The sequence below is a fragment of the Diadema setosum genome, chromosome 12 (assembly GCF_964275005.1).
Source record: "Diadema setosum chromosome 12, eeDiaSeto1, whole genome shotgun sequence".
NCBI classification, from domain to species: domain Eukaryota; kingdom Metazoa; phylum Echinodermata; class Echinoidea; order Diadematoida; family Diadematidae; genus Diadema; species Diadema setosum.
The window spans coordinates 15,521,864-15,593,952 of NC_092696.1; the positions used below are offsets into that span (position 1 = coordinate 15,521,864).

At 37.9% G+C, this 72,089-nt stretch overlaps 1 protein-coding gene across 1 annotated transcript; it reads right to left on the reverse strand.

Moving 5' to 3' along the window:
• Nucleotides 1-1,420: 1,420 nt before the first annotated feature.
• Nucleotides 1,421-56,037, reverse strand: LOC140236209 (CD81 protein-like). Its single transcript, XM_072316176.1, has 6 exons — nt 55,969-56,037; nt 7,337-7,534; nt 6,164-6,337; nt 4,144-4,266; nt 3,388-3,471; nt 1,421-1,507 (listed from the first exon to the last, which is right to left on the reverse strand). Exons 1-6 carry the CDS (start codon nt 56,035-56,037, stop codon nt 1,421-1,423), a joined length of 735 nt encoding a protein of 244 aa, XP_072172277.1.
• Between the last annotated feature and the right edge of the window lie 16,052 nt (nt 56,038-72,089).

The following is a 72,089-nucleotide window of genomic DNA, read 5'->3' on the forward strand; positions in this document are numbered from 1 at the left end:
AAACTGATGTTGCATTATTGCAGACAAAGCGATGGCGTAACCAACTCAAAGTTACTATAAAACATTATCTTGAATATAATTGGTTAATCAATGCAGATAACAGAAGGTAACAACAATTGTTAGAACAATTTCCATTAAAATGTCAATTGAGATACAGAACGTACAGTGTATCATAGATGGAGAGAAAAGACAAGATGTGAACTTAACTTTATGGTAAAAATCAAATTTCTTTTTCTTACTTAAGACACGTACAAACTGCATTCAAAACGATAAGAAATACGTCTTGAACTGTTTATTTAAAGGTTTTCACGCAATATTCCCGAATTGAAAGGTGATTTATATAGCAACCTAATTTTCTTTGACACTGATCAATCGATGACTTTTTCGTTTGGTTCGTCTAGTCGAGATAAATCTCTTCGAGTGAAAGACCAACATTTTCAAACACACGATGGCATATTGCTTTACGTCCCTAAAAGTGGAAAGTACAGTCAGTTGGTTTTAAGGCGACTGAGAATGATGTGATGACTGTAAAAGCAGAGAAAGAAGACGCTAAAATTGGATTGTGCACTTTGGACTCAAAATATCAGCTTGAATTTGAAAAACATTGAAGTATAGCCATTACAATATACGGATTCAATGTAGTCTGTATGAATGTCATGATTATGTTTAGCATGAATATACAATATTCAGTTCTTCGAGCTGCCCGAGCCACTTTCATAACAGAATTTATGATTATGTGTCCAACATAGTCAGATAGTTTTTATATTCGACAATCTGACATTGCATTGTCATGTTTTACGTATCATAACAAATAGACAATCTGCGTGAGTCCAAAATGACTCGTACAAACTCACAATAGGACCCACTGGACCAGCAGGCGTACATTGTGAACAACCGACACCGTGACGGTCGTTCTGCGTCGGAGTGACCAAACTAAACGCCTCAAAACTACAGAGGGCGTTTTCTTTAGACACCTGCAGCTGCAGCTGTCTGAGTTCCGCTCGACTGACAGGAAAAAAAAAATGTTTGCTATTATAGGAATTGAATGTGATACTGACTATTCCAAAATGAATGTAAAGATCAGCAAGGGGTATGTCATGACTGTAAACATAAACACTAAAATCACGAATGCTGTAATGGTAGTCATTCAACGAGTTCTATAGGTTTCTTTTACAACCTGATTGGCACTTACGCTTAATCTCAACGCAACGTTCTAAAAGTGCCATTCGTGTAAATCGTTATACAGCTAGAAGTCACAATTGCATTTTCTTCCACAAAGTAATGCAATATTCCTCGACATACAGAGAAATACAAACATAACGTTCTGATAGATGAATGATACAGTTCGACTGCACAGCTGTGAAACCTTAGTTCAATGATGACAATTCGCTATAAACAGATAAAATACATTTGACATCTATCAGGCGTTGTAAGGTTTCTCGTCATCATCATCAATGTCTCGTCGTATTGCCCGACATAGCAAGACGGTGAGAATCATGGCCAATACCTGCAGGTCAAACAAGACACACAAGAGCACACACTTACAAAGTAACATTAGGCCAAAAAAAAAAAAATTGTTGCATTGGCGTAACATGAGATTTTCAAATAGGGTCGGTCGGGCGGATGTTTTTTTTTTTTTTTTTTTTTTTTCTACCTGCATTTTACGTGTAAAACTCGTGCTCAGCTCAGTAAACAGTTACAACTGCTGAACCGAATGTGCTGTGTTCATCTATTCTACAAATCATTTATGAGGCTGATATTACTGGAATTATACCCCTTCACAGAATTTAAAGATGTTGAAATCCCTATCCTGAATGTTTTCACTTCATATTTTACTATTTTGACTTAGATAAGATAGATGCAAATTGACCCATATGTACGATCTTTTCATCGCACACGGCGATCTCTATTACAGTCCCACATATACAGATTCGTGTAAGTTCTATACACAAGAAACCTATGGCAAAACTGTGCACAATACATCGCAGTCTGAATGCTAGATCTCTCCTTCGTACATCCGATATCCCCAGAGCCGTTTCCACTTCCGGGTTTGTGCGATCGCGATCGCAATCAACAAGATATTTGATATCGATAGCAAAAAAAAATAATAAAAAAACATGGGGTCGGCGGAATTTTTAGGGTCGGGCGGGTTACGCCAATGCAACAATTTTTTTTTTTTTTTTGGCCTTATGTTGGATCTGGTGAGCGTCATTTTCACATCATTACAATGCATTGGTAGTAAAATTTCGATCACGACATCAATGAACTTTGCTTTACTAATGAAAGTGAGAATGTCAGTGAGACATAACCTCACACCGTACAAAGGGAATTAGGGAGTTCACGGTTGCGATTTGCGCATGTGCAAAATAAAGGTCAAATGAGAATGTTTGTGTATTTGCCATTGACTTTCAAACGAAAAGAATCCTCAGGCAAATGAGGACTTGGGATGTTAAGTTGTGTGTTTCACCTTGTTAGAACGCACAGGTGAAAGTGATTCATCAATAATGTTTAACAAAAGCTGCACACGCATTTCATTGACATTGATTACAAAGGTGGCATGCTTGAACAAAAAATGCTCTGTCACAGGTTCTTTCCATGTTATTTGAAAGTCTGTGGTGTAGGGGTCAAATGAGACATGCGCTAACCATGAACTCCCTTATGCTCCCAAACAAGCACGATGCCTTCAACAAAAGAGCGTCCGATACTGAGTTGATAAGCGGCACATTACGGTTGTTTTATTCATGGTTTATCCTAATACCACAATAATTGACGATTTTTTTTTTCCATTGGATTGAATCATTTTGAATCTATTTTGCATGACTACTACAAGGAATTAGTAAGGAGTATTTGTATGGAAGCAATCACGTGACCAACTGCTTTAAGTCCCCTTCAAACAACTATGCAATGAGGCTAAAAATAATATTTTGTCTATTTATGGGGGCACAGCGATATCGCTGCAGCTACGGGACTCGAACCAGCAATCTGGTAATTGGGAGTCCGTGGTTCAACATGAGCTAGAACAGCTCCTTCTTAAAACTATACAATGAACGTGAAATTTACAGAATGTCTTTGCAGTAGTTTATACTTCATGTCATTCTCTGAAAGCTGTTACAGTCAGTAAGATGATTATCGTTGTCATGAATCTCTTTATCAAATCTTAATATGTGTCGCCATGTCGCTGAGAATTCCAACGATTGAATTACGAATCCATTTCATCATTCTCGATTTTGCTGCTCTCAACTGAAAAGAAAAATGCTTGTAGCAGACAATAATATACCCTTGGGAAAATTCCCAATGAAAAAGGAGTTAGATATTGCCTTTAGGCATATTCGAATGTAATGAGGACTCTTTTTATACGTTATCATACCAAAAGGCAAATCTCCTTACCTCTACAAGTGCAACTGTGGTAACTGCTACTCCGACTATATACAGATTTTGCTGAAGTAGTCCGATAATCTTCGGTTTACATCCCTGTTGAAAGAAAGACAGGTAAAAAACGGTGCCAAAGGAAAGAGAAATCGTAAGGCGAAGAAAGAAAAATGAGATAAAGGACCCCAAGCAGTCAATAAGTGATCCAATATGTGCTCATATTTGCACGTGTTTGCATGGGTTTATTGTATAATGAATTAGATTAAAAAACAAGCCATAATAAGGGGAGGACATTATACAAATGCAGAAAGATTTACATAATTATTCCCCTGGAAGAACACAGTGTCTCATACACAATGTGTCCACAATGAGTTCGCACAGTTGATTACTCAGTATTTTAAAACACTCGAATTTAACAGAGTGAAGAGATTCGCACTGTGGGACACTGTGTTCTATCCAGCAGGGATATTTCTCTCGTGGCATTGTAATAATTATTACTTTTTTTTTCTCATGATAGTTAAAAATCATTCCATTAACAACCAGAACGAATCACACACTTCCCCCTCCCCCCGTCATATTAACTCCCACCCCCGATTCGACCATCCTGTCATTGTTATTTTCATGCATCCCTCTTAAAGTTGCGAAACGTATCAGCATTGTGAATATTCATGAGCAGTGGCAGTGACGTATGCATAATTATAGGCATACCATTATTGAGAGATTTGTAGACAGAACATGATGTAGAAGCCAAGGGACAATGATAAACACACTCACCACTTCGTATGATTCGTACTCTCCAACGTCCTCGCATTCCGTACAGTTTGAGGAACAGGAATCGGGGATCATCTGGCCGGAATCCGTCCAGTCATTCGGACCGTTAGCCCCGCAGCATTTGAACTGGAGGAATGAATATTCGGACAGAGTTGATTAAGAACGCTTACTTTAAAGAGTTTATGAACATCACCTTACATGAGTAATATATTTTATATCGCTTTGATATGCTTAATCATTTATAAATCAAGGATGACGTACAATATGAATTTAACGATTTTATGATTTTATGAACACACAAACGAAGAGACACAAATGAATAAGGTGTTTACTTGGGTCGCTTCCATCTTGGCTTTGTTCCACATTAATGTCCTCTTAACTAGTATTCTGAAAGACAAACCATCATCTCATGAATATCATACTGGCTTTACTTTTCTTTTCTTCTGTTTTTTTCTTCTTTTTTTTTAGAATGAGAACCTTGCTAAATCAATTCAATTCAAATTCACTTTCTCTTCTGAGAGAGAATAATGTGTTTCATTGTCACATGATCTCTGCTCGATAACAATAGATTGCTTTGATCTATATTTGATCTTAGTCCCCTTTCATCTTTGAATGGCTGTATGGGCAACGGGTATTGATAACATCTGTGCATGTATCCATACTAGAGGGAGGCTCATCAAATGGTTAAAAAAATACATAAGGTTATAATTCCTTCCTTGTTACTTCGGGGTTATGGGGAAAAGGGAAAGACATTGGCATATCGACAACGAACACAGGGCAGTGTCGAAAAGCAGATAACATTGTAGACGATATTCACAGGAGATCGTGAAGATATCCACTGCCCCCATCCTCAAACAAGACGTTTTACAGTCAGACACTTATGGTTTCCCGCCCATCAAACAGCCCATAAATTGTCGTATGCCAGAGACGTTATGTGTACAACACCATGAGATTTTGTGTGCCAATGTGGACTCAGGGCACACAAAGGGTCATTATCACACCTCCCCACCATACTAAATTTGAAGGAAAGAATCTAAATTTTGACCATTCCCAGCTCTTGTTTCAAAAGGAGTTTCCTATTTTTCTGGATAATTTTACCTATCCTGGATTATGGGAACTGCTCTTTCTCTCCTACTTTTGAGCCAAACCATCCCTATTTTCTTCATTCAGAAAGGTTGGGAGGTCTGTTACTATGCGTAGTTATTACAACTATACAGTTGTGATATAACATTGTCATAATCATAAACCATTATTACTCGCCATTGTTATTTTTCTTTGGGGATTCCCCACCTTTTATAGCTTCCTGCCCATCAAACATCACATACACTTTCCTGTGCCAATGACTTTCTGTGTACAACACTATGAGGTTTTGTGTGCTAATATGCACTCAGGGCTCTCAAAAGGTTAAAATGCATGGCTAATAACGATTACAGGGCCCTATCATGCCTATGGAAGAGCAGGGCTCACACTAATAAGAGGCTACAGGCATATAGTGCAATTTTATAGGGTGTGTACAGTTCTGGTCGAGGTGAGGATTTAGCTTTTAACGTTTTGCGAGATATTCAGAAACCACTCTATGAGATGTCAAAGAACATGCAATTCCAAGTGATATCAAAAGTTTATTTGATGAAAATCGGTTTTGTAATGGCTTAGATATCCAAAAACAAGGTGAAACAAAGAGATCCTAGTAAAAGGCGTGACCTGTCGCCTTTTATTATTATCATTTTGGGGGGGGATATCTCAGCCATTTCAAAACCAATTTTCATCAAATAAACGTTGAATCTTTCTTAAGTTAAAATTACATGCTCTTTCATATTTCATTAGAGGTTTCTCATTATCTCACTTAGGAATGTTTAAAACATGAATCCCCACCTCAACCAGTACTGTACAGTCCTTTTTTAAGCTGTTATCCCCATTATAATCATAAACCATTACTACTCACTATGGTTACTTCCCTTTTACTTCTCTTTGGGGATTCCCCCACCTTTCCTGTCGTTGGCCTTGATCATGATAAAGTACTTACCCTTCGCTGAGTGATGTCGACCATGAGCTGTATCGACACGTCACCGACGTATTTTTCCTCCACCATGGACACGAAGTAGTCGCCGACTTCGTTGCCGATCTCCTCCTTCTCCAGGTAGACCCAGATGCCGACACCGATCTCGGCGCAGAATATCGCGAACACGATGACGAAATACTGACGGAGAAAAATCGTAAGACAGTAGGAAAATGAATACAGCTTTTGCATACTGCACCAAAATATTTGCTCTTTCTTTTTGCGTTGATTCTTGCTCATAAGGCAAGCGACACTCATAGTGTCGGAGTACCACAGTATTTTTATGATACAATGTTTGTATTTCATACGCATAGTAAACGTGCTTGAAACAGTGTCATGTTTACATTATGGTAACTAATAATTAAACAGCGCAATTAGAATGATAAGTGAGATTTTTCATGTTTTATTGATTGTTTGTAAATTAGTTTTGCTTGCGTCTTTTCCTTTCTAATTTGCAGCATCACAAATGACTTTAAAAGAGTTACCTTGTTTTTAGGTAATACTTAAACACTACGAAACACACATTATACTTTGGATTACATCCATAATTAGTCTAAACTGATTTATGTCTAATAACAGTAGTAATGGTGATAATGACAGTGATGATGATAGTTATTATTGATAGTATACAAATAATGATTCAATTTGCAACAGAGCTTATATTCATATAGATGAAATTTACAATAACAGTGAAACAGTTAATATAAAAATTGATATTGATTAAAATGGTAATAACTTAAGGTAGTTTCAAAGAAACCAAATCAATTGAAATCGTATTTTCCATTACAATTATGAATAGAAACAATGCACACAAAATTATTACAATTTTCTTTAGGTCCTAAATTTCCATTGCTATAAACAGTGCTATTATTTTTGCCATATTAATTATCAGCAGCAGCACCACCACCACCGTCCTCATAACCATCATCACCATCATCACCATCGAATATCACCATGGATTATCGTCATCACCATTACCATCTCCATCATCACCATCATAACCTATCATCATCATAATCATCATCATCCCCATCATAATCATAATCAGCATCATTACCATCATCATCACCATCTCCGTCATCATCATCATTATCATCATCATCTTCATCATCATTATCGACACTCGTTTGATCGCCTTACCGTAGAAAGCTGGCAGATGCTCTCCCGAATGGCGCCGCAGCAGCCGAAGAAACCCACCACCATGATGGCGCCCCCAGCGGCCATGAGTACGTAGGTGCCGCCGTAGATGCTAATGCCGCTGTCGTCTGGGAGCTGTTTGAGCGAGTTTTCGTCGAAGCGCACCCAGATGGCGAAGCCGAGAATCGTGCCTCCTGCGCACTGAAGGGGGTGGGGGTGGGGGTATAGCAAAAAAAGAAAGCAGAGATAGTAACTAGCTTTCAGTTTTCTTCACTTTTCCGAGACACTTCATTACAAGCGGTATTCGTAAAGAGCAAGATCGAAAATAAGTTAGTACAGAGTTTAATGGAAGAAAAATACAAAGAGACGGATAGAAGACATTGATGATGAGTTTGATCATGAAAAGGGAGAAAAGGGAAATGAAGGAAGGAAACAAAATACTATAAAGATGTCGTAATGATAAAAAGTGTCACTTCTTGATGAGAACGAAATTAAGCATTCTGGGGAAAAAAACGGAAACAAGAGGAAACATTTTTGGCCATTAGCGGGTTAAGTGAACGGCGATGGTGCGACGGAGAAGAATAGGAAGAAAATGAAGAAGAAAAAGGAGAAAACGGAAAGTAACAGGACAGGAGAAAGGTCCATAAACTTTGCAATAATTTATCTTTCTTGCACAAAATCTACTAATGAAATGATAAAAAGTAAGCCTGCTTACAAGCACAATCTCCATGTAAAAAAAAAAAAAAAAAAGTTTTATCTGCTACAGGTGTGCAGATTACGCTAAGAGTAAACATAGCATGCTTTGATTGGGTAAAATATAATGAAGATGTAAATTGCAAAGCATTTATCAGCTTTGATTACTCAAACAGAAGGTAATGAAAAAAAATGCTTTATGTTAAAACAAACACAAACCGCTTTTTTATTAAGTTATATGTGATTCACATTACAAAACTGTCAATTATATTCTTATGCATTCACGATTTTGAGGACGGTGTATACGTGTAAATTATCCTTCTTTAATATGATTATTATGGGCGTATATACAATCCATGTAAAAAAAAAAAAAAAAAATGTGTGCGTGTGTATGTTTTGTGCGCTAGTGCGTGTGTGCGTGTGTGTATGCCTGTTCTTTGCTCAGGAGGGTTTACCTTTTGACCTATGAGTGCAATAGCAGACTTTGCCTCGAGCCATAATAGCCCTGTCCGTTCCCATTTCGGCGCGAGGAATTTGTATGTGGTCTAATATTGGAGACAGGCGATACTTGGCCCGTGTAAAGATAAAGCGGCAATGAAACGGAAACCCCGCCAGCGATACCGGTTACCGATCACATGACCTAATTCTGAACTGACAGACAATGTCATTCATTTACTGAGGGCGTATTTCGTGTCACGTGGGACTAATAGAACCCAGGTTTACGTCTGCATGTCACTGAGAGTTGGTTATAACTGTGAACCGTATTTATACCCGTTTTTTAAGAGTACTTAGTACAGGATTTAAACAAAGTTGGCGTTATTTCTTTGAGCGCTACTCGAAGGACGCACCCTCAGTAGTTGCTGTATTTGCTTTATAACATAAATATCTCTAATGGTAACTTGTTTAATTCATAAACCTCTTCTCTTTATTCTCTTTTTCATTATAAAGGGGAAGTAGGACAAGGTTATCTTAAGGGGTATGATACTGAGCGGCGAATATTTGCCGACGTACAGCGAATTTCAGAAATTTTGGGTTGTGTCAATATTCGTATAAACAGTTGCAATCAAATAATTCGCAACCTGTCTGCGACAATGAAAACCGTTTATTAACGTACGTCGCACTGACAGTGTGCCACAATCATCTTGGCATAAAAAGAGTTTTTAAGCAACTCAATGAGCGATGAATGGTTGCGAACGTAGTGAATTTGGGGTTTCGTCGGGAGTCGCAAACAGTAACTGTTGCAGGCAAGTTTGCAGCCAGCTTGTGTTGTCGCCAACAGTTTTCCTTTTCACAAAGAAATGTTGACCATGTTCGAAATTTCTTTACGTATCCATCTTCATGCAAACAGGGATTCGAATAACATGGCCACGTAAATAAGCATTCACCGCTCAATGAGAGGTAAGCACTATTTGGGCACCCGTCCCGCTTCATCAAGAATATTCATCATCTACATGGTTGTATCCGTAAAATCATGGAAATACATGATTTTTACATTTCCCGGCAGCGTTTTTACATTTCCCGGCAAAATTGAACATTTTTCCATCTCCCGGCAAGACGTTTTAACATTCCCCGTTGATGCAATTTTTCGAGATCTTTATATTTCCCGGCGATACGTTTTTACATTTTAAGGCACGTATCCAGCGTTCTGCCATTTACTGGGTAGTACAGTATCTTACTGCCTGATGAATATTCATGATGAAGCGGGACGGGTGCCCAAATAGTGCTTACCTCAATGAGACCCCGCTCCTTTAATGTCCTTGTGCCATAGGGGGGGGGGGGGGGGGGGCTTAGCCCCACCGTTGGTACAGGACTTTCCTTAGCCCACTTTCTGTTTACACTTGTTTTTGCGAAAGTGGGCTAGCCCCACCGATAATCCCGTACTATCTGGCCCTGCAAAACAGCAGGGTTAGCACCGAAATTGCGGTGCTAACCCCGCAATTACGGTGCCAAGCAAGCGAGTGTAAACAGAACGAAAAAATAATCCGGGGCTAAGCGACGGAGACGAAGTCCGACCCCCTACTGACCAATCAGAAACGAGGTAATCAAGTGCTGCCGGTGCGTGCGTGCACTTGTAGATTACAGTGCAAGCGTAATCATGAATATTCATGTAGGTTGGAAAGCACGGGGCTAAGAAATACGAGTGTAAAAAGGTCAGTTTTCTCCTTAGCCCAAGACAAGAGCTTAGTACGGAATTTATTGGCGAGTGTAAAAAGCTGAAGAAATTGGTACGGGACTAACGACAGTCCTGGGTCAGAGAAAGTAGGGGTTCAAAAACACACTTATAGGGCTATTTATACACCTGGGTCGAGAGGGACATTGTGGGTAAAAACATCTTGTCCAAGAACGTAAGCGCTGAGCCGGACTCGAACTTGGGTCCTCCGATTGGGAGTCGGGAGTTTTATCCACTATGCCACAGTGCCCCCGATGTGTATGTTTGTTAGTTTGTTTGTTTGTTTGTTTTTGGCGTGATTATATGATAATGTATACATCCAATTATGTATGTGTGCGTGTGTGTATGTATGATTATGTTTGTCTCTGTGTAGGAGTTACGTCTCTCTATATTAGTGTATGCGTGTGTATTTAAGTGTGTGGGTGTGTGAATTTGCGTGTGTATAATATAAATGCATGTATTTCTATGTATATTATATGTAAGTGTGTATATACAATAATGGACGTATACGTTCATGATTTAATTGAAACTGTCCGATAGGTCTCACACATCTTTCATCTGCCTATATTATCTATTAACTATCTGTATTACGGTTCCCTCTCCTACACAACTTGAGTGCGCGACTCCGGGTCATGCAGAGGCTATAATAACTGGGCTAAAACCATTACGCTGATCAACGTGATCAACCGTGCTATAATTCGTGTGCCTAATGGGATGATCCGATTTATGTTGAAAGCTCTCTCCCCCTCCCCCTCTATCTATCTTTCTTTCTTTCTTTCTTTCTTGATTTTCCTCTACTCCTTCCTTCACTTCATCCTCCAACACCTTCGTTCTCCATCTTCTCTTCTTCTTCTAGATAATATTATTCTTTTTTTTCCTTCTTCTTCTTCTTCCTCCTATTCTTGTTCTTCTTAGTTGTTCTTTTTATCATTATAGCTGTCATTATCATTGTTTTTATGAGTATTATTACTATCACTGTCATTATTATTATTAGTAGTAGTAGTAGTAGTAGTAGTAGTAGTAATAGTAGTAGTATAAGTATCATTATTCTTATCATCGTTATCATTATCATTACCATTACCACTATCATCATCATTATCATTATCATTATCATTGTTATCATTTATCATCATCATCAACACATAAGCAAAATTGATTTAATGAGTGTTTTCTTCATCTTTAATAGCATCTTATATTATGTTACTTCTTAAACCTTTTTCTCTATAGCATCTCGTCTTTTTCACACTGGCTGAGGGGGCCACACCTGAATTGGAACTCATAGGCGTTAAAAAGGATTAGTCAACGCATCATCATGCATCCATGCAGTCTTGTTCCTGAGGAAAAAAAAAAAACACAAAAAAACAGGATAAACGTGGCCATTCCTCCAAACCTGTGTTTCGCGCTGTACACTGGAGCAAGCTTACCCCATACTCATCCAGTTTGAGGGGGCAAGGACTAGCATGCTGGGTGCCTTCCAAAATAGCGTGCATATGTTTCTTTATTAGTGTATTCCACGTTTAGTCGAGGTTAATCCCTTGTGGGCTAATGGACTAATGCAACTGTTTACGCTTATACAGTCTGTTACAGGTGACACTTTCACAGGAATCCGCTATCTCTTTTTACCTTCCTCCCCCACCCCTTCCCTCCCTCTTTCTCTCTCTTTCCCTCTCTCTCTCTCTCCTTTCTCTCTCTCTCTCTCTCTCTCTCTATCTATCTATCTATCTATTTACCTATCTATTTATCTCTTTTCCATCTCTGCGTACACAAACGCACTTGCGTGAACACAACAAGAACAACGCTAAAAGGAGCTTCATAATTCAATCAGCCCTATGCTTCAAAGTGGTGTATAAAATGAGTTTCAGGGCAGAAACACACACACACACACACACACACACATCACACATACATACATGCACACACACACATACACACACACACACACACACACACACACACACGCCGTCAAATGCCACTGACAGTAAGCGACGATCTCGAGACACAGACACACACAGTTATGTCCATAAAGTTTCGGAGTAAGTAGCTACTATGAGTTCTACTATGTAAACTTTAGTAGAAAAGATCCACGGCCACACATAAACGAATCAAACTAATCACTAGGTTTAGGTCAATAGGATTGCTCAGTGAAAATTAAATTTCATCCTCCAGGTCAGGTCATAGTGTGCTATGCACAGGTACCTCGAGGTCAGGTCATAGTGTGCTATACACGGGTATCTACATAGTTCTTCTTATTTTGCTCACAATTCACACGACATAATTATATTCACATCTTCGAAAGATAGCATGTAGCGCACTACAGGTAGGGAGCCTTGATTAAAGCTACAGATTATGATCACTGAAAAAGTTTTCAACGTGGTTACTTTACTTTAAAATATCTAAGAATATTCTTTACGAAATCAAGACTCTGAGTCTTTACCGAAATGGAAATTTATGCAACCCAGATTGTTAAACAGGGGCATGTAGAGAGTGGGGGATATTTTTCGTTCTCAGTTTGAGAAATAAACATAGATAAATAAGCACATAGATAGATTATATAAAGGCATTCATGCATACATACATACACACATACATGCATACATACCATACATACATACGTACAATAAACACACATAACACATTGATGTATCGGTACAAGAATAGAAAACAAAATGCATCATGTTCATAGGCTGAAGTAAAAGTATAGAAACGCGTAGACAGACAAAATAATCAAAGACGAAATGAATAAATTAGGAATGCATATAAATATGAAAGGATTTATGTATATATATATATATATATATATATATATATATATATATATATATACATACAGTGTATATATTAAATTATGTGGCAAAACGATGCCATTTAAAAAAAAACAGAATCGTTATAATTTGGTACGATGTTCCTTGGGGAGTCCCTTTAGCGTTCCCTATAGGGCATTAAAATAACGATCACTATCATTCCTTCAATATGATGGCGCTTTTGTTCCCCTTTGCTCAACGCGGCTGCTGCCTAACGACAAAAGAAAGCAAAACAATGGTCGATTTTGGGAATGTACGTGAGTTTGAACAATTTGTGCCGAGGAGCTTAGAATGTGCAGGAAATCAACAGAAGATGCAACCGCGACGGGACGGGGCTGGAGATAAATAATAATTCACATCAATTCCCCGCCGCCTGTCGCTCGATCTGTCCATGAGAAGATAAACACAAGTGGCCGTCATTATTGGGAGTCGGCGGGACGTCCGTTTCCATGGCCGATCAATGTAGATTCGCACACGCAGCGATACGGGCGATTAAGGGGCCGCTGACATTTTAATTTTTTTTTTCCCCTTTATGGCAAAGACGTTTGGGGAAAAGGATCGTTAATAATCGCGAGGAGAATTAGAATGTAAGAGATAAAGAGAGGTGGGGGAGAAACGGTCTATCATTCTCGAGTACATTATAGATCTTCGAAAAACTTTTTCTGATAGTGAACTGGTTCGCTGGTCTATATCTATTTGCATCACGACTACACTATAACAGCTGAACAACGGGAGCATCACCAATGTCATATGCGGCTATATAACCGTATCATTTATTATATAGCCATCATCTATCTATAGGAGATCTATTCAGTAAAATCTTCACGCATTCAATTATAATGCGTTTATATTTCACTGAATAGATCCCTCAAATATATGACATGTTATCTCTCTCTCCCATTCCCCTCTTGTCTCTCTCTCTCTCTCTCTCTCTCTCTATATATATATTTGTTTGTTTGTTTGCTTTTATTTCTGCATTCAATCAGATGCAATTTGAATGCAAACTTCAAAAAGTACAAAGACAAAGAATAACAAGTGCAGTGAAATAAATCGATAACAGTACATAAATAGATTCACATAGGTGATTGCATTGAGCAATGTAGATACACAGTAACATAAAATAAAATATACAGTATTTTTCAATAAACAACAGAGATAATTGAATGCAGGAGACCACCATCATAAGCGATTAAGCTTGAAATGGATGGAGGCCTCATAAAATGACTATCCAACGACATAACTCTCTTGGAGGAAGGTGATCAGGTGAGTGCTGTGCAGTTGCAGGTGAGAGTGCAAGATGCAGTTGAAGGAAGAAAATAGAGATTGACAATAAGATGTCAATCTATACTATAAATATTTGTTAGCTCAATTGGTTTGGAGAATATAATTGTATCAAATATCGTTTAAGTGAAGCTTTCAAAGAATAAATACTTGAACAAGACTTTATATTATCCGGGAGATTATTCCAAATATCCGGACCCGAATGTCTTATAGATTTATGTGTCACTAATAATTTGGGATTCAAAAGGTGGAAATTTCTACATATACGAGTAGGGTACGAATGGACAGAAGTATTGAACCTAAACATGTTATCAAACGATGATGGAAGTTGATGATGTATATATTTGAACATAATTACTGCTACTTGAATAATATTCAAATCAAAAACCTTCAATGTTTTAAGCTCATGAAATAAAGAATCAGTATGAGCCAGAAAATGCGATCCTGTACAAATACGTGTAACTTTCTTTTGTAATTTAAATATAGAATTTATTTTGGTAGAGCCGCAAGTACCCCATACAACATTGCAATAACTTATATATGGAAGAATTAAGGAATTATATAATAGAAATAAAGTTGAACGAGGAAGAAAGAACTTCAGCTTGGAAATTATCCCTATATTTCTAGAAATACACGTTGTAACATGATGTAAATGCTCATTCCAAGTCAAACTTTCATCTATATATACTCCTAAAAATTTTGAATTCATTTTCTTTTCTAATGGGATATCATCAATATTAATATGTATCAACGTATCTTCATTGTGAGAATGAAGTTTGAAATGAATAAAATGAGTCTTTTTTATATTCAAAGAAAGTTTATTAGACTTAAACCAATTTGATACTTTACTAATTTCAATATTTAAAGTGTCATTTAAAATCTTAAGATCTTTATGGGAATAAAATATATTCGTATCATCAGCAAATAGAACAAACGAGAGAAGAGAGGATGTATTTATGATATCATTAACATAAAGAAGGAATAATAATGGGCCTAAAATTGAGCCTTGAGGAACACCACATTTTATTAAAAGGGGGTCAGATTCACAACCATTAAAAATAACATATTGTCTTCTATTAGTTAGATAATCTTTAAGCCATAAAAGTGCTTGTCCTCGAATACCATAATGACTAAGTTTGGTGAGTAAAATAGAATGATCAAGAGTATCGAATGCTTTACTCAAATCACAAAATATACCTGCAACATGTTCTTTGTTTGCAAAAGCACTCGTAATTTTGTCATAAATTTGTATTAGTGCTAAATCAGTTGAATAATTTTTTCTGAAACCATATTGATTGGGAATAAGTAAATCATACTTATTAATAAATTTAAGAAGTCTATTATAAACAATTTTTTCTAAGATTTTGGATATACTAGGCAATAAAGAAATAGGACGATAATTGCTAATTTCATGAGGATCATCTTTTTTATGTACAGGATTAACTTTCGCTATTTTCAGCAGATCAGGGAAAATACCTTGTGATAAAGAAAGATTAAATATATAACTTAACGGTTCTGCGAGTGGATAAACTATTTCTTTCAATAACATCATACTTATTTTATCAGAACCACAAGATTTAGAGCTATTTAAAGATTTAGTGATACTAATGATTTCACTGGGACTTGTTGGATTAAAATAAATAGACTCTTGATTTTGGTCAAAAAGATAATCTGTAAATTGAGCAGAAGTATTGCTAATTTTAGTAGCAAGTTCCGGACCGATATTAACGAAAAATGAGTTAAATGAATTAGCATACATATTGGGATCATTTATTTTAATACCGTTTAATGTGATATCATCCGTTGGCGGAGAATCAGGCTTCTTACCTAGGACCTCTTTAATAATTTTCCATGTTGCATTAATATTTGAAGAAACCTTTTTCATTCTATCAGAAAAATATAATCTGCGGGATAAACGAATCAATTTTGTCAATTTATTTCGATAAACTTTATACATATTCAAATTAAATTCAGTTGGGTTACGAATATGTAACTTATACAAAAAATTACGAGTGTTTATGGATTTCAAGATACCTTTTGTAATCCAAGGATTTCTTGGTTTATTTCGGTTACTTTTTATTCTGCATAAAGGAATATTATTTTCATAATAATATAATAATTTATCATTAAAACATTTATATGCCAAATTAACATTGTTAATACTATAAATATCTGTCCATTCCTCTAAAAATAAATTCTGTTTCAAAAATTCCACATTACGTTTTGACTCTTTATAATACCATATTTTATCATGTAATTTATTACGACCCACTTTACATTCACAAATTGAAAATATTGGTAAATGATCAGAAACTTCAGAACATAATATACCCCCCATAATTGTATTATTATACACATTCGAAAATATATTATCAATCTGAGTTGATGAGTGTGGATTTATCCTGGTGGGTTTATTGATAATCGACATAAAACCATATGAATACATTAAATGCATAAAATTAAGAGAATTATTGTTATCGGATGTGGGGGAAAAGTTAATGTTGAAATCACCAAAAATAAAAACATGTTTACTTTCTTTACCTATCTTATGGAGATATAAATCCAGTTCATCACAAAATAATTCACAATTCAGATCAGGAGGTCGATAAATTAAACCTATAATAACATTTTTAGAGATTGGGTTCTCAATTTCAATAAATAACGTTTCTGCATATCTTAACCTGATTTCAGAACGGATTTTGAACTGTAAATTTTGCGCAATATAAAACGCAACACCGCCACCCCTTTTTCCTTGACGATCAGCCCTAACTAATTTATGATTGGGTAAATTAAAGATATCTGGGGAGTTTTGATGTAACCAAGTTTCACTTATTCCAATAACAGAAAATTCAAAATTGTTTAAAGAGTGCAAAAGATTTTCCAAATATTCAAAATTTTTATTCAAACTCCTAGAGTTTATATGAAGAAGTGAAATATTATCTGAACTATACGATACAATATCATTGAATTCAAGGGGTGTGTAATATTTACTGTCGCGCATAGGCATAATGTCAGCAGGAATATCGGGGGTATTCACATGTGACGCCATTCTGTAATACAGAAATGTAAATTACCGGAGATCTGAGAGACAACAACTGCATAGGTGCTGATGTGCATTTTGCTAGTGCATACTACTGTGCAGGTGTGTGTACAGAGTGCAAATGTGTGTGGGGTTTCAATATACAATACAAAATTTGATACAATTAGACCCATCTTGGTCACACTTACAATAATTACTATTACGCGATTACAACAGATCACCAGGGGATAGCCGGACCACTCAGTATAAAGGTGTTGCGTTTTAAAACACGTACAGACAGAGAATTCAAGGACCGTGACACTTGCCAGTTAAAGTTCAGGGAGACTTTCCCGTATACGGGGGGGGGGGGGGGGAGTAAAGGGGAGTAAAGAGTAAAGGTTCATTTCTTGCAACATCTGTATTGGCTATTGAATGTGGGACTTTTAACCATGCACCCATTAACACACGTATCAGAGAAAAAAAAAAACAGTACAAATACTGAATGGAAATCAGGGTGTTAATAGCAACCCGTTTAACATGCGTCAAACGCAGGTGCTCCTTGCAGTGGCTTAATTACCATTGGAGATCAGTCGGTCGTGGCGCGAAAAAGCAGCCACGCCTCGTGTCGACACACAACATGTGAACAATTATACATTCATGGAAACTGCTTACTGTACATGTATCATACGGACGTCTTATCAATGGGTTCGGAGTTTCAACAGGTGATTCGTAGAACAAAGGGATTTTTTTTTTTTTTTTTTTACGGACAGTTCACAGTAGGATGAATATCTGCCAAAGCAGTGATGGATGTGCTGTACTAAAAATAATAATAGTAATAAAAAAGAAAAATCGGAGTTCAATACCAAAAAGTGTGGGAGGTTTAAAAGAACCATTTACCAGTTATAAATTAAAAGAGATTGGTGACTTTCTTTAAACATTTAAAGTTATGGGTTCAAAAACATTTTGAAACTATGAAGTGAAATATGTGGGTAGAAATGTCTGGCTTCAATCAATACGTGAAAAAATGAGGTACTATAAACTGTCACCATACTGTGGAGAATGACCAGGTGGTGGATGAGCATAACCTTGCAAAATTGAACCGTGTATCCCTAAAATGATGACCGAAAAAGGTTTTCTTTTTTTTCCCGTTAAACTTTTTGATAACCGCCACCAAAAAAAAAAAAAAAAAATATATATATATATATATATATACATATGAATGTATATAATAGGAAATAAAAATGGTTGAAAAAAGCCATGGTTCTATCATTCATTACACTCAGCGTTGGGAGTCACAGTGGATCAACAAGGAGGTCAGATAGCAGAGGTGTGGAGGGGGAACCTCGCCCTGACATTGGTTTACGCACAAGACACGTAATTAACAACACATATATTTGTAGTGATGCTACAAGGTACAATTGAGTTCTACGGTTAAATATCGAAAAAGGAAAAATGTATGGAAGCTTAGTTGACAATTGGTTGACTTTAGATGTTCTTGCTCAATAACAATAAGTTGTAAGAAAAAGGAAAACTGTCAACCAAAGAGCTCCGGATGGGAATGTGCTTTGACATTCCCATTCCCAGTAATGGTGGACTTGGCAATTGAAGGCAACCTTTTTCAATCAAAGATTACGTAACTTTTTTACGAGTCAAAGAGCGATGACCGTCAATAAATCCAACAGGGTAAATAAAATCTTCCCGAATGGTAGCTTTTTAATGGCTCCTGGAAGGTAGTGACAAACATACATTCTTTTCGTGGCTAATGTGTTAAAGGACAAGTCCACCTTCATAAACATAAGGATTGATTTTTTTCCTTTATTTGTTTTTTTTTTTACTCATCCAACGCCATTGTGTCTTACATGATCCTTAGCCACAATAAAACCAATACAAGTTGATCATGAGAGTCAAAGTGTCGAAGTATTTGACCCCTCTATACGAACAGGAAAGATGGCTCAAAAGACCGATATAAAATATTGGATATGATTTTACCGTGGTGAGGAAGGGGAGCCACGCCCTGTGTCTATATTTTAGGCGTGTGTGGACAACTATAAAGACTACATATTTGTTTGTTTTTTATATATAATTATGGTTACGTTGCAGAAATAGCTGAATGAAATCATTGGTTGACACAAATTCATTATACAAATTCATTACAAACTTTAGAGTTCCTTTATATGAAAACCAAAGGACCGTGGCCCTTGTCCAGTTAGGGAGGGGAGGGGGGGGGGGGAGTAAAGGGGGAGTGAAGGTACATTTCCTGCAATCTCTGTATTGACTATATCAAATACAAGACTTTTAACCATGTGCTCAGTACCCATTAAAAGACACGTCGAAGAAAAAAATACTGTACGAACATTGAATGGAAATCAGGGTGTACAGACCAGGAACCCGTTCAACGTGCGTCAAGCACAGGTGCCACTTGCCGTGGCTTGATTAACATACAGAGATATAAGTAGGTCGTGGTGTGAAAGAGTAGCCACACTCAGTGTCTGCACTAAACATGTGAACGATTACACATTCTTGCAAAATTCTGATAGTACACATGCATAGAATAAGAATGTTACCATTCAGCTCGCAGGCTGGTGGCGGATGAACATATACCTTGCCTACTTGAACTGTGTACCCCTACAGTGATGACAGAAATTGATTTCCCTTTTTTCTCGTTAGGTTTTTCACATTACCGGTCATGAAAACCTTTACAATATAATGTGATTTCTTTAAATATAATAATTTATGAATTGAATCTCTATACATTGATACACAATGGATCAACGAAGAGGTCGGATAGCAGAGGCGTGGAGGGGAAACCTCGCCCTGACATTGGTTTACGCATGCACAAGGCAAGTAGTGACTTGGCCACATGCGGTGAGGCTAATACACAATTGAGTTCTATGGTTGAATATCAAAACAAGGAAAAATGTATGGAAGCTTAGCTGACAATTGGTTGACTTCAGATGTTCTTGCTCAGTAACAATAAGTTGTAAGAAAAAGGGAAATTATCAACCAAAGAGCTCCGGGTTGGAATGTGTTTTGACACACCCGGCCGCAGTGATGGTGGATTTGACAATAATTGAAAGCAGCCCATTTTCAATCAGAAATTATGTAACTCTCTTTATATATCAAAGGATAATGCCTGCCACCAAATCCAACGAGCAAGACAGGGTATGAAATGGAACATTCCTGCATGCATGGCAGCCTTATTTAGCTGTTGAAGGGTGGTGACAAACATACATTCCTTTCGACGTTAAACCGTCAAATGTTGTTATTTCTTTTTCTTTAATTATCATTTCTTCTTAACCAGCCAACGCTGTTGTGCCTTTCAGTTGTTCTTCGTCACAATAAAACCAATACAGATTGATCGTGGAAGTCCAGGTGTCAAGGTATTTGACCCTTCCGAACGAACAGCAAAAATGGCCCAGAAGACCGATGTAAAATATTGACTATAGCTTTACTGTGGTGAGGAGAAGGAGCCACGCACTGTCTATATTTTAGACGTGTGTGAACAACAAATACAGGGGTTTCATGTTTATTTTGTTTGTTTTTTATACAAAAGTATAGGTATGCTACAGACATTATCTGGATCATCGGTTGATACAGAGGATATACAAAATTCAGAAGGTAGTTATATTAAGCTCGAACGTAATTCATCAATAACAATTCACAACAAATGAATAGATAATTTGTGATTTTAAGAAGTACTTTTGTATGCAATGTATCGTAGTAAGAAAAGAAAGGAATGGAAGGTCATGCCAGTAGAGGAAGAAGATTCACGCACGTGGTTCAACATTTTTAAAGGCGAAGGACTACCTTACATTCGCCAAAAGAAAAAAGAGAGCAAAAATAGAAAAAAAAAAAAAAAAAGGACCAGAGTTATCAGACAAACCTTTCTCAAAACGACCGGACAGAATTTCACTACGAAAAATAAGACAACACAAAAAGCAAATTAAGCAGTCGTTAAAGTCAGATTACTACTGTAGTGAATGCATGCTTTGAACAAACCAATCTAACCTTGGAAATATTTCGGTGCTATAAATTTGTTGTTGTAGTAACAAATATACATTCCTTTCAAGGCTCATGTGTTTGACTTTTTTATTTTCTGTTAGTCAACATGAATGTGCCTTGGGTAGTTCTTAATCACGATGAAAGTCAAGGTATCGAAATAGTTGACCCCTCCATACGGCCAGTGTGCCTAGAAGATATTAAGCAGCCGTGGTGTGGAAGAGAAACAGCGTCCTGTGTCTGTTTTAGAAGTGTGTGAACATTATGATTACATGTTTTAAGCTGTGGGTATAAGCTGTGGGGATAAGATTATTGATTAATACAGGGGATATACAAGACTCAGAAATGGGTTGATACATGCTCGAAGTTCAAATAACAATTCACAGAGAATGAATAAATGACAAATTGTGATGTTGAGCTGTATTTTTTAATAAAATGTATAGTATTCACATTTTACAAGGAGTGATGGGTCGTCCCAATAGAGGGAGAACGTTCACGCATGACATTTAACGTGTTCGGAAGTAAATGGGATCTTACGTTTGCCGATAGAAAAAAAAAAAGGCAAACAAGTAGAAAAATGAGAATTTGACTCATCAGATAGACCATTCTCGTATGAAGCAAATTGGACACTATATATATATATAAAGATGTATTATAAACATCAGTACCACAATCACTAAAGTGAGTGTAATGAATGCATGCCTCCAATCGATCTGATGTGGAAGTACTTCTCTGCTACATCAAACATTGCATTCCATTTTTTCTTTCGTTATAAATTTCCTTGGGTGTAATAACGTAATAAGCAATGCATAGTACAGTGTACACCAGTAAAAATTCGTTTCGCGGGGATTGTCAAGAGTGTGGAATAGGGTCATCATTGATGACAAATAAGTTCAGATTTAAAACGACAAATAAGACTGTACATCCCTCACTCTGACTCAGTGTTCAGTATGTTCGGCTAACATGAGCTTGTACGTGAAAATCACAGCCGTGGTGTACAGGAAAAGTAAAGCTCTGCTTATATTTTGCGTTGAGAGCATGTGTACCTGGTACCAGTACTGAAGCTCGTTTTTATTCTGTTTAGTTTTTTCCCCATTTTGTTAATTGATATTCATTTTTTATATAGCAAAAAGAAAAAAAAGGTCATAAAAATCAAACATTCTGTGTACGATATCTTTATGGTTTGAAGTGAGATGGAAAAAACAAAACCACTCATATTACTTCATTATAATATGACAGAAATTTAAAGTCATAGTTACAAATTAAACTACAATACCGAAATGTGCAATATACTGTAGGTGTTTTTCCCTCTACATGTTATTATAATTTCAAACCGAGGGATTTTAAAGTTTGCATAGAAAACACATTGGAAAAAGGCTTATAAAGAAAGTGCCAAAGCAATGTGAAACGCAAAAGAAACAACGTTTGCTATTTTTCCCCCTCAGTTTCACATTGATTATAATATGTAGCTGTATTTCATTTTACTTCTTATTTCTGAACCATTGAGAAAAAAAAAATACCAAAAAACAAGCGAGGTCACCTGAGGTGATGAGGGGTTCAGTCTTGGTAAGGTTTCCATGCTGTTGTTCCTTTCTCTCTCCACTGAAGGACGATGTTGACTCCTAGTAGTTTAATTCTGGTAGACAAGTTTTTTTCCTTTCGTAGCTTGTAAGCCACCTCAGCGAGGTGGCCGCGCCGGGCTTTCAACGTGGGAGGGAGATCGGTCCTGACGGTCATCCGGGAAGGGGGAGACGGGTTGGTTCCGTCTCCTTCAGGGGTGTTCCTCGGTCGCTTTTGATTCTCAAAGGTGGAGAGGATGAGATCCCGGTCAGCCATCCGAACGAACTTAGCGATTATCGGTGCGGGGGATGGGCGGTTTGGGGCTGGGTGGTGGGCGTCAGCGTTCCCGTGTGGGTTGCGGCGGGGAAGCCTGTGGGCGTTGACTAGCTGTATTCCTTTGGCCTTCTCTTCATCCAGGCCGAGGAGTATGAAGACATCAGTAAGCGTAGTGTAGATGTTTTCCTCTCTTTGCTCCTCAACACCGTAGAACAACAAATTTTGCTTCCTGTAGTAGATTTCCGTTAGAAGCAGTTTCTCCTTCAATTGAGCAATTTCTTCTTGTAGGGAGGCACGTACTTTTGGGATTTCCTTCTCAACTTCAGCGACCTTGGATGAGTTCATTTCAACAGTGGCCTCTATGTCAGTCATGCGACGGCTCATAGATTTAACTTCTTCAGTCAGAGTTTCCAATTTTGTGTAGACTTTGCTGGAAAAGTCTGCAATGTCCCGCTGCAAGTCTGCGTTCGTAGGTGAACCTCCCTTTGGGGAGGAGGATTTGTCAGCTGCACCCGCTACGGGACCAGTCGATTGCTTAGCCGATGCTTGCCGGGTATTAGGCCGCTGGGGTAACATTGTACGTGCTGTAGCAAGTTGAGTGTGTAAAAGCAATAGGGTGATCGGAGCTAAGCCCTGGTGCGTCCGTTTAGAATGAAAGCATGTCGTGGAAGCTATATATATATATATATATATATATATATATATGTATATATATATATATATATATATATATATATATATATATATATATATATATATATACAGTTGTAGATACTTAGATATATATATATAGATAGATAGATAGATAGATTGATTGATTGATTGATAGATAGATTGATACATACATACATACATACATACATACACGCATACACACACACACACACACATACATATACACACATACTGTACATGTACATACATACATACATACAAACATACAGAGCTGGATAGAATAGGTATTAATTGCACATGTAGTATTCTCTCCGTGTTTTTTTGTTTTTTGTCGTTTTTTTTTTCTTTATTTTTTTTTTATTTATTTATTTTTTTTTTTTTGCTCTTTTAGCATACTACTGGCTATATGCAGTGTTATAATTCTGACGCGGATTCAATCCAAAACCACACCAATGGTTAACTCTTGAGGTGAAATGTAATTATCATAATATCTTGGCCTCATAAAAAGAGGTTGCACAATATTGTAAAAAGTGAATGAGAATATTGTAAAAAGCAAGAGAGAGAGAGGGGTTGAGAGGGAGGGGGAGGGAGAGAGAGACGAAAGAACACATGCGAATATAATGACTGGTATATAAATGAGAGGTAGAAGGAGATTGTATATGTTCGGGCCGTGATTTACGTATTGTTTATCTATTACAGGACAACTCGCTGTCGGACCCTGATGGCTAATGGTGCGATACTTCACCGGTCGGAGCTCGTCGGTGAATCGTTCACCGTCCCCTTTTTACTATCTTCTTTCTACTCTCGCTCCATCATGTCTCATGATTTCATTCTTTGCATTATGAATGACGCGCTTTAGCCACAATCACGTAAATGATGCTCAATACAAGGAAAGAGCCGTTGGTAGATGGATGCATGTAAATAACTAGATCGACATATGTTTTCATTGTATGCATAAAACATTTATACAGCTACGCAAGTACTCATTTATGTATAGAGATGAATTCTTATGTGTGTAATTATGTGTGTATATATGTTCATGCGTATGTATGTATATGTATGATAAATGTATAATTAATGCATGTATAATGCATGTGTATATGTATAATGTTTATAGAGAGATAAACAGCCAGACAGACATAGAGACAGACAGGGTAACAGGCACAGAAAAGGAAAGAAACATTCAGAGTATAATTTCTAAAAGGACCATCAGAAATTCAAATACTCTGTATAACAGTTATAACAATGTAAAGCTTAGGTTGATACAATTTTGCATTGTTGTTATGAAACACCAAACGTACCTTGAACTGCCAAATACAAAAAAAAAGAAATCCCCAACGAAAATGATACAAGACGACTGGAAAACTCATTTTCCTATTTGCTTAATTTATAGTTTGATTTATTTTGAGCAATAGTAGAGGTATGCAGAAAACGCTGATGCATGATTGACAGTTATAATTTGACTGCTTGGTAACTGAAAAAGAATAAAAAGCTGTTTTATCCTTTTATTCTTTTTTTTTCTTTTTCTTTTTTTTTTTTAGTGCCATCAACTTTGGCAGAGTGTGCAACGCTATATAGGTTTTCGGTACGCAAAGCCCACAAACTGATTGTTAAGAAAAAGCGCCAGACACATTATTATTCTTTTTTTTTTTTTCATGTCTGGAAGATTTTCTTGACTTGCTATACCTTGCATCATCATTCAAATTTACGTGTGTGTCTGTGTGTGTTATACATATCCGTATGATATACAATGATTTCATAACCATATTTAGTGTTAGATAAAAAACGTAAAGTGTAATCCCGGTCAGTTTTCGTCCGGACATGTGATCAACACCCTCTCCCTCACCCCCCCCCCCCCCCCACCTTAAAAGGCTATCTCACCTTAACTTGATTATCATCACCGCCACCTTGAAAACATATTGCATTATCTATGCTACCATTCGGCTACACCGTTTGTCGGGCAAACTGTTTGACATTCCACTGGGTCGGCCTTTGTACATCACCAAAGGCAGGAACTTGGGGTATAGATTATCATTACTTTTTCTCCGTTGTTACTCTTACTATTTATGTTTCATTGTTGGCAAGGCTGATCCCAAACCTTCTTGCTTCAAGCAGTCTAAAAAACAACAACAACAAAAGTCTTCATGACAAGACATTTGCTCCTGGGACAATATTGCTCCGATCATCTTCTCTTCAAGGACTTGGGGTTAAAATTAGGGTTTTTGTAGAGTTATAGGTTTAGTTTGAGGTGAGAATCAGGATTAGGGTTAGGGTTATGTAAGTGGTTATAATTAATGTTTGGCTTAGCGTGCAGGTATTTCATGAGAGAAATAAATCAAAATCTTACATCACAAGCAGTTTAAGCAGCCAAGCAATACTCATTACCCACTACCTTGATATCTGTCGGAGAATTACAAGTAGAAAGGGAAAAGAATGAGAAGAAGGGAATCATAGGATGAAGATGAAGATGATAATGATGATGATGATGATAAAGAAGAAGAAGAAGAAGAAGGAAAAGGAGACGAAGGAGAAGAACAACGAAGATATGCACACACTGCATTTTTACATGAACTGTTCATATCTCTTTCATTTGAGACAATGAAAATGATGTTCAATCTTGATTAATGTCGCTGAAGAAAAGTGATGAGCGAAAAAAATAATCTCTTTGTATGTTTTTCTTTTCGGCTTTTGGAACTTACTCAGGTGAGAGGCATTAATAGGGTTGGAACCTCGGGTAAGGTTTTGAAGATTGCCGCACTTTTCCGCATGCGATCCCCCATCCCCAAACAAGATGAATAATCATCGTGAATCCAAAGACAGGGCGATGGAAGCGTCTAATTGGTTCCAGCGGATCCTTTCGTGGAACCCCCGCAAATTGTGACGTCACAAGGTAACGTTATGGATTATCTCTACTAACACACACCTTAAACATTCGAGGACAGGATAGCTTTACCCAGATCCCCGTTCAACATCTGCAATGGATTGACATTATTATGTAATACATAAATGTCTTTAACCTGGTCCCCAAATCTGACGATTGATGTAAAGCAATTAAAGCAATCAAGGATTGGGAGAATTCATTTTCATATTGTTAAAAAGAGATTATATTTTGAATAAGGAGCAAATTATGCCAAAGACTGAGACTATCAACCTTCATTGCTCTTTGGTGCACTGAAACTCTTCAGAACCTGTCTTTCCTATTCTTTCTGTTCTTATACATTTTTTTAAAAATTCTTATCAGTGGTGGCGTTCGATTTCGATAGGATTACCGAGTAGTGTGATGGTCTAGATCGAACTTTGCCATCATTCCTTCAATGAAAATCACAATCATTTCTATCCAATTCCCTCCTCATTCCATAAACCTGACGTAAAATGAACATAAAGGGATTGACGTCGAAGATGATTAATGCATGCATTTCGAAGTAAGATTAACCTATATTGACACAGTTGTATCATGTTGCCAACATTTTATCAAGGAACCGACGTCGTTTTATAAGTCACCTAAATGCGCATTTAAACAATATGAAAAAAAAACAATTAGTCATCATGCAAAACAAGTGTCGTAGGCTCTTGGTGGTCACTCAAATAATGAGTAGTGGACACACAGAAATACGTTCCATATTTTATTCAGCGTAAGTGAGGGACGACAAGAAAAACCTGCAAAATACAATAAGACAATCATAACTATATAGTCAAATAATGACATTAATTCATCATATCTGGCTTCTTTCTTATTACCATTTAGACACATTAAATATCAGAAATTACAGTGAATAACAATGTCATCAAAATGCCTATATCCTTTAATAAACAGTATTCTGTTCAGTCATAAAGAATTCAGGTAATTAGATTCCAGTTCAATAATGTAACTCAGGGATGTACTGACAACAGAAGAGTCTAATGTGAGTATTGAGTAAAGTAAATAGGACGATGAAAGCAAAAGACGTGGTGGCGATGAATAAAATGGATACCGAATTTAAAGTTAAATTGAAATTCAAGTACTGATGCTCAACATCCCTCGTAGTCAGCCTGTCTTACCACCCTTATCCCCTAATGTTTGCATCAGTCAAACCTAAAGGATGGCAGACAATAGAGGTCATCGACGTTATCCCCTAAAGAACGACATACAAAGCCCCTAGAATTGTATAACCTCACTAACTACACTCCTCACTGTATTCAAAGGCACAGTGGACGTCTTAAAATCCCTCAATCGAATGAGCAGCATCGACAGCGCACTTCATTTCTTCGGACAAACATAATTCAACGTCTAAAGAAGTATACCAATTAATCTCGGTCAAAATCTCAATCAAAATAATACATATCATCCTTAGTTGATATAATAAACATTAACGATACAAAGGTTTTCAGCTGGAGCCATACTTAAAACAAGTCAGCACTACAGCTTACCCAGGCACAACACCGACTCGTCACGGGGACCGATAAATCACTGGATTCAATTCCAATGAAGGAATTACTGTTAAATAAGAAACAAATTCAAAAATTACTTACTTTAATTTCATACTTTAAAGTCAGCAAAACCAAAAGTAACATGTCAACATTTCCTCAATAACAAATACGACAACTGTTACATCAACTTCACGTGCATCATACATTGAAGGCTGCAGAAATGTACAAACTCAACCTTTCAATTACTCATCTATGCATATTCAAACTTACAATTAACAATTTCTAAATCATATCAATTAAAGCCGTCTCATGCTAGAACTTTAGAATCAACATAGGCAAATCACAATATCTTCAATCAATCTCTCGTAATTTTAACTTCTCTTAAACTGTTATCCTTTCCGAATCTAACATATCACCATACAGATATCGCTCACACAGGACTGTGGTTACGTTAAACAACGATGAATTGTGTCACAAAATAAATCCATCATAACACTCTCCTTTAACTTCAAAATCATCATTAACCTTCAGAAACTAATTATAATATCTTAAATCAAAGGTATACATACCACCATTCTGAAGAGTTAACGTGTTGAAGCACCAACTGCTGACTACGAACTCTATGAATTGCAGGACTATCTGGTATGGGTGATGTTGCTCTATAGACAAGCACAAGTCGGAATGGATCCCCAAGTCCCTGCCCGACCAATACAAGGACATGAGCTCTGTACCGCGCCACCAGCTAGACCGTATCACTAACCAATCAATGAGCACCGCATCGCTAAGACTTTCAGTCTTCGTCTTCTACAATCTTCCCAAAATTACTGTTTACAACATACAACTGAACTAATTTACATACACCTCCGGCTCTTGGTCTGTTAAAAAAACAGGAGACCAGCTACGTCACTGTTACCAGGTAGAACTACCTCGCGTACTGTAAGAATATTGCGGTGATGAGTCCCTCTTCATGCGGACACCACCGACGCTATCACAGACAAAACAAAACAATCTGAAAAATCTCACCTAGCGATTACTCTCATTAGCAAATACAATGCAGACGCGATTCCGAGTTGCAATGATCAAAACAAAAAATCTAGGACATATTACATCATACTCAAAAATGCTCCTGCTTCTAAAGGCTCGCAAGCCACATGTGGTCTATTAAGACTGAAGCTGATTTAACAAATTCCTCAGACGATTTTGTGGAAAACAAAACAAGCCAACTTCAAATAGCTCTAAAGAAGGAAGAAGCCATTCTAGACAAAACTCGGCTTTCCACACAAGCAAGAAATTTAAGCAATATAAAATCACTAAAAAGAGAAAATGAGAAAGAAAACAAGAGTACAGAATCAAATGGAAGAAAACCCGCTATGGTACTTTGGGTTATAGGTATCGTATACACATAAACCCTTTGATAGTTTCTTGTTTTTAACTGTTCATCTCACTGAACTTTGTATTTACAATTATGGTATTGCAGTTTTCTAACATTTTGATTGCCAATGTATAAACCTTTGAATGTACGGTATCTCTCTGTGACGTACTCCTTGAACGCCTAGTCATAATCACTTTACTGCATTTCAAGATAGGATCAGGAAGGCTATAATGGTTGTGCAGTGTCGCTATTACAAGGCATCTAGTAAACAGCGGCAGCTGTTCAATGCAGTCACATATAAGTCGACACGACTAGTCTCTCTGCGCGTCACATTCCAAGCCATGCCATTGAAATGAAACATTGGTATACTCTTTTTATATACCATGTCGCGTTGGCATTATAACGCATATAATTTAGACGTGCTATTAATTCCGCTTTGTGACATCTCTTCCTTGACGTAGGTTGAAGTTGAAGTGCAGCATGAATTTATGCTCGTGTTAGAATTAAGAAGAAGAAAAAAATCCAATTACGATCTATCCATTCCCCGGCATCTGCAAACAGCTCTAGGTTTCGCGCGATTGAAAACAGGCGACAAATCTCTCCCCTCGGCATTGTTGTTCTTTCTTTCTTTTTTTGTCTTCTTTCTTCTTTCTCTCTCTGCTATTATTGCTTTAAAAAGTCGACTGCAGCGCATAATTGGCTTTTTGCACCGTCGCATCTCTCATCGGCGCGAGGGGTAATAATAGTTCCCCTTGAGTTGCTGCTGCTAACATAACACGGCCGAGGTGTGGCGCTGTAGGGCTTTCGCACTTTGCTATGCCATATTTGGCATCATGACTCGTTTCCATCGTAGGCGAGCTCTACGAATTCCATTGAACACCTTTGTCATGTATATGGCGAGCTAGATTTTGAACCAAAAAAGGAAAAAACGAAATTGATCCACGATAATCATTTTTGAGGGGTTTTTGAAGATGAATATCGCAATCAAGTAGATGCAAACATGGATACGATTCACTCAATACATCGTGGTTCTCCCAAATATTCGTGCAACGTTCTTCGAATTACGGTATTACCGTGTTATAGTGCTTAGCAGTCTGCAACAAAGGATAAGAAAGGCGGGGGAACACCATTGAGCTGTATTCCAGATTGAAAGGCGACTTTAATCCACGGTGACAGACTCGAGGAACGCAAATTATGGTTCGCCCAGAGAGCGAGTACCTCGAGTTGAACCGGAAATCTAGTGAGAGCGCTTGTCGCAAATCATTATTCTAATTGCTCTACATGGTAATAAGGGCGAAAATGGCAAGCAAAAAAATGATTAAACGAAGAATGCGAGGAACACAATAGGATTAACGTCTCTGATAAGGGGCTTGGTTCACTTCCGATGTCATTGATACTGTTAGGTGTTTAAACGTTATAGAGAAAGGACCAAGAAAATCTAAACAATGTTTACTCTTCGAATAAGTTCACCGTAACTCATCGGCTCCGATATTAAGTAATTTCCAACAGAATTGACACAAAGCTCACCCAAGTGATATCCTTGCACTGTCTCATCGATATTCTATGCAATTCAAAATGTGCTAATCATTTCATTGAAGACTGTTCAGTTACAGTCACAAAGTGCAACTATGTATTTAGGCATTTTAAGAAGACGAAGAAAAAAAAATCGGGAAACCCCAGAATTCAAGCAGTATTAAGATTGCATCCTGGATGTACTTGAATGACTTTGGCCCTACGTTTCCGATTCCACTGTCTCTTCCTTCTTAACCTGAGAGTTTAGAGATATGATGATGTTCTAGTCTTAAAGGAACATCTCCACGGAAGATGTTTTCCCGTTATGAATTTAACCTTAAGACAGTATGCTAATGAGAATGTACCGTAGCACTTAGCGCATGACACTGCATGAGTCCTTACACAGTGCATCGACTTCACGCAGTTTGCTTCCGCTTTCGAATTAGCCACCTTAGCAATCTCCCAGCAGATAACCAATCCCATCGGAGAACTGTCATTCCATGACGTCATGACCCTGCAGGAAAATTCCTCCCTGTGTGCCCTTTCACCTCTGTTCTGATCTCTTTACATTCGACCCCCCCCCCCCTCTATCGACCTACATCTCTCTATAAATACAGTGTATCTTTCTTTCTCCTTGAACTCTCTTTGTAGCCATTTAGAAATATCTAATTTCGTCTGCCTGATATTTCTCTCTGCCCCCCCCCCTATCTACATTGTATCTCTCTTTCTCTCCCTCTCTTAACCCGTTGAGGACAGACTGACTTTGCTGCACCACACATTTCCCCATAGATACTTGCCTGAGTATACTCGGGACTCGTCCTCAACGGGTTAATATTGTGTCAACAACCATTTCTCCCCTTTTCGTTAATGTGCGCGTTACCTGTCTCATAATAACAAAGCGAATATCTTCTTATAACAGTCAGATACAATTTTCTTTTTTCTTTGTTTTTGTTTTTTATCATTTGTTTGCTTTTGTTCTGGCTGTTGTTTCTGGAATTGTGAATGGATCGCCGAACATACATGTATAACTTGAACATATTAGTGATGGCAATGCTTGTTGGGGAGTGAGACCCACGATTACTCCTCCTTTAAATTCGTCATTAACTTTCGTCAACACTGTTGTGTAAAGACAGTGTTAATTGCATTATGAGTCGCTGGTCCTGTGAGAGGTAACGACGCTTCCCTTAACTCGTCTTTATTTTTATCTTCTTGTTGTTGTTTTTGTTTCTTCACTCTTTCTCTTCTTTTATGGTTTGTTTAATTCATATTTATGTTGTGTTTTTTATCAAGACTCGTTTAATGTATATTTCCTTAGGATGTAGATGCTTAGTAGTAATTTTATATTTATGCTTCTTTTATTAACACACACACGGCTGAAGAAAACAAGTAGGCCCTATGATTACACACATTCACATTATACCTGGAGAAAGTAAATCGAAGATATTGTTTTTGTCAAAGACTCGCCACTGGAACAAACGTTTCAATCATTCTAGCAAACTCTGTTGGAAAATATCATATTCCCCCTCCCCTTCCCTGCACTGTCTAATGAAGTTATGTGATGGTTATAATAACTATGATATGACCCGTACCCGACAGCATCGTATAATCTGATCGTGCATAATTACCACATTGTCGCAGCGATACGAGATTAATTCAACATTTCGTAGACTGTATGATAAAAAAATAAAGTAGAATGCAAAAAACAACAACAACCAAACTCTGCCTAAATAATCACTAACTCATACCGTGTTCTGCTTCTTATTAACCCGATCCATACTGAATTCTGAAATGCCCATAGACTTAACACACAGGTCACCAGGTTCCCGTACGAAACGGGTAAATTAATTATGGTAAATTTCGTTTGAATTATTTCTTTCGCGAAGGAAAAAGGGTTAATTCAGCTTTTCGTGCCAACGGAAATTTCTGTTCCACCCCCTGCCCGAGTCTCCACCCCAACACCACCCTCCATCCACGCCTCACTCCGCCCCTCATCACCCCATCTTTTCATCACACATCTATAGTCAAGAGTAGATACCCATCACGAATTCCCTCACATCCACAATACCTATACCTATGGGCATCCCGACACATGGCTATTCCATTGCGTGGTAGGAACTTCCCTGATTAACTCATCGCCCAGATATTACGGGGATTGATGTCTAACGCAGGCTCCTTCAGGCGTCCACTCAATTCGGATACATCGCAGCTCACTCAGCGTGGCATGACTTGCATGGCAAATTTTTCATAGTTGTAATAGTTGAAGCAAAGTTGAGCATTTTAACTTGAGATATAGGATACATGCATCATACCTAAACTAAAGAAGGATAGAGTTGAAAGATTTATGATATACTAATTTAGATGTATATAATAAAGTATACAAGATTTATAGAACGTCCTTGCGTGTAAGAATTACTCAAAAGTGCAGCATAATATGATGAGGAGAAATGAAAAGGAGAAATGCACTTGGAGGGCTTGAAATGTATTGCAAATGATTTACAAACCAGTTGCAATGAAAACATCTCGACGGGAGAATTTTCATGAATATATATATATATATATATATATATATATATATATATATATATATATATATATTATAGCAATTAAGAAACATCTGTCTCAGATATCAAGGGCAGGTCTATTCGACTAGTTCTAAAGTCGCATGAAGGAATCAATATCCGTGCGAATTCAGTGCGTCGGAAAGGGCACGAGCCCCCATCACCCGCCACCGGTGGCGCCATTTTAATGAGCAGTAAAGTAAGCAAACTAAAACAAACAAACAAACATTAAAGATCTTCATTATGTGGGACGATTCCCTCCCGAGGTCTGTATAACGTGTAGAGTCATTAAGCTATTATGACGTCACGTGTGTAAATTTGTCATGAGTCAAATGTCCTTGCTGTATCGTTCCATCAAGTTTAATGTCTACGTCACTTAGTATCTGCCTTCAGATTTCCTATCCTTACTCTATGAAGATTTCACGTGCGTACAAACAATTACTGGAGTCGTGGTCCTGGATGCGAAAATACTAATTGTCAACAGATTGACTTTCGCATGAATAAATAGAGACGAGTCGTCAAGATTTGAATCAAAATTTAAGAGATATAGAAAAGTCAAACGTGTATTCGTTGTTCGTACGACAGCAATATCTGTCACTGTAACTTATAATGATTAGAATGCCAACAATACTAATAATGATAATGATGATGATATACTAATTTAGATGTATATAATAAAGTATACAAGATAATTATGAGAATATAATTGCGTTATGACGTCAACAGTTTCCAATCAGTCGTACGAAAATCATCGCTAAATTTTCTGCTTCAGAAATGATTTCATCAGGGAGGGAGAACCCCGTTCTAGCATAATGACAAAAATTAATCAAGTTTAACTCTGCTGAGCAGGGAGGTTACTCATAATTCGCTTTTTCACTGACCCGTACATTAGGCCTACAGTAAAAAACAAAAAAAAACAAAAAAAAAAAGCTAAAAAAAAACACAAAACAAAAAAAAAACCCACTCAAATAAAGGCATTATATCTATATTATGGTAAAACATTGTTTGGCTTGTATTGCCCTTTATATCTGTCATGTGTATTCCACAAGTTGGCTCCCGTGTATACCATTCAAACTTGGCGGAATAAAGCCATTGGGATGTGTTGTATCATTTCTTACACTTTGCAAGACAATCTGTGTATTACTGAAAGGACACAAACACACTTACACACATACAAACAAACACATCGGGCATGCCGCTTTTCATTTGAAACGTATTCACTTGGTATTTGTTTTCATCCATCGTTCACAACGCAGTACGCTCACCCAAAAAGTATATAGTCTGCACCTTCCAATAATGTGTTTTGTATACAAAATGGGCATACAATCTAAGCTTGGAATTCTAAACTCCTTGGCGTATAAACTCATGAATATAGATTCGTTTTTCAATTTTTGATAATTAAAAACGTGTTTCTACTTTTGAAAATTTATCTTCACAAAGACACAGACACTCTAATCTCCCAATTTTGACAATGTACATGGGGGGGGGGGGGTAATATGATAAACTGTTGATAAAAAGCGGGGGTTACCATAGGCATGATGGGGTTTACGACATTATTGACAGGTGCAGACATATTTATGGACTCCTATAGCAAGCATGTTCTTGAGCGGACACGGGGAAGTTTGCTACGGACCTCCTGCCTCCACTCGACTACCAAGGGCTATCCTTGACGTCCATATGCATGCCTGGTCAACGCGAGGTTGCCCCTCAATTTAATTACAACTTCGTCCCTGATTCTTCCTTCGAGATTTGCTCCCTGCCAAATTAGACAAGCTCGACGGGCATGTTCTCCGGCGTGTTGAAGGTTGCTAATTTTAATGGTGTACAAGAAAGATATGCTAGTCGCGCTGGAGCACCCTCAAATTATACGAAATATAACACGGCAAGGACAGGCGGGATGCTGTTACTCAATGCTATTTCTGTTCTTTTTTTTTGTTGCTGTAAGAATATACTACAGTAAGCTTGCTCCTGTACAGTATAAGGTAATACCTTTCTACGATCATTTATATATAAATATATATATATATATATATATATATATATATATATATATATATATATATATAAGATTGAACAGATTAGAAATGTATAATCTCAGAGTGGAATACGTTCCAAGAAGGAAAAAAAGTTGAAAAATAATATATAATTTTATATGCATCATTATTATTACGATATAATAATGAATTATAATAGTGGGGCCATCTTCCTCGTCAAGCTTAGCTTATGATGATGGTCCCCTGCATTTCATTTTTATCATTTCCTATTGCTTCCTTTTATATATAATATTCGTTCTTGAAAAAAAAAATGTATGTATGATCCAAACGTTACGAATATTAGCTCTGTAAATGACTATGTAAGTATTTTTTTTTTGATTTGTTGATTTGTATTGATTTTGAAATGCAGAAATAAAAACTGAACTGAACTGAATTGAACTGAATTTAAAAAGCAGCTTCATAATGATTATTATAACTATAATTATGATTTCATGATTATCTTTACTTTACTTTAAGATGTAATATAGAAACATATAATAGTTGTTCTTACAGCACATCCTTATGTTATCCACTCTTAATTCTTTAAAGTCATCTTCGCTTACATAATAGAGTTTGATACACTTTTCTTTTCCTCATTTGAAAAAGAAAACTTCCTGAAAGATTGTGTACAGGTCAAAAAAAGAGTATAGTCATGAGGTGGTGCTATCATCGCCTATTATTATTTCAGTTAAAAAAAAAAATATATATATATATAATATATATAATATATATATATATATATATATAATATGAGTCACGAAAACTCCTTACCTGTATGACTTGCTTTATATCCTATTGCGACGCATATATTCTATATTCGCTTTGTTACATGATTATTATTCTCGGACCGATAATCCAACAAATTTGCTTTTATGGCAGTATGTAGGCCCCATCGTCTTTCTCCTACTTTGTAAAATTATGTCCCATACTGTAAACAGACCACTGTCTCAGATGAAGGGTTTACCTAATTTGTCATTTGTGTTTTGTTGTATTGTATGAAATTCTATTGAGAAATATAAGAATGAGGTGAAATTGGAATTCAAATGCCACCTTTGTCTTAAGTCACCTTGTACAGGAGGTTGAATTTCACTGTTATGCATTCTTCTATGATCATTGCTCTATAGTTTGGGTTTGGTATTTAAATCAAGATAGGTATTATGCAGCTCTAGTGTTTGTTAATAATTGATTAAAAAATGCAGGCAGCAAAATTACGCTATTACCATAGTATTTCAGAATCTAATTTAGAGTTTTCAAATAATTCAAGCTATCATATTAATATATTTTTTTCCTTGCATAATACCAATACCATTAATACGCAAGAAAGTTTGTCAACACCAAAAACAAAACCCCAAAAATAAATTCCTGAAGAGACATTAAATCATACCTTCTCATCTTTTCCCTTCTAATAAGGCGTCAATTTTATGACCACATTTTGACTTCTGAACATACTACTCGTTTATTTGAATTTCCCAGGGATTTCTTACTCCTAATCCTGTTGCTTGATAACAGATATTCTTTTCTAAGCGCTCCGTTTCCAAAAAGTTAATACTAAGGTTCTTATCCATCATATAAAGACATTGATTGAACCTGTTTCCCACAGTGTACGTGCGAACGCGCGTGCTTCTTGTTTTGTGTGAAGATCCATGTTTGTGTGTTCTTGAATGTTTAAATATACATTTCAGCTGGATTCTCCATTTCCAATCTACATGACTAGCAATATGGAAGACGTGCCTGTAATGTAAACCTCTGTTTATTTTTGGATTTCGCACTGCTTAGCTCTCCCCTGCGGGTGCGCCAAAAACATCGTGGCGTGTTTATACACTGCAGCGGTAGCTTCTTCCTTGGGCCGTCCTTGTTTGCAATGTTCAGCTCATGTGGAGCGGTTTCGTTTGTCGGCTAAACGTTGAAATCCTTCCTTTCCGCCGTTTGTTGATGTCGCCATTTTTACCGATCCATGAATCAATTTCTTTCCGGGCAAGGTTGTTATTGGTGCATTGAGACAGCATTTTAGCTTGATACACTTGGAGCCTTACACTACGCCGCCTTGAACGAGACAGATATTTGTGGGTGAGAGTCGGACAAAAGGATAGATGCAGATAGGCATGCAGATAGATAGATAGATAAAAAGGTAGATAAATAGATAGAACACAAGAGAAGAGACAGAAAGATAGATAAAAGATAGATAGATAGATTGATAGATAGATAGATAGATAGATAGAAAGATATAAATAGATAGATGTATATACATATATTTAGAAACGTAGATACATTCAATTCAGTTAAATTCAAACTGAATTTTATTTTTCGACAAAATGTTATAGCTACACTTTAGTCATTTTTCAAACAAAGAATAATGTAAACAATGTAATCACGCATTGTAAAATGAACAAAGTATACAAGGATAGTCAAATATTATAGCAATGAAACATCGCAATGGCTTATCGCAGCAGTGGATAATGATATAAAGATGAAGAGTTTGTTCGCAAAAACCGATAAGTCCATATTTGCCAAATGGAGATATTTGCGATTAAAGATCAAGAAAAATAAAGAGAATAATAAGAAAATTTTTGCTTCTTTTGACCATAACTGCAAAAATGTACCTTTATATGTAGTGACCAATATATCATTTAAAAGGTATTATTTTGTACTTTATGACAGAGACCGTACTTCAAAATCTTCAAAAATGGACTTATCGGTTTTTGCGAACAAACTCTTCAGATATAGATAGATGAACAAGTGGATGGAAAAAAAAATAACTTGAAAGATAGACTGCTGGATTAACGGATGAATGGATGGATAGATAGACAGAAAGAGAGATATTTAAAAAAAAAAGATAAAAAGAGACAATAATCATACAGAAAATGTAAAGGTAATTATAGGTGGAAGTAGCAAAGAGAGAAGAAGAAAAAGGTACATAGATTATGAAGCCTGGGTTAATTACATATTAACAAAAAATATACCTATAATAATCATTAAAGGCTTTGAAACAAATAAGACTGAAAGAAAACGCAGCGTATGATGCCTTAAAAATATGTTTCCTTTCCATAATAATAATCTCCATCTTATAATCTAACATGTTAACATTTGTAATTCCCGCCATTCGTCATTCCAAGAAGAGACAGAATCAAAATCAACACAAAAGAATATGAATTTTTTCTCCTCAAAATGTGAAAGGTAGCGGCATTACACGCTCCACTGCGTAGAAGATGGCAATGTTCTATAAACACTCCCAGATCTCGACTTGGATCTTATTCTACACTTTGTACATCGTTAGGGTTCGCCGGCGGACATTCGCTCTTCTCGCCTGACTGTGAGCGATATATCATGTCCTATTTTTCCCGCCATCCAGCCCTGATTGCCTGTCACTTTCAACAGCACACCCGTGACTATCGTCAGTGCCCAATTGCACTGGACGGAAGAGGAGAAAAGTTCATCTTGTCACCCCCTCAGCGGTGGAAAAGAGGAGACACGGGGTGTCGTACCTGCAGCTGGTTCAAAAATGTCAGCAGTTTCGCTCTATACATTGTACACTCACCACTCCGTCTCCGCTGAGAGTGTGGGTACATGTATATGGGAATGGGCAGATTTCGGGGGGTGGGGGGAGGTGGCAATTCAAAAGGGTCACTGACATTGTCCAATATATTTACAGGACGCATGGTTTTTCATCTATGCCATGCTTACATCTGATCTCTGTGTCAGATGTGGCGGGGGGAGAGAGGGGCGGGGGGGGGGGAGAGGGGCGGGGGGGGGGGAGAATGACCAAGGTAAGCGAGAAAGCAGAAACAAAAAGGTCAGTATCAATGAACAGGGAGGAAGAGAAGAGATTTCGACCTCCCTGGTATCACAAAGTTTTTATGTAAGAGATAATGCAAAAGTGTGTTCAGCACACACAATCATCGACAAAGCAAAACGTTCTAAATTTGGCACGACATCCTCTTGGAATTGATTTCTAAATAGAGCGTGTGAACCATAATCACTTATTATTATTATTATTATCATTATTATTATTATTATTATTATTATTATTATTATTATTATTATTATTATTGTTATTATTATTATTATTATTATTATTATTATTATTATTATTATCATTATTATTATCACTATTATTATTATTATTTTCTCTTTGTCCTCTGGTTTTTCCCACGTCCTTATATTGCCAAATTCGTCTTCAGAATAAAAAGATTTTTTTTTTCTTTTTTTCTTTTTTCTCGGAGAGAGTGTAGGTTACTGATTTTCTTTGTTGTTGTGTTGTTACTCGCCGTGAACAAGGCCATATGCACGGTATACATTTTGAAGACCAAGTGAAAGGGAGGGGGGAGGATATTTGCCCTTTCTCGATCGAATGTCTGCATTGTCGGTCTTTAAAAAAATGAAAGGCTTTCATTCCGAGAGAGGTGAGTTTCAATGTTTTTGCTTTGTTTTTTTGCTTTAACTCTCCATGAAAAAGATCGTGTGCTCGATCTACAACGCCAAGTGAAAACAAAAGGAAGGAACTAGCCTCGTTAGTCTTATATCAATGTCTCCTGTTCGAAGTGTTGTGTATCCGAAATCAAGTTGAATACAATCCTATTTATATCCCAAGATTTTCCAATTTAGAATCCTTTGAGATTAGATTGAAAATGGAGTCAAAAACGGCTTCCGGTGTGAATAAACGCACGAGCAAGGTGCCTTAACAGGCTGAAGCCTGAACTCATTGCCTTGTTTGGCCGTAACCCCTCAACCAAATTTTAGTATCTTGTACGCCAGATCAAAATTCCAGACACGAGCAAGCCTTGTTAAAAGGCTAAACCAACATCTATCGACTTTCAGATACGCACCAATTGTCGACATTCCGCGCCAAATTGTTTTCCGGTGTTCTGTTTCGAGATACGGCTAAATTCCAATACCCTGTGAGTATATGCCATGGCGGACATGGATAACTGGTCATCGTTATTACACGTGCCGTAGTTGTAGCCGTTGATGAGTGACGATATGACTCTCTCTTCTTCTTCTTTTCTTTGTAACCAGAAAAAAAAAGGAAGTTTAAAGTTTGCTCCAGAGCAATAATCTTTGACAGTGTGGGCATCATGGCACTCTTGTTCCTTTCATGAAGAAGGATACGAAAGAAGAGGTTAAGCTATGAAACAAGAAACGAGGAACAAAGAAAGGAAAAGGCAAATCTCTTAAAAGTTTCAACTGATCCGTCTAAGAAAATTCCGAACGGATTATATAATTGTTTATGAACAACGCGGAAGCCCATGATAACGACTAAACAAATATGCAATTCCCCTGTGTTTCATGGATTTTGAACTTGATATGAAAATACTACTAAGTAGAATCATCCAGGGCAGAAATGAGAAAGTTCACAGGCAACGTGACACTGACAACCCGCTAAGGTTCCCCGGGGTAATGTTCGCTGTGAGTGATTCTCACGCGTCATTACTAAAGTGGAAAGGGGAATAAGCGGAGCACAGAGCTGGATGGGTGTGCAATCATCTGGTTGATCAGAGTGCAGAACAACATAAAGACATATTACTCTCCCCCCCCCCTCCTCTATTTCTCTCCGTATGTGTGTGTGTGTGTGTGTGTGTGTGTGTGTGTGTGTGTGTGTGTGTGTGTGCGAGAGAGGGGAAGATAGGGGGTTGTTGCATGCGAGAAAGTGGGACAAGTATCCATAATATTCCGATGAAATTTTGATGTGATTCGTGTAAAGCTCACATTGGTTTAATCTCATAAAGAAGGTACCTAGGGAGATTTTTCTACAAACTTTGTCTTGGGTCCCTCCATTTTTCGCAGCGTGCATATTGTTATTTCATTTTCATTAGTTCAGTTGTTGTTTTTTTTCCTTTCAACAGTCTATTTACTTCAATCAAAGAGAAAAAAACGCATGACTCAAAGCAGTACAAATTGTCAATTTGACATTCGTTCATATGGACTGTTCATTGAACACAATATCTTATGAAGTATATGCACGAAAGATATTATAGCAAAAAAAAAAAGAAACAATGCACACTTTGTCATGGTAACAAAAAAAAAGTAATCATAACGTTGGAAAAGAGTGTTTCACCAAAAAGCCAAGCTTGTAGGACGTGGAACACTTTTCATGACAATGTATGATTACTATATTGTATACTGTTGTCAGTGTGCTTGGTTTTGCTTATGAAACCTTATTGTATTCTCTGTTACCAAAGAAAGTGAAATATTTATGTTCAAATAAAATTTGAATTGACTTGAAACGAAGCCAAGTATGTATGCAAAGTTATTGCATGCAGCTGCCCAAGGGGTGCAAAATTATCTTACACTTGAAAAAAAAAATAATTGCAACAGATATTTTTCCTGGCGTACATCATGATTTTAGGAGTAAATAATCATTGAACTATTAGCATTGCAAGAGAACTATTCATGTAGTTGCGTGTAACCCCAAATTACTCTTAGCATTTAACATTCCAGCGACCAAACTGTAACGCTTTAGATAGACAGGCAAGCGATGAAGATATATTAACAATAAAAATCTTGTCAAATCAACGGTGGCCATGAACGCACGAAATTAACAGGGATTTGTATTGATTTACGTGGACAACGTATGCCACGCCACAGAAATTGGCCAATTTGCGGCTTCGTATTTCAGCTGAGGGATTTATGGTGCATACACACATCTACTCCTGATGTGAACATAGAGTAAATCTCTTTTACAACCAGCAATAAACGTAATTACCACGTGCACTGTTTTTAAGTCTGTGTTACTGCAATGACGTCTGCGCTCAGCTGTTGTCCATTTTACTCGTCATTGGACGAGCTCTGAGGTCAAATTTGTAACCACTGGAGGATAGTGTGGAGTGATGGGGTAAAGGAGTGATAATAAAGGTCGGAGAGTAAGCGCCCGAGGCCTGGGAAAAGGGGGTGGGTGGGGTGGACCCCGCCCTTTGTAGAAAGTCAATTGGAAAATGGTTCCCTTCTATAAGCGTAAGTTTGTGAATATGGCGAATGTAAGAAACAAAGTACAGGAAGCAGTTAAATACTCAGCGAAAACTTTACGGAACATCGGAAAATCACTTCAAGAGTTATGAATCTTTATAATTCATCAGAAGTCTTCTTTGAAAATGAAAATTTAAAAAAAAATATGATTTACGAATGAATTAATTAATTTTAATAGATAAATGAATAAATGAATAAATAAATAAATAAAAAAATACATGAATAAATAAATAAATAAATAAATATAAATAAATAAATATCCATCAACTAAGTGTTTCACTTAATTTCCATTATTTGTTTAATTCCATAATGTCCAAATTATGCATTATGAGCTGACTGAATGCAGCATTCCTATAATATCATCCCGACTTCTATACAAAATGTGTCGTAATTCGAGAGATGATATCGGATAGCATGATTATAATGTCCAATCATGTTGCGTAATAATATCAGTCATTTCTTTAACAGTTATTCTTTTCATGTTTGTTTGGGGTTTTTTTAAGAATGTTTTAGTGCAAAAACATTGTGTAGGTGATTACAGAGTAATCAAAACATATGGTGGTTCCAACCATCCGGGGTTAGCGATCTGAACCACGAGTACGGGCGAGTGGTACATGGGACGACATGTGCATTCCATCAGTCATGGGATGTCCTGCAGAGATCCTTTTCACAGCATAACGTCACGGTCCATCTCCCAGAGGGAATGATACACTATAACTCGCCACAACTCTCTCGACACCTGCCTCCTTTGTACGTCACGTGTCTCAATAACAGCCAGATTCAATCAGGCGAGACACTGGCTCAGTCCAGATCTATTTAAACCTCATGTCGGACAACCTTCTGCAGTTGATGCGTTACAACAGGTTTTGCAACAATTGTCATTCCATACAAACTTCTTCATTTAATCCTTCCAGAAGCTACATTGTATCTCATATCATCACCACTTTATTACCACCTTCACTGGCATTACTGTATAATTGACACTCAATCAATTTTAAGGTGTTTGCTCTGGCATGGGACACATTCATCGGTTCAGAATCTTTTTTATGGTATTGACACTTTGTTTGGTTCGAGTGCCGACTGGAATATGAAACCCTGTCTCGTTGTGCGCACTGTCCAAAGCCTCTGTTAATAAAAAGGTTAGTATACTTTCTTCTATTATCTTCTCTTTCAAATTGAGTACTAGTACACGAGGCTCAAGAACCCAAATTAGTTATCATGTATTATATACAGAAAGAACGGGGAAGCAATTATCCTTCATTGAGACGTTTGTATAGCCAATGTCACATTCGATGGATCTATGATGTGACAAAACCAATACCTTGGAATTCGAAAGGCGCCGCATAGGTCCCTGTAGCATCCCCTTAAACACTTCTGACAATATCTGTGAGGAAGTCTACAACACCAGTGCCTACTGATCCCAAGGGATTACATCACAACTGACCACGTCACAGTGTCTCGTCCAATCTGAACTATCTCACACACACGCACACACACACACACACACACACACACACACACACACACACAAACCCAGTCGTTTTGAAAGAGATGTTTGAGGGCTTTCGTGCTGTTTTGCCCCCCCCCCCCTCCTTGTGAGATCCAGAGGGGGAGCACCGGGTGCGCGCCTCCTCTTTATTTGTTGTTAAAACAAAAGAAATAAAAAGAAAAAAAGAGATGAAACCCGGAAGTAGCACCAGAAATTTTGTTTTGCGCCCCACCCCCTTTGCGGAATGCCTGGATCCGCCCCCGAAACCCCCTGTAAACGAGATGTAGTCCCATTTCCTTTTCTTTCTTTTTTTTTCTTTCCTCCATAATGCTCGTTGCCACATCATCTTGAGTTGATGCCTCGTTAACATATCAAGAGAATGAGTCAACTAGGAGAATATGGTGCTATACCCCCACCAGTCTTCCGCATCACTGTCAAGTGTAATAACTCTAATTGCATACCACACTCTATTCTCAAATTCTTGAAGATAAGCGAGTCTGCACCAGGCAAATTAATAATGATTGTGTCGGTGCCAATCTTTGACTACAGGTTTAGCATCTGATTTGATGGATTTACCTCAATAAAGATCATTCAGTTCATTGACCATCAATATTGCTGGTTATAATGACACTGTTAGAATTATTTCAGAAGGGTAGCCCCCTCTTATACTACCATAGCCCTGTCTTTAAATACCGAGAGGTTATTTCCTCTATATTATATCCTAACATTATAGACACAATAATAGGGAAGGAAGTTGTGGGTAAAAGAAAAAAAAACAAAACATATATAACCGAAAATAATTATTAGTTTCTGCAATGATTCGAACGCCTGGCCTTTTGATATTCATTTTTAACAAACGCATTCCTGTCGTAACATTCGTTCCACCATCTGAATTGTTTTTATAAGTTAAGTAATTAACATCACACAGAAATGTAAATAAATAAAAATGATCAATTTTGTGCTCCGTTTTCACGGTTTTGCGATTTTGACATACACAAGTCGATGTGCTCTTCAAGGGTTACGACTGATAAAAATATGGTACAGGAAAAATGAAAATAACTACGTTGAATTATTGCCGTTTTAAACAAACCATTTGAAACCCACCATTTTGGATATCTATTTTCCTTTCCTTACGTACACGCCTGGACATCATTCTGTTCAAAATCAAAATAAAGATAACTATAACAAATATAAGAATGACGGCGATAATCAACATAGAAATTGTAAAATAACCCCCAAAGTGAAGTCAAGACGATAAGTTATCTGTTGTCATTTTTTATCCTCTCTCTATTCATTAAAGCTGAATGTACATTCCTCTCTCCCATATATCATTAAAGGAGACCTCCGGATGATTTTCAGATTTTACATTTGAACAACTACAAATTAGTTATACTAAGGACAGAGTTTCAGAATTTGTGATGACTTGGGTGAAGAATAAGAATATTTTCAAAATTTAGAACAAATTGCAATGAACAAGGATGGTGACATGGCAGAGTCACCATAAGAATGTATGAGTTCGGGCTCAAGGAAGCAGAACAAAAGAAGAAGGTATGCATAGATCATACACAGGTGAACTCGCAAGCAAGCGGTATTATAATGGAATTACACTGCTACATTTCTGAAATAATGTGAACCTCCTATGTCATCATCCTTGTTCAGTGTAATTTGTCCAAGGTTTTTCAAAGTATTGTTTCTTTGCTCAAAAACTACAATAAATTCCACAAATCTATACATGGAGTTGTTTCATTTATGTACTACATCATGTGAAATTATGAAAATCGTCTGGAATGTCCCTTTAAGGACCATACATACTTTCTTTTAAATCACCGTATAGTGAACGTTCAAAGAAATGCACCATCAAAGCTGTTTGCACTATTCTACAAACAACCTCGGTACGCCCTATTACATGTACGGATGCATGGTATATTGATTTTAACGGGTTTTTCTGAAATTAACTTCTATAAAGTTTTGTATCAGCACCTGTGATCATTATTTATTGTCTGTACTTTCTTCTTTTTTTTTAAATAAAGACCTAGAGTATAGCGAATGAGTGAAAAAAATGAAAGAATGCAGGCAGGAGGGAGGGAGGAAAGGGCTGTGTGATTAGATGTGGGAATATTATAGAAGCACGAAATATTTAATGCATTCGTCAGAAATACGATCGGGGACATGAAAATAAAGCTCATGAAAGTCGCTTTTCCTATATGAGAGAAGCACATACAGGTGAATGTCTGTCCCCCACTGAATACCTCTTTCCACCTCAACATCTAGCCCTCCTCATCCAGCTCCCCCCCCCCCCCAGACCTGTCCCGTAATTCTGAAGCCCTGGCTTATACTGTCAAATCCGTACACGAGTATTACCACGCGAGACTTGCTCAACCTATTAACGTCCGCTCGAATGAAGTCAGTCACTTATCACTGATCAAGCGCTTACCTAAATCTAATCGTTCTGAAATTAATACTCCCGTCACAAAGAGTCCCACATCATCATACCGACGACTGTCCGACTGTCTCCTTTATATTCTCGAGAAATATGATCTCTAGACCATCTCATCATACGCCCATCCTCCCCCCCCCCCCCCCCTTACCCTGGAGCACACGAATCATCTCTCTCCGCAGGTAGTGCAGATCACACTATTACATGTACTCTCGTAGACGCCAACACTTGGGTCGACGGTGAAGGTTTGACCTAAGGAATACACTCATGACGTCATTATTAAAGGAGCTGTCGTTTAGGATGATTTAAATGGATCATATGGCGAAATATTAATTTATCTTCTTCCTTTCAGGTTAGATTATCTTCATTCGCAATTTTCATTATGACAAGACAACTTCATCAATAACGTCTAATTTTAAAACACAAGATATTGCCCGATGATCTCTCCTTTCGAAACACATGATGAAAAATGATGTATAAACAAAAGTACCACGGATATGTCCTATACCATGCACGAACTTTCATCTCACATTCTGATACCACGATTAATCCACCTTTACTATCCCTAATAATATATTCATCAGAAAATTGAAAGGCAATCCTTGAGAATAAAGTTTCATCTCTGGTCCTTGGCCAACCATGACAAACGAGAGAGAACGACTATAAATGTACGAATCCCCACAAAAGACACATCAAATAAATTGAACAAATAATAATGAATGAATAAATAAACAAGCATGTTTCGAATCATTCATAATTCCGTCCGAATTTCAAGAGGCTATTGATTAAAAGAAAATAAGAAAAATAGTGTGAAAGAGAGAATAATATTTCTGTCTATGGACACGCACAAAAATATTGAAATGAAACCCTAATTACAGGAAAAAATTACGATATGTCGTTTTCCGATAACGATCAATCGTCTCTATATGAAAGTCAAGTCGTCAAAGCCGACCGATCGATTGTTCCCTGCTGTGGTCGTCTCGGAAGGTAGCCTTTTTGCAAAGGCAGCTCGGTATGGACTCGCACGGACACAGCCACGAGCAGATCGGAGCGAGCCCGCTACCCGCTGTGTGTGCGAGTCCACTGCCTGTGATGTCTGAGTGCGTGTGCTGGAATTATAGCGAGCCGCCTTTGCAGAAGGCTACTCGGAAGGAAGCTCGTGAACGAAACTGGAAGGTTAGCGAAGTAATGATCGATTAAATGAGCTGAACTGCGGTTAATTTCAGCTGATGGGAAGAAATTGTTCAGTGATGTATGCTGGACTAATTAAGGAGAATAGAGAGTGGAGACATGGGGGGGGGGGGTTACCGTTCCGCATAGACATGCAGTTGAAACAGATAAAAGAGGAAGAGGAGAAGGAACAGAAGTGAAGTACAGGTTGATGACCATGCAGCAGAGGATGTTGGAAAAGTGGAGAAGACAATGCGTAGGAAAATAAATAAAGAAGCACTCCGAGAGGCTATACCTCCGGCAAACAGCCATGATATAGATTTTGGCCATTTCGTAGGCACAGATTGAGGTATTAAGGGACATTCTGCGTAATACGTTTCGGAGGCAAATAAGAATTACAGTGTTGAAATATAGCCCCTATGACCTTTGACCTCGTGAACCGAAATGTTATGGTTTTTATTTTTGTTTTTACTTCATTATGAACGCAGCCTATACAAGTTAGCTACAAATCCAAGTATTCGTTCGTGAGTTACTGGGAGATAAAGCTTGCTTTTATGACCCCCTATGACATTTGGCCTGTGATCTCATGACCCCTAAATTAAGTGTTTCTCTCTTCATTATGAACACACCCGAACAAGATTGGTGAAAATTTCTTCATCCGTTCTCAAGTTATTTTGTACACAGACAGACAGACAGACATACGGAACCACAAAAACATAATCTCCATCGACCGCATAGGTTTCACCCTGGTTTCACCTACTGGCGGAGGTGAGAAAGAAACACAAAATCGATAGATTAATGGTGCAACAAGAGGCGGAGTGGAAGAAAAAGAAGAAGAAAAGAAGAAGAAGAAGGAGAAGAAGAAGAGGCCAAGAAGCCAAGAAGCCAAGAAGCCAAGAAGATAATAATGATGATGGTGATGGTGATAGTGATGATGATGATGATGATGATGATGATGATGATGATGATGATGATGATGATGATGATGTTGATGATGATGATGATGATGATGATGATGATGATGATGATGATGATGATGTAAGTAGAAGTCGACAGAGACGGAAAAGACGCAGAAGACAAAAGAAATGAGAAGGAACAGAGATTCCACGGAGCAGAAGAAGCAAGAAAGTAGAACAAGTAATAACATGGCATGTGTAGGAGAAGATGATGAAGAAAAGAGGAGAAGAAGAATTAAAGGCTTTTCGGCACTGGGCTTCCCTTTCACGGGATATTATGCAGTTGAGCGAGTAAGCACCTCACTGGTCACCTTAAAGAGTCGTTAATTTAACATTGAAGATCGCATAAGCATTAATTCGCTGTAACGACCGTTCTTCTTTTTCTTGCAAGTTAGAACTTGACCCCCAATTATCCCTTATACACAATCCTGACAATCTCACATTCTCGATCAAGATTATGACCAGGGGAATAACATATTCACTATCACGTTCTCTCGTTCGCCTCAATGAAATGACAAATACGAATTGACATAAAACGCAATGAACTGAAGAATCGAGGTTGGAGGAGGGGGACAAGGAAAAGGGGGGGGGGTAGGGGGAGGGAGGTATAGGTAAGGATGTCACGGAGGAATTCGGTCGTGACGTTCACCAGTGTCCATCCGGAGAGAGATCATTAATTTCACAGGAACATTTTTTTTTTATGTTCTTCCTCATCATCGAAATTGATTTCCTGACCCTGTGTGTGCCGACACGCTTGTCTTATGGATCCATCAAACTTTATTATCCTGATGTCAGAGCAGTAAAACATCTCTTTTATTGCTGTGCTCGCAGGAGGTAGGGATTAACTGCAAAAGGTCGAAGGAGCAATTAGCTATGAGGAAATTAAAGAAGTTAATCACTGCTGACAAATTCATAAACAACCAACAGGTGTAAATAGGAGTGTCTTATCAAGGTGACATCAAAGATACGTAACAGGCAGATTTTTTTTCTAGTTTGTTTTCATAAGAAAGTTATGACCTGCGATCGCCGTAATGTTGTAGTTATATGTAATTGATGTTATTGAGTAGATATTTGTTGACGGAGGTGGAACCTTAAAATCTGAATTAAAATCTAAATTTTCTCAGCAAGGCTCTTTTTCAGGTGCGAGTTTCTTCACTTTGTCTCCCACTACAAATTAGATTGTTAAGATCGCAACTGCTGATCTGTAAATTAACGTACATGTCGGAAAAAGGCACCTTTTGTTATTATAAATTGCCTGAAGGAATCGTTCAGTCGTTTTGGTTTTAACCCCAAGTTTATTAACACATAAAGCTAACCTATACGTCCATGTTTGATACATCATTGGAGACTGTCATTTGCGATAGTTTACACCATCGTCAACTCATATCAGCTCAATTCGTATACACTTACCAAAATCAGAATCCACTTGGGGGAAGTGTTTCAGCGTTCAACGAGCAAATATGACAGATCTTTTGTCATAAATTAACGACAGATCAAGTAAACACTTAATATCAACCCCGCAAAGACATTTCATTGACGAATTCCACATCACTTTATGTATTCTTTCGATTGGCTATAACTTCACGTCTAATGATGCAAGTGCTGGTTCGAAATACTGGAAGTAAAAGGTTTAAATTCGTAAACTTGATTTAGCCGTGATATTGTGTTTGCTCTCCCCTCTCGCGTAAGAGCGAGGGGTAATAGAGCGCCGACGGCGGACAGAGCGTATCACTTATCGAGCCGAAGAGAGGCTGAGGTAAGAAACGACCGTCATGGACACCTCTACCTCCATCTCCTCGCCCTGCCAGCACACACCCGAGGTAGCGAGGCGTTGCTTTCCAAACACTCCGCGAGTCAACTTGCCGGAGGAGAAGTAGCAGGGCTTGGAGGTAGGAATATAGTCTTATTGATCCAGACACGGCATTGGATTTGGCTTGCTTGAGAACACTATCATTAACCCCTGATTTATATGAAGAGATTTCACCACATTATAGTATTTTTCTAGTTATAGAAATTGCCACGTCTCGGCAGGTTTAACTCTCGGGAATGACGCGTGGTTCATGAATCAATTTCTATCAAAAAAGGAAATTAAAAAGGAAAATGCAAATGCATAGTTAAACGTTATGTCGGATGAGCAAGAGGGAAAAGGAAAGATTGAATCCGAGGGATAAAAGGTGTTTTTTTTTAGATAAGCGGCAACACTATTTCATTCCGATATTATTAAGCATAAGCAACTGTTTCAAGGGAATACAGAGTAAATTTATTGAAAAACTTCTACACATTAATTTGGTCAAACATAAAGTTGAACACAAATATGTACAGATGTTAGGTCTGTTCACATACAATCTGAGCAGGAGCAAATAAAGGCCATTTGAGACCTTTCCCCTGAACTTGACCTGTTAATGTGGTATTTGAAAATCTGGATAGGTCTTTAATGAAACTGTGTTATTTGTATGAACTTGGGTGCATATAGGAATGGACAGGTGAATATTTTCTACCATATTAACAAGCACATGACATGTTATTATCCCTTTCAGCATGACTGTTATCAATTGCTCTTAAAAGATAAATCTATATTTTGAAAAGTCCGTGGATCAGGGTTCATTGCAGACAAGCACCTACTCTGAACCTGCTAAAACACAGAGCACTGATATAGTGAAGTGAAAATAATGTAAAAAAAAAAATATTACTTATAATAAAACTCATAAAGTTGAAAGATTGAACTAAAAAAAAAATAGCAGCAGAAAAGTTGAAAATTGAAGACTAGGGGTTGGCGACATTGAATCGCTATTGATACACTAGGCATACAGGCAGTTAAGATGCGATAAATCAATTCCCCGTTTGTTTACGGACTTCTGTTTGCCCGATATATTTAATTTCGTCCGGTGAACGTCGATAATCACGTGACTTTCGGCAGGTTCCACTGTAAATCAGAAGTAAACACCTGATCTCGTGAAGACGGCATTTCGCAAGGCAGCCCTTCCTCGACATACATTATTATTCGAATGTCGAAGAAAGGAGATGTGCAATATGATCTGACTCGTGCACAGCGAAGTTTGTCATCCTATCAGAGAAGAAGAAACACTACAAAAGACGAACTTTTGCACAATAAAAATATAAAATGCATACCTACAGAGTCATACACTTTCTTGAAAGTAATCTGCTGCGCTTCATTTTACAAAAATTAATTAGTTTATTATTCAAAAACCATACATACTATAGATGTATGTCCGAGAATGTATTCGTATGTAAACTATGTATGATGATAATCTTACATTATTATAATGTATACATAATCATAACATACACATACCTGGCTGCATCTATTGCTCTTATCTAGATACTGCACCTCTCTTATCTCATTGAAAGGACGAATTTCTCTCTGCCACTAATTTAGATAAAACCACGCAGGATTCCTATAACCCCTCCCCATCTCTTACATCGAGTGTATCCATTTCATCATTGTTATTTTTGTTATTACATTAATTGTTGTTACCTTATTACATATTTATATCATCATCATCATTATCATAATCATAACCACCACAATTATTATTGGTTAAATGTTAGTTGCAGATCCTCAGCTGTGTTGAAAGATGATAGCTTGCTACTTTTAATCCCTTCTTTCCCAGGGACTCTGTACAGTGCGTAGGTTTCTATGACAGTCGACACTAGAAGCATGCAAAGGGTTAATCAGATGAAAATGATGGATTCGCGTTAGGACTGTTAATGGCGTGACCCGACGCAGGGGAGAGTCGGATCACCGATGATTGATGTCCTTGAGTATTTGTCTTGTCGGTGTACACCGGCATGATCGTATACAACGACAATTCGAATGTCACGTATTCATGTTCGCAAATGCTGCGATTCAGTGTCGGTCGAATGGATTTCCGAGAACACGCATTGGCAACACGGTCAACGAGGCCTCCACTGTCGCAGTGTGCGACTCTCCTTTTTTCAAAATGGCGTTTCTTTTTTTTTTTTATTAGCTCAAATTCTTTATATCTGATCTGATACAGCATTATATAGTAATATTGTGGACACACCTTTCAAACATTCTATCAAATTCATACAACGAATGTATGATTCCCTCCCAAAACAAGGCAAGTGCCATAATGTGTCTCGCCCATTCGCGTACAAGAAATTGTACGCGAATGCGATATAACAGATTTAAAAAAAGAGACATAACAGATAAAAAGAGATATGAAAGGGTAAAAATTTAGGGCAAAAAAAAAAGAAACGTGCCATGAAAACTTAACATTGGGCCCTTAAAGTTCGTTGACCCCTGCCTGTGACCTTTGACCTTGTGACCATCCACTCCCCAAGGGACATCTACCATCCAAGTTTGAAACGGAACTGTGGATCAAAAGTTATGACCTATAATAGAAACGCGCCATGAAAACTTAACATTGGGCTCTAAAAGTTCGTTGACCCCTGCTTGTGACCTTTGACCTTGTGGTGATCATCCACTCCCCAAGGAACATCTACCATCCAAGTTTAGTCACAAACGAACCTATGGATCAAAAGTTATGACCCATGATAGAAACACGCCATAAAAACTTAATATTGGGCTCTAAAAGTTCGTTGGCCCATGCTTGTGACCATTGACCTTGTGGTGACCATCCACTCCCAAGGGACATCTACCATCCAAGTTTGGTCGCAAATGGAGTTATGGATCAAAAGTTATGACCCATAATAGAAACGCGCCATAAAAAATTAACATTGGGCCCTAAAGTTCATTGACCCCTGCCTGTGAGCTTTGACCTTGAGGTGACCTTCATATATGGTGAATGTGAAACTTTGTACGACCCCTCTTCCCTCGAAGTTTGATTGCAAATGAAGCCCAGAGTAAAGAGTTATTGAAGTTTTTGTAGCGTTACGGACAGACGACGGACGAACGGACGGACGACGGACGGACGGACGATGGACGGACGGGCGACGGACGGACGACGGACGGACAGACGTCGCAGGCGATCCCTTAGTCTCCCCTCATCTCCGGTGGGGTTGACAAAAACTGCTAAATAAGGACTTTGAAACTCATTGCATTATACTAATTACTATTAAAAACGCATTTAATTCCAATGGTAACACAGGTTTCTTCATTTTTTAATTTGAAGATAATAATGTTAGGCAAGTCTTCATGTAAACTTCCTTGTTGTCAGGAGAAATATGTGTGATGACGATGTGGGTAAAAACTGAATATATAGATAATCAAAATAAAATGTTAATTGGTTTATCTGATCAGACTCGGGATTTAACAAAAGATTCATTACTAAGACTACATACAGAGATGAAGAATAAGGTGAATTTCACTTTAATACATCACCTGGAAAAAAAAAATGCATAAATTAGAATATATCTATAAGAGACACTCTTATTACTCAGGCAAAAATGGTCGGGTTAGCACCTTGCCTGGACGGCATGCTGAGAAGGAAGGGCGGACTGCGAGTCAATGTTCCGGCGACATTCGTCTAAACATTACAGCGTATGTTTACATGACTGTGAAAATCGGAAAGTGCCACGCCAGTGTTATAGAAGAAAAAGAATGATGGGGAAAGGAGGGAAAGCGGGAGACACACACACACACACACACACACACACACACACACACACACACACACACACACACAGGGTATGTGTGTGTGTGTGTGTGTGTGTGTGCGTGTGTGTGTGTATGCGTGTGTGTGTGCGTGTGTGTGTGTATGTATGTGTGTGTGTGTGGCGGCAGAGAGAGGGGGGATGTAACTGAAATGGCGGGAGAGAGGCCTGGGAGGGAGGGGAGAGGGATAATTGTTTTATCTGAATGTGTATGAAATGTTTATGTGCATTCTAGTGTATGTTAGACTGATAAGATAATGGAGCGTATGTGCGCCATACATCACATCGTGCTATCGTGATAGCCGGCCTAGTAACACACATAGGTATCATTATCAAAGTCTTCTTCTCCTACTTTTACCTCTTATTCTTATTCTTCTTTTCTTTCTTCCTTCTTCTCCGTCCAAAAAGAAGACGTCTCAATTTACTCCGCGGTATTCATAGATATGATACTTACAGCCGGGACTAATCTACTGCCGTAGAAATCGATCCTCGTCATGTTGCTGGGTGTTATCTGTCACGCCCGAGGAAAGATATACCCCTCCGAGATAATCCAGTTATTCGAATTATTTTAAGTGAAGAACTTAATCAGGTTCGCGGGCACCGTCCAGAACGCGCAATGATGAATCTACGGAGCGCACAACAAGGCTGTCGTGCCCGAATGTTAATGGTATAAGCATAGCGTTGTGGTTATCCAAAGAGTTCGACGCGCGTTTCGCACCGTCAAAATTATCAAATGAATATTGCGCTGTACAAAACATGCAGACAACTGTGTATTTAGCTCAGTGGCATTTGTCTACATCAGTAAAACTGTATGTAGGTTGCATTTTCTTATTTTTTATTTCCACAGCAACGCAATAATAAAACAATATCAACGCAAATCGGAAGTGTCATTATAATGTCCATTTCGATAGCCTCGTGTTCTCAAAAAAAAAAATAAAATAAGTCTGCGATAGAGTTTTCAGCAGTTACACAGGTAAAAGATGAATTTCCCTTTGATCATGATTATCGGGAATCTCTTGCCTTTATCAGAGAAGAAGTTCTGAATTTCATGCATCTCGATTTTAAAAATACCGAAATGTAATTCAAATGAACACATTCGATGGTGAAAATGATATGAAATTATGTTTACAAAGAAATAAGACGTCTTATATACAGGCATTCACACTTACACTCACCATTCGACTCAAACGTCATTCTTATTATTTCCTAGATGACCATGACAACAGGGTCATATTGCCTCTTTCTTTCTCTCTTCTTTTCCTTCCTTCCTTCTTTCTCACATTCTTTCATTCATTAATCTTTTCTTTTTTTTTAAAGAAAACAACTTGATCATCTGTACAAGAGAACTGAACTAGGCTTCCTTCTGTTGCAAGTGCAGTACATTTCGTCCAATCTGTATAGACATCATTATTTTGTCCATCGTTTGATCTTTTCATAATTATTTAGTCTTCAATCTTGGCAAATCGTGACATACCTGATGATAACCAGTAGTATAAGAGTTTATTATCATCTTTTTTTCCCCAAGAAGATGGCTCGTTCCGACAGCTGCTCCCCCCCCCCCCATCTCTACCTTGGTAAAGAGGGCAACACACGTTAGTAATAGTAGTAATAATACCCACAGTGCTTTGATATCCATGATACTTTGATTAGATGGGTTCTCACTACTTACCCAGAGTACGAAATTGAAGAAAAACAGTAGGCATTTGACGATGAGCATGCAGCCGCCTCGCACTGCCATCTTTCGCTTCTTCCTCTTCTTCTTCGTCCGATCGGTGCTGGGAAGGTTGTGACGCCGGCCGACGCCCGAGGGTTTGGATCCGCGACCCCGCTCAGAATGCTTGCCGTCCCGCAGTTGCGAGGGAGAGAGTGAGCCGAGTATGAAGTATTCCAGGGTGACGAGCGGGGGAGCGGGAAGACCAGAACCTGATCGGCAGTCCAAGAGTTAAATCAAACTCAAACGTCCCCGCATTCCTCTTACACCACTACAGAACATTACCATCACCATCTGTCGCTGGCAGGGGCTGGCGTGATCAGCGCGGCTCCGACGGCCTTGGTGAGCTGGGGACGGAAATAAATATCGGGCCCACGAAAACAAGAACGCCCCGAAACGTAGGTGTCGCAAATACGTCGATTCATCTAAACCTTCGTAAGCATGGCACATGAATGACGAGCTGTCAGTTCGGGGGAAAAACCTCTCGCAGCGTTTAAAGAAAGCTAATTGCAATTGTTTTCTATATCAGCTGGAAATACAGAGGGAGGAGTAAACTAAATGTTTGGGGGAAAAATAACGCAATATCATGCATGCAGTAAATTTCTCCTCATTTCTATTTCCCGGTTTTGGGGGAAGTGATAGAGAAAAGTTTTGACGTGGTGATGGGTGCTTATCACTATCTAATCCCACAGCTGGGGAGGCGAGATAGCGAAATGTCAGGCTGCACGTAAATGACGTACAGCAGGAGATGAATAGCAGGCGAGGGTGGCGCGGGGCTCGGACGCGACGGTGCGGACTGTCCAATCCCCCTCGAGCGAATCAAGTCGTAGTCTACTGCGGGGAAAGTCTCGTTAAGGCAAAAATCCAGGAACCAATATTTGAAATGATGCTCCCTTTCTTGTATGTAAAGTTTAAATAATCTAGAAGTATTACATTTCTTGTAGATATTACATCTTTATGAAAACGACGAACGGAATCTTCGCACTCTATATAGAAAATACGACAGTATCTCCAGAAAAATTTAAGTGAGGCCCTACTTGTCCATGTAAATCAATAAGCATGAAATAAAAACGTTAATGTGATTGAAATACAAGTAGATAGCATAATTCAAGTAGCATAATACCTTTAACGGAGCTACTAATCTATTTTGTATGGAATCGTTTTTATACCTTCCTTTTTTACTGTCAAAAAGTTCAAACAGTGTACACAGTTTAGCTAAATGTGGGTAGAAATAATAACCGAAAATACATCTCCACTCATGACCACTGCACCAACAGAAAAAAAAAAGTGTCTGATAATTTAGACTACGCACACACGCTTTTTCGGGCAAATGTCCACTGTGTGAGTTATGTGTGTATGGTGAGTGGTCGGCGTTTGTGTTGGTTGGGTTAGGTGCGGAACACCCAGCGGTAAGCTGTTTTTACGAGCGAGCTATAATCCGGACGGATGCGTTGCATTCTGTGCTGCAACAAATCTCCGTTAGATGGTAAACTATAAGGGTTGCATCTAACAACATGTAGGCCTATTGATTAACATTCTCTGGTTACGCGAGGAAATAATAACAATGCACAGTTTTCTGGAATAAGGAGAATCTAATTATATCTGTTAAAGTAAAATCCATGCTTACGCTGACGGTCTCCTGCTTCTCAAATGAACTGGCTTTTATGATTTATTCAATGGTTATAAATGTTTTATGATATATATCATGTTGTAGTATTACATAAGATTGTGCTTTTGTTTTGCCCCTTTGTAATTTACTTATGTTTTTTCTACTTCCTTATGACCACGATTACACCGCAATTTCCCCTTTTTTTCTTTTCTTTTTTCTTTTTCTTTTTTTTTTTTTACTGGAGAAGAGGAATAAAATATCACTTAAACAAACATTAGTGATTTGCTTAGAATAATAAAAAAGAAGGTTGGGTAATGGATCATTTAGATTTCCATTGGGGTAGCACCAAAAATAATATGTTGTGAAGACGAAGTTCATGGGAAATTTACCCGGAAGATATTATAAGAATCCAACTGATGCAGGAAAACGTAGAGAAATACGCTTTTGAGTTTGAGGAAGTTCGAACAAATCGTTATGAATTTTTAAAGTTTTCGTATCGAATCCATGAAGACTAAAATCAAACAATTCGCACTGATGTGACAAAGGGTCTGTAGTAAACCGCAAGTATTATTTTTCCTGTGTCCAATATTCTACTTTCATTAAAAAAAGCATCATAAGTTTTGCAAAGCATCGTTGCAGCGTGCAGTAATGACAACTGATGAAGTAGCTATACCAGTTCAGCAAAGACTAATCCGCAGTCAGTTTTCAAGTTGTTGCTACGATGATAACAACAACCATTCAATGCAATTAAATTCAGTTCAGTTCAATATGGTTTATTGTGCAAATGTAAAATAACAATCCAGCAGCTCGAAGGCGGTTGCTTTACATCAGACTCATAAATGAATTTAAAATAACACTGATAATATAAACCTATATAAGAATAAAATACCATGGCGAGATACAATGCTTTCAAACATCTTTGTCGCACGGGTCCCCGACGGTGCATATCGTAACAAGTTACGGAGTAAACAGGGTTCTAGACTTCCATACCCTAATTTTATCAATCACTTTCCCGGACCTTTCACGGGATTTTTACAGGACATAGAGAAACAGTCGATCACATTATACATGAGATAAGTCCTCACACCGTCCTATTTCCTTTGTTTCTTTGTTTGTTTCTTTGTCTGTCTGTGTGTCTGTTTGTTTATCTGTGTGTCCGTCTGTCTGTCTGTCTGTCTGTCTGTCTGTCCCTCTTGAATTATTTCCCTTCACCTTCAACTTCCTCTTTCATTCGTTATCTTGTTTTGTTTTCCACATTAGCTCCGTCTTATATAGTTAGTTTTCATCCTTCTTCATCAGACTACGTTTATCGTTCTGTTTCTTCTCATATTCTTTCTTCTACTCTTCTTCTACTTCTTCTCTTTCGTCAGTTTTGTTGTCCTATCTATCTCTTCTTATTATTTTCTTCTTTTTTGCGTTCCTTTCTTCTCCTCTCTTTATTCTTTCTCCTTTCTGCTTTCGTCAATAAGCGCCGGGTTGTGCGTGCAAACTTGAAGTTCAGTACATTAAGTGCGGCAGCCGCGGCTGTATGTCATCGAGGTTAGACAAGAAAGACAGTATAACTTTAATACAATTGCGCCATCTGTCGACACAAAGCTGTTATATCGCCTCTCCATAACATCTCTAACACGTCAAAGGCCCGGTCCCACTGCACTTACGGATGCAAAGAGGATGTAAAACGTAAAAAAAAAAAAAAAAAAATCTTGCCATCCGTTGGAAAACGCTACGCATCCGCTGTGTACTCATCGCATACGTGTTTCATACGCTCTATCAATCGAGCATCCGTCCACTGTGATTTCATCCGCGCAAGAAGTTTTAAGCTGCTTAAAACTTTTAGAACGGATGAACTTTCCGCCGTGTACGATGTAAATCCGCGACATACAAGCAACAAACGTTGTATATCCGTTATCATCCCTTAAACGTCCGCTGTATCCTCTCTGCATCCTCTGGGTATCCTCGCAACTCACATCCGCTGCAGCTCAAAACGGAAAGAGGGAGGAAAGATATGGTACATGGAACGTCTATACATCGTTAATAGCACGGAAATAGAAAGGATGTAAGCGCATTCATCTCGTAAATAAAGTATTCAGAACGTACAAAGCGTTTGAAGAGTTTGTTTGCAAAAACCGATAAGTCCATATTTGCCAAATGGAGATATTTGCGATTAAAGGTCAAGATAAATAAAGAGAATAATAAGAAAATTGTTGCTTCTTTTGACCATAACTTCAAAAATGTACCTTTATAATTATGTAGTGACCAATATATCATTTAAAAGGTATTACTTTGTACTTTATGACAGTGACCGTACTTCAAAATCTTCAAAAATGGACTTTATCGGTTTTCGCGAACAAACTCTTCGTTTGTTTCCGTCAGGCGTACGTGATGCATCCGCTTCATCCGCTCTGCATCCGCTCTTCCGCTATGCGTCCGTTTCGCAATTATCTCCGGTAACCCCTTCGGAGCTGTCATCCACTTCCATCCGCTTTCATCCGCCAGGCTTCGAATGAGCATCCGTTTCACATCACCGCTATACACATACTACCCACGTCCGTTCTTTTTCCGTTCTGTTTTCGCCAATTTTCGCCAATTTTTGTGAATTTCTGGAGCGGATGAAAGCGGATGGAGCCATCCCCGAAATTTTGCTCGTCCGCATACGTTTTGTGTCCACCGGCCAGTGGGACCGGGCCTTAAGATAAGAAATTACGCTCTTACTGACTCGCATTCACCATGTTCACAATCCGCTTGAAACTACTGACGATGAGTTTCGGTAACATTATTACTTTCACTTTGTGCAGGGACAAAATTTATCATCTTATTAATCAGTGTTATGTGAATGTCGAAGTGTTAATGTGTTAAACCCTGCACTCTATTTTTCGTCTTATTTTTTTTTTTTTTTTTACTGTAAAAATCTTTTTAAATGTGACCCCACACACTATAAAAGCACACAGGCACAAACGCATATATCACCTCAACCTATTACAATCATCCGTCCTGTTTCTCACACAGACACACACCCATATACTTGCAGGTTAGCAAGGAAAACCAAAAACAAAAGCATTATTAGAATAAATACAGAGAAAAAGATAACGATGTTTTGTCACGCACCATGTGATCGAAAACTGACGATATTCATAACAATAATAATGCCCAACAGAAACTCAAAAATGTTCCATCATTACCCATCATGTACATCAGTTTGAATGCATCATGCGTCAGTAGAATAAGATTTTTTGCGGAAAGAATGGAATTCAATATCTATAATGTTCGAAACATACAGAAAGGAACAGTATGGACCAATGCACTCCCTCTTGTTCGCTTGGTTCAGCCGACTTTCAATTGTAGAGCACGGATTTAAGGGATAGTACAGTTTTGGTTGAGATGGGGCTCCAGGTTTCCATTTTTTTTTTTTTTTTTTGGTGAGATAATGAGACCCTTTTATGAACAAGAGCAGATGATTCTGAGAGGAATTCAAAATTCATTTGAAGAAAATTTGTTTTTAAATGTCTGAGATATCCAAAAACAAAGTAAAACATAGTGGTCGTAATAAAATGTGCATATGATTCCCACCGTCTATTCGAACCTCTTTGTTTTTGGATATCAGCCATTTTACATGTAGAATCGATTTTCATCAAACAAAACTTTGAATTCCTCTTCGAATTGTAAGTTCTTTCATATGCTTTAAGAGGTTTCTTACTATCTCGCAAAAAGTTAAAATATTGGAATCCCCATCTCAACCAAAACTATTCATCCCTTTAACAATGTGATATCACGTGACCTCCGCTGAAGGATATCCTTTCAGTTGACAGTCTATTCATCTGGAAAATTTGAGAAAAATGCGGGTTATGGCTGTAAGACAATAGTTAAGAGTGTGGCGTGTAAACATAAATTGCTTCCCACGAGATATCAATGAATGTTATCATGTTACAAGGAGAATGGGTTGCCGTATTTGGCGAAAATTCGCATATACGTAAGAAAAAAAAAAAGTATTTATGTTTTGTAACGTAGATATACACACGTACACTTTATTACAGGGTGTCCTTCCTGTCTTTCATGTTCCATTTATTTTTCTTGCATTTCCCTTTAAGGTACCATCACTGTTTTGCCTGTCATAGTATTTTGGGCAACGGTCTTCCATGCATTCTTCGATCTTGTATTCAACACATCAACATACGAACCTGGGAGTGTATTGGATTGCACCCCACACACTGGACTGTCATCGGCCCATTACACTCATTTCATTGTGGTCATCCCACGAGCCTGACACCCACGATTCATACGGCCCACAAGTTCGACATAAGACTAATAGGCCCATGAGTCATACAACCCAAGAGTCATACAGCCCATGAGAATGATGCGTTCGACACAAGGCATGATTATATTACAGGCATATGAGTCCGACAGTATAGGCAAACACGGCCCAAGAGACCGACACTACAGGCCCGAATTCACGAAGGTGGTACAAATGAAACCATGGTTAAAACCATGGACAAAATCTATGGAGCGCCAAGTGTCGCATGGAATATTTCGTTACGAAATCAGTCATTTCGTCAATGAAATGATGATTTTGTAACGAAATGACAACGTTTGGTAACTAAATGAACACTTCGTCCACGAAATGATAATTTCGTTAACGAAACCGTCATTTTGTCGACGAAATGACCAATATCGTAACGAAATATTCCGTGCGACACTTGGCACTCTAGAGTTTTTGTCCATGGTTTAAACCATGGTTTCATTTGTACCACCTTCGTGAATTCGGGCCTTAATGTCGAACTCATGGGCCTTATTTGCCTACGATCAGACTTATATGGGCCGTATTTTTCCGAATGTCGAGCTCATGAGCCGCATGACTCGAGGGCTCTATGACTCGAAGGTGTCCAACTCATGACCAATATTCATTCGAAATTGAACTTCGTCGATGTGCAGATAAGATAAGGACTTCATGTTTTAAAGCTCGCACATTTATTTGTGGCTTTTTTCCTGTTACGTGTGTGTGCCATGTAAATTTGATGCTCTTCTTCTAAGTCGTTACCAATACTCAAGATTACAATCCTCCTTTGTTTTCTTCTCCTTGAGTAACTTATACATGCTATCTATTAGATTTTTCGACTTCCCAGGTATCAACAACATGTATGTTTCTTTTACGTTCATTCAATAACAACTGTGTGTTGCTGTTGTTGTTAATACCATCATTGTGAAACTCGAGGACTATGTGTTGCTACATACTGACAAGGACATAACTTTTAAAGTGAAGAAAAAATTATTTCTTTAGCATCCTCTCATAAAATACTGGAGATGATAATAAACTTTTATTTCTGCATTGTTCTTATGAATCACCAATTCAAAAAAACAATTGAATGAAGGTGCATTTTCTTACATTTCATTACTTCTTTTTTTTCCGCAGGTAAATAGCTGGCTGGATGCCACACGAAACATAACATTTCTAATAACAATAACATGAACAATTTTATATCCCATGTTAAGATGATTTTCATTTTCAAGCCAAAATTCTACATGAAGGTCGAATTGCGATGGTTGCACAATTCTCCCAGCGTCTCAGAATCAACATCCGGTGGCACACGTCGTAGTCTGTGAGAAAAAAACCTCTGTATATTGCGTTGTTTAAACAAACGTCCGTGTGATCAGCGACAAGCATTTACAAATAGGAAAGAATCTTCGGAATTCAGATTATGTCTTTTTTTTCTGTGAAGATGCGAGAAGAGATTGTTTGCAGAAGACTGGGATTTCATAAATGATTAAGTCCTCATTTTCATCGATGAAGATGTACCGCTAATGATTACAAAATACATTAATGAACCCTTTGGGCGCTGTGACATAGAGGGGTAGGAATCCCGACTACTAATCAGAGGACCCGAGTTGGATTTCCGCCTAGTTCTTGTACATCCTACGGCTTGGACATGTTCCTTGGTTCATGTTTTTACCCACCATGTCCCTAAAACTCGACCCAGATGTATAAATGGGTACCTAGCAACACCGGGGTAATGGTAATGGCAGGGCCCTCTTGAAAGCTACCGTGGATAAATGAGAACTTTTTATTATTATTATTATTATTATCATTACTACTACTACTACTACTATTACTATCATTATTACTATTACTATATTGTTACTATTGCTATTACTATTACCATCATCATCAGCAGCAGCATTATTATCATTATTATTATGATTGCAACAAACTATATTATTACTGAGGTATAAGTTTTCTTCGATTTGTCTGCCCTTTGTACAGAGGACAGACAAACCGAAGAAAACTCATACCTCAAATCTTCACCCCTCTGCTTAATAATCTGTTGATTTCAGACTACAATAATAAAACATTTCCTTCGCTCTTTTTCCCCATGTGAACCCAATGAAAAGTGCGGCAGGCTCATATGACGATTTATGTTTCAAAATGAGGTTAATTGGCCAAAACAACACAACCTCAAGGTATTTCCTCGTCTTTCAATGAATTTTCTTTACGAAATGTGCATTGAGTGTACGAAAAATGGGAAAATAACAACTCCAACCAAGGTCAAAAAGGAACGTCCGTGAGACGAATAGTCATAACCATTACCTTCGCCAGTTTCTTTTACGTCTGTTCATTAGCATTTTTAACATCATTGTTACTTTGCAACTGATTGGCAAATTGCCCTACATCGAGGTAAATAAGCACTGAATTGATCAGTGTTTTAGTAGTAGCCATAATTATAAACAAATCATAGGCGTACATACTCGAGCAGGATTCGAACCTACAACCTCCTGATATCCGGACAGACGTCCTGCACTGGACCACCGAGTTTCCACCCGACAGCAAGTGTTAATTCTAATGCTTATAGCATGCAGTGGTATACTGCGTATATTATTCAAATTCATGAAATTCTTCCGTAGAGAATTATGTTTTCATTGCAACTGATTGACTAATTGCTCTACATCGACGTAAATAAGCTCTGAATTGATCAGTGCTTTAGTAGTCGCATGGACCTAATACACATGGACATTCATCGTATCGTTAATTAATTCATGCACCCGTACATCTCTAAAGCTCCACAAAGACATTTTTAGCATGCTTCAGTGCTTTGATCCCATGATCGTCACCGCCAGCAAGCCGGGAGAAGAACAAGACGGAGATTCGAGAAATCTAAAACTCTACGCGCAGAAGAAAATAACTCACAAAAATCCAAGTAAAGTGAATGTGCAGTTGTGGTGTATATGTTAGGAAACCATACCTCAAACAATTTCGCTTGAGAGAAGCAGGCAGTTTTAAAAGAAAGCTAACATATTGGTAGAATGATTGTCATTTGTGATCTCAATATTTCCCTTTTCCGCAGCTTATTCCAGAGCAAAAAGGGGCGGTAATAGTAGAGAACAGGTATATCTTGCATAGGCAAGGTCTTATGCATGTGCGAAAATTTGCTAATCAGCAATTACCCATCTTTTGACACAAAATTTGTCATGATGTCAGGTTTGCTGCTCCTCATCATCTGTATCTATTTAAAGTCATTTTCGTCTGAAAAAAAGGCACATCAGCGAAACAAGACTGAAATGAGGAAAAAGATTCTTCTGTTAGTGACGATACATGATCACACAATCTTTATTGTCCAGACACCTGAATGTACTCCTTAAGATGCACATAATCATGTGTCGGCGACGATAATTACAATCAAAGAAAGACTGCAGTGAACAGTCCATGTATATCAGGTCCATGGTAGTAGCCATGATTAAAAAAAGAAAATCATGCAAGTGTGTGTGTGTGTGTGTGTGTGTGTGCGTGTGTGTGTGTGTGTGTGTGTGCGTGTGTGTGTGTGTGTGTGTGTCTTTGTGTGCCAAGAGTTATAAATTCTTTAAAAAAAAGTAATCAACCTTTACCCTGCCACTTGGCGCAAGTTAGATTTTGCCGTCTTCTATTTAAAGGAATGTCCGTTATTCAGTCATTCATGCAAGGATCCAAGTGAAGTGGATATAAGAAAATGTGTGGAGGACAACTCTACCATACTTCAAATAAGCCAATTTCAAAATGATGGGATATCGTGTTTGTTTGTTTGTTTGTTTTTTTTATTATCATTATTCTGACTCACTCTGTACTGGTTTCCATATAACATAGGACATTTTAAGACGGACACTTCACTTGTAAATGCAACCACTATTAAGATGTGTATGATGAGTGTATACATGGTAAGTTTATCCCTGGACTAGAAATTCAATTCACTGTTATATAAATGGAATGGACAAAACTATATTACATGGACGTTGCGTATAAACACTCATTCTTTACAGGGATAGGTAATGATGTCCCGAACTGAACCATCAGTGCGTCAAGCCCCCTCTACGGCAAAGGAATGTTTAATCATGGACTAAATTGCTCTCCGTTCCGTCAATAGCACACTGGATGTATTTTCTGCCCTAACCTACACGCCGACGTATTTAGCTGAAATGCATTATCCCCCTTACAATTAGCTGTGGTGGACGAAAACGAATTTCGTACAAACTAAAACTCGTCTGAAAGTTTAAAGGGATAATACAGTATTGGTGGAAATGAGAAATGGGCCTTTAACTTTTTGCGAGATACAAGAAAACACTTACGAAAAAGTACAGAGCATGCCATTTTAAGAGGTATTCAAAGTTCATTTGATGAAAATCGGGTTTGGAATGACTGAAACATTCATGATAAAGTGTGGGTCCCACACTCATCAGAATGGCTCTGTGTTGGATATCTCAGCCATTTCAAAACCAATTTTGATCAAATAAACATTGCTCTTTCATGTTTCATTAGAAGTTTCTCATTATCTCACCAAAAATGTAAGAAACCTGAAATTAGGTCTCAACCAAAACTATACGACCCCTTTAAATCATGTCCCTTATACTTGGCTAACTATAATGGTCTGTTTCGTGGACAGATAGTGCATCTGCGTAACTACCTGTAAATATAGTAATTTTCTTAGGGAAATTTTATAGATTCTGAGTGGATAAAGCTTGAAGAAAATGAAACGCAATTATCCCTATTGCATAATCTATTATATACGGGGGACATGTTTTACGAAATATCTGAAGGGTTGATGGACGTCACATGAAATGCTGAAATACTTTCAGAAGTGAGACAGCCATTCAAGCAATCAATACAAGCTCAATTCAAGGTCGCCTAAATGTGCATAGTTTCCAATGTTCAAGTCAGCGTGGTGTCATATCCGAAGTCTCTCTGTCGTTTTTGCTTCAAAGGTATTAGCCCACATTTGTAAACCTGCAGCAATTGGTCTCATAGTTAGCATGGAGTTTGGGTATGATTGCAGTAACACCTGTGCAAAATTTCGTTTCAATTAGTCCATTACTTTCATAAAAAATAAATGAAAATGCACGGTAATCCGTATGCATGCGTATAACGCTCGCTAGCTCCGGTCCACGTACGTGTTACATGTACAATGTACGTATAGCTATAGCCCGCGCTCGTAATTCGATTTTGGGTCGGGTTGACCCGGTTTGAAAATTGATTTTAAAACGATGATTTTCTCTCTTTTATCGAATGGTATAGAGAAAGAGCGACAGGTGAGGTATGTTACTGTTATAACTTGTACTTGAAGACATATTGGACCTGTTTTATGCAGTTTTGATTTTCGTGGGTTTGCAAATGTGGGCTAGTACCTTTAATCGCAATTGTTCTGAATGCCATTACTTCTTTGGCAACTTGCCTGAAAATTATACTACCCGCACATTCTCAGCCTTTACGCGGGGATAAGATGTCACGAAAATTACTGGTAGAGAAGAGAAATGTCAATAAACTATTATAGGCTGACAGAAATAAAAAAAAACAAAAGCAAAACACAATGACTTGACAAGCGCGCTGCGGCAGTGTTCTGACAAACGCGAACATCTATAAAAGCTTAAAAAAAGATATCCTATAAAAAAAAAAAAGTTAAAGAAAATGGGGAGTGTAAAAGAAAAATACACCCTGAGATTCTTTCGTGTTGGTGGATACGTCAGTGGCGCATACCAGCACGATCGTCTACAATTCTTATTGTAAATTGTTCTTTTGTTTTGTTCTGTTTTTGTGTGGGGGTTTCTTTTGTCTGTGCAGCTGCTGTGGTAGTTCTTGGCCTTTCTTTTCATTATGGGTGTGGTTACTAATCTTATAACGGTATTCTGATCGCAAGGGCATGAAACAATGGATCTAACTATTTCTCTGGTCCTTGTGTTTGTTCGTTTATTTGTTTTTTGGTTTGTTTTTTTGTTTTTTATTGGAGAGGGATTTGTCGTGGATTTGAAAAATACTGTTTGTTGAAAAAGTTCAGGATTGAAGCGTACACCGTATTTTATAACAGCGAGACAGTCGTTCAATATTACGTCTTTTTCTGTCTTTATATAGATGAGTATCAAATATTCAAAACCGTAATGAATCAGAATTAATCTCCACGAATTTGTATTCATTTCTTTTCAATTTCAAAAGAGAAGAAAGAAAAGGTATGCGTCCAATACTTTTATCCTCGAGAAAGAAGCTGATAATGCACCTTTTTTTGTTTTGTTTAGGGTTTTCTAATCAGACAAGTAGATTTTGAAGTTTTCCGGTAATGTGGTTTCTGAACAGAATATTTATCGGTTTGTTCAGTTTACTAATCATTGTTATCAAGATAAAGGGATGAGCACGGACGTGTATAATGATCTACGACGTATCCAAACATTTTGGATAGCATGCAGTATTCGATTAGCAAGCCAAGGAAACACCAAAACTGATATATTATGAAATTTGGCCCATTGTTTTTTTTTCTCTCTCTGCCTCTTGACTTTCTTTCTCTCTCTCTCTCTCTCTTTCTCCGAAGATTCGGGGCAACAACCCCCCCCCCCTCTTTAGAGAATATTTGGGGTCATGACACTTTTTGTAGTGGGCATGTTAATATGTTTACGTTGATAATTTCTTAATTTCTTAAGAGTGATTATCATACATGCCCTTTTTAACCACCCCCCCACCCAGCCAATCACGATTCGAGACAGAGCACTCGGAAAATGCTGCTTTTTAGTGACAATCATAATACTTTAAAAAGACTTTTGCGATACTTCTTTTCCGCCGTAAATGCAATTTTCAATAAAAGTCTGCATGTGACGTGTATGTATATGTGGGGGTGAGGGAGGGGGAGGGGGAACTTGTCCAGTTCTGTTCTATTCCAACGACGGCCCTTGATAAACATTATCATGATCTATATTTGTTGTGCTGCGAGTGCGCATCATTGAATAACGAAACCCTTTATATAGAAAAGGGGAAAGAATTAATCAATCTTAATATGTGCGATAAGCGAGGTTGAAGGAAGGACGGTCGGAGAGGCGACGGCACATACTGACGGATCAAATTCAAATTTATCCACGATATATCGCCGTTCACGTGATCCTCATACCACCAGCAAATTGAACAAAACCTTGATGAGCGAATGTTCTGTATGTGGACAGACAACATTATACGATTAATGGCACTGGCAGAAAACATTGAATGTTGTTCCTCGACAAACCTGGCTACTCATACGCAAACATTGACATTGCGACCTTGATCAGTAAACCCCGTGATAAACGACGAGCATACATCTTTAACTCTCTCTTTTTATTTGATAAGAGGCGAGAAACCTTCAAGAGTTCTGTTTCCGGGAAAGAGTTTGGTAACTTGAGGAACCTGCTGCGTCAAAAAATTATGCAACTCTATGACGCGCTGACGTAAATTCAAACGGAAAGTGAAAGTTTATGGTTGTTTTGCAAGGTGTATAGCATGCTTTAAAGTACACGTGCACTGTCTCCCTCATGTACGATTCTGACTTGGGGGAAAAACAAGTAAAGCAATTTATTTACGATAACTGTTCCATAAAGTACCATGACTTGAGTTTGTTTTGAGTGTTAACAGCAATTAATTTTCATTTACTCTCATTTGCATTAGTTAAATACCAATGCCTGCGATTTGGTAAGTAACGTTCACCCGCTGGTAAATAGAATATTTATATCCCCTGGACAGATCAATTCCTATGTTAATAAAACGTCAATGACACAAATTGAATAACCAACAAATAGCAAGGAGATATCCTAGCGGAGTGTTCGTCATACATGTGTGACAAAAAAACCCAAAACATGATAATTTCAAAGGCAACGGTAACCCATAAGAAAAGACCGGTCGTCGACCATTCTACGACCCCAGTATTGACTGCATGGTCTTGATGGGCAGTTGCTTCTCAGAGGTCGTAAAACGTTTTTGGGAAGATGGCAAGTGGTTGTCAGCAGGTTCTCGATATTGCATCAACAACCTTTTGATGACCAAACTTGTTGGCATTTTTTTGTTTGTTTGTGTGTTTGTGTGTGTGTGTGTGTGTGTGTGTGTTTGATTGGCACTGAAATCTTGGCAACTGATGGCCATTAGAGATTATTTCTGGCTCTTGCCATGACGATTTTTGGTTGGCGATATGACGAGTTTCTGTCCAATTCCCGAACAATCGCCGACTACTTAAAGTAGAAATTCAAAGCGAAGGCTCGTTTGTTAATTAGACATCAATGAGAAGCTCAGAAGTCATAGAATGTAATGAGGTGACGTTCCGTCACTTGAGCTATTCTAGAAGATACAAAACGGTCACAGAAATGCGGCGTTCTGGTAGAGCCTGAATACCCCCAATCCGTCAAGAAAGCCGCACACTTCGCCTGACGTCACGCACTGGATTTGCGAACTCTGCTCGGTGAATTTGTGTGCATGTCAGTGGAAGTACATGTACTACGTGTCTCTCTAGCTTTATATTTTCTTATTGCAAGCTTGAATGGGGTCAATTTTAACTAGTAAAACATAAGCAACAATGGAGGATTCAATCTTTTCCTCCATTTGGACCTTAAAGATTGATAGAGTAGTAAAGTATGATGTCATAGCGATGCATCGTTATGAAAATTGCTTCTAAAACACCTCATCCAGCCCGGTCTGTGAACACTAATGTTGCTCATCGTGCTCTCACCTCCGAGTCCCCACCCAATCTATGGCAACAGACGTTGACATCATCACTTCTGGGGCCAGTCTACTTGCATCGCATTGAACAGAACCGTGTGTGAAACATTATACCAACATTAACGTGATTAACACAACGCCTATACTTACAAACCATTTGACTGTTTACTAAAGAACCACGCAACAACCCTTTTCCATGGAATCATTTTCTATTCTCACTTTTAAGATTAAATCATGGTCAGCAACTCTCAAATAGACCTTTCGTGTAAAATGAGGTTGCCATTTTTGTAATACGGGCCTACGGAAACTGATACCTACTGTAGCCTAGTTTTATCACTTGTTTTATTCTCCCTGTTGGATATATCAGGTCAAAGTCATAACACCCAAGTGTCTTGGTCCAAGATTTCAGCGTCGTAGCAGGATACGAACCCTCGATGTTCCGGTCTACAATTCAAGGAGTGGAATTCGGCCAGGACGCGACCTTTAAGGAGAGAATACAAGGAATAGAGAGAAAGCATATGAGAGCAGCTAGGGAAGAAAGACAAAAGGGATTAAAGAAAAATGGAGAGAATACTAGAGAAAAAAAATAAGAGAATGAAAGACGGATGCACCGAAGGAGGTAAGGATATAAAGAGAGAGAGAGAGAGAGAGAGAGAGACAAATAAGACGTCATGCAATCATAACCTTATTGAATACACCGGGATTGAAAGCTATACTTTAAGAACACACGTCCATGCATGTGCAATAGACACTTTCTTTATTTCAAGGATACATGTACCTCTTCATAGTCTTAATGTGATCTGAGAATCATTTAGTGAAAGAATAATGTGAACATAATAATTGCTCTTGAAAGTTACTTGATGTTAGCACAATCACAACAGATAAACATGATAAAGATGTCAAAAATGTCACATTTTATGAAAAGTTTTCATTCCTTCCACTGTGTCATTGACATAATGATGCTGAGCGTAATAACCTTCCACCTGCCTTTTCAAAGAGGTAAGCCAAAAGTTCTGTCACTGTGTTTGGAAATTTATATCAAATACTTTTTCATTTTCTATATATCGTTGTCAGGTTGTAACATCACGAGCTGTTGTATGTAGAATATCCATGTACATATGTATATATATATATATATATATATATATATATATATATATATATATATATATATGTATATATATATATATATATATATATATATATATATATATATATGTATGTATATATATATATATATATATATATATATATATATATATATATATATATATATACAAAGTAATCACGTCACAGTCAGTTCGAAAAAAACTCAAAGTCAAACATTTATACGAATTACAGGAGTCGAGAAAAGTTACTTTCCCTCAGCATAATTAATTTTTATAACTTCAAAAAATAGATAAAAAATCAGAGTGAAATGGTATATGAACCATTGCATAATGACTAATTATCAGTTTACCCACACTTTACAGCGGTTTTCTCTTGTACAGGGTTGCTAAAGAAATGTGGTCAGGCTTCATATTT

What these genes read in the sequence shown, in the direction of transcription:
- LOC140236209 (XM_072316176.1), bottom strand. Translation starts at nt 56,037, where the DNA reads ATGGCAGTGCGAGGCGGCTGCATGCTCATCGTCAAATGCCTACTGTTT. An exon ending in GCATCTGCCAGCTTTCTACG is followed by an intron (nt 6,338 to 7,336) that starts GTAAGGCGATCA and finishes TTTCTCCGTCAG; the next exon opens with TATTTCGTCATCGTGTTCGC. An exon ending in TCGACATCACTCAGCGAAGG is followed by an intron (nt 4,267 to 6,163) that starts GTAAGTACTTTA and finishes TCATTCCTCCAG; the next exon opens with TTCAAATGCTGCGGGGCTAA.